The following is a 72,089-nucleotide window of genomic DNA, read 5'->3' as shown; positions in this document are numbered from 1 at the left end:
ATAATACATAGTGCTTTTCTTTAAGGAAAGTCCACTCTCTCTGCTACTCTGAGAATTAAGGAATAGTACAGCATAGAAAGATGACTTCCATCGCATTCCTTTACCTATGACAAGTTTCCCCAGTGGTCTCTGAAGGCTGGTATCTTCCATGTTTCCAACTGGGAAACGAGCATGTTCAGTTAATTCTAGGTGCTGAAGTCTGTGATGAGGTCTGCATGGTGCTAGGCCTTGGCCTCTGCTAGGAACGTCTGGCTCAGCTGACTTTCTGGCACCATGGTGGGTTTTGGTTGAGCTGGAGTGAAAGGGTAGACATGCTGACATCCAACCTGTACTGCTCTCAATGCGGCAACAGCACTTGCATTGGCCTGTGCCTCATCACATCCACTGATCTGTCAGAGATTACGATGCATTAGACACTTATTCCAAGTTCCCATGCATTTGACAGGGTAATCTGCTCAAGGTGAACAGATGGCACCGCAAGGTGAAACTGAAAGCTTACCTGGCAACCATACTTCCAAAAAAATGACAAAACTTAAAAATGTAGCCTCATGTTGGAATTGTTCCAGTTAGACTCTAAGTTAAATCGAAGAGTGCTGATGCCAAGTAAGATGACATCCCACAGGCTGGAAGTGGACCTCTCCACATTTTCAGACATAGAGGTGAAACTCCTTGGCAGACCTCCTGTTCCATCATTAAAGCTGTTTTTTTTAATTCAAAATAAACTTTATTCATAATAAAAGATAAACTATATACAATTACAAAACAGTGCAAACCTTTACATTCTTGTACAGATCATTCATTAGTTTTACCTTTTTATATATATTAAAAAACAGCACCGACGCCACACATGTGGCTCCCTGGAAGCTACCCGGTCCCGTATTTACAATATTTAGGGACTTTCTCACCTGTCCTCACTCCTCCCTCTCCAGTGGCAGAACCTAAACTGTAGTCCTTCCCCACCGAGCCTTTGCGTTGGCTGCACCCAGCTTCAGTGCGTCCCTCAGTACGTACTCCTGCAGCCTGGAATGTGCCAGCCAGCAGCATTCCCCTACGGACATCTCGCAATGCTGGAAGACAAACAAGATTCGGGCAGACCAAAGAGCGTCTTTCACCGAGTTGATGACCATCCAGCAGCAGTTGACGTCCGTCTCTGTGTGTGTCCCCGGGAACAGCCCATAGATCAGAGAATCCTCTGTTACGCTGCTGCTGGGGATGAACCGTGACAAGGACCCTTGCATCTTTTGCCACACCCTCCTCGCAAACCTACAGCCCGCAAAGAGGTGGGTGACCGTCTCGTCCCCAGTGAGGCCAACTGTTATCTCCCCAAGGAGTGATCTTTGTTCAGATGTTCCTACTGCTGCTCACTAATGGCTCCTCACTTCTTACTTTTGTTCAAACTGAAACTTCTTGGGTAGAAGTGAAGCAGACAAGTTCTGCATCAAACCAGCTCCCGTTGTGCCTTTCTCAGTCACAGGAACTTCAAGCATTTGTATTTTCAGCAGGTCAAACAGACTATCATTTGCGGAAAAGTTACCTGTGTCTTGTCACAAACACTTTTGCCAGGAAAACAGTCTCCGGTGTCTGTTTCTTTATGCATAATCATGCATAAGATCTGCTTTGTGCATGACTTAATCTGTTGGCACCCTATTTCACAAAATTGGACCCAGCACTTCCAGACATGAAACACCTAAGCACGGTTCCTATTTTTCCAGTATCATTCACACATGACAATGTCATTAACATGCATGGCACTCATTGATGTTTTTCCGACAGAAATTGGATTTAAAAGTCGTGACCTACAAGCTTTATTTTAACTCATGGTCAAATTAGGAGTAAGCCCTGCAGCAAGACAGCATTCAGATGAATTTAGTGTCCTTGCTCTGACATTTGATACATTGGCCCTAGACTTTGCCACAATCAATTCCATGTGCTTCAACTTTCTCCACAGCTCACAGCAACTCTCAATTATGCTCTTCTGTAGTAAGTACAAGACTCGGTGATATCCAGCCCATTTATAATCCTGTACTTTACAGCAGCCATTCATGACAATGGGGACCCAATCAGAGGAAGGGGTGGTCTTCAATCCCACTGCATTGTGACTTTCCCACATCCCCCCATTTTCCCTCATGTCCGTGGCAGCCCTTGTACTACTGTATTGTGGCTGTCATGGAGAGTGTATTTTAAGGCACTGACTTGCTTCCCAGTAACCAGTGCAGGAATGACTCAGCATCTGCAAGCTCTGTATACTGCTGCCATTGGACAGGCAGCATTTGAACAAAGGTAAATGGGTAAAGAACCTTAAAAAGACTTTTAAAGGTAAACTTCACCATTTGTCAATTTCTTTCCAGATTCCCCTGTTGGACTTTAGGGCTGAACACGGTACCCATTTAATGCACCAAAAATAAGCCAATTCACATTTATAAACATTTATGTCTCCAAGTCCAGTTCACAGGGTCAGATTATTACATCCAAACCCTTATCATTTCCCAGAGGTTTGCTTGGCAGCCGGTCTTCCTGGTTTACACGGTTACATTTCTCCATCTCCCCTAGTCATTCAAAAAGGCCTCCCCCTTCCCTCTCTCCCTCCTTTCCCCCTTTTCCCTCAATCAGCATTTCTTTACGAAAATGTTCTATTTTCCTTTGTTAACTGCATTTTCATTTTTCAACAATTCTCCAGATCTCCAGTCAAAGAATTCCGACAAAGATTTCAGGCATTTGCTAATTGGATAAATATTTGAAGCTTAAAAGTATGCAGGATGGTGGTGGAGTAGAAGGGAACTGGCAAAGAACTGGTACAGCTTTGAAGAGCTGAAGGGCCTCCTGTGTTTTAAGAGTTCTATGATTTTAGATTCAATTTTTATAATAGGTAAACAGTAAGCAGATTTTTAAGGCGTCAGAAAATGGTAGGCTGCATTTCTCCTTAACTTGTCTTCTATTTCCCTTCCTTAGTAGCCATCTGTTGTTTCTTTTTTTAATGATTCTTCTGACCTCCATCAAAAAACTTCTATATAAATTGCAGGCATCTGTTAGCTGGGTGTTCTACATCAGGTACACAATATAGAAATAATAACTCAGTATCTAGCTTGTAATAACATCATCAATCACAACCTCAAATTTCAAGATTTTGTTTTATCTCCTCACGCTCCCTCTTTCTGTAACCCCGTCAAACTGTCAAACCACTTGAAACAATCTTTGCCCTTGATTTTAAGACAGTATATAAAATCTACCCTTTTAGCCAAGCTTTTGATAGCTGCCCTAATATTTCCTTACATGCCTTGGTGTCAAAGTTTGTTTGATAAAATTTCAGTAAAGCACAATGGGACGTTTTATCATGTCAGAAGTAGTATTTGAATTCAAGTTGTTGTTAATGCCTTGGAATGGATGGCAGACTGTTATTCTCAAAATATATGCAAGCCTCAGCATTTTATTGCTTTCCACTTTTGTTCTTGACAGGTTATATTATTAGGATATTTTTCTTTTCAAAAGCGCCTCAGAGTTTGCATGGCTCAATGCACAAGAGGTAATTTTCTAACTTCATATAAGCATCTGACAGCAGATTGGAAATTTGAGCAGTGGGATTGCATCATTTTTCAACATTCAGATCAGGGGCTGCAGGCATTGAAACTTCTGATACTCACTTCCAATGTGTAAGACTTGCTATTGGCAACACAACGTCAGAAAATTGCTCTGCTGTTATCTATAAATCACTTCAAATTTAAATAGAAATTGACCTTTTCTCAGGCTCCAGTGGAAAAAAATGCATCCTCTGTGAAACACATGGAGGTAATCTGGAAACAGTAAGTTATCCAGCTAAGGCAGTTCATAAACCAAACTCTTAGTAAAAATGAATGAATGAATTAATGGTGAGGGGCCAGGTTCCCATATGAATTTTTGACATGCTTCATTCCTATGTGTCAAACTACACATGTAAGGAAATGCTGAACATCATTCTTATGGTAACGCCAGATAATAGACAAGTATTATTCAGGTGATACAATCAATGTGTTCAATAATGAGGGAGGCCTGTCAAGAGAATAAAAAGTGTAGGGAGGTGCTTAAAATTAAGAAGACAGAGGGGTCACAAGAAATCACTGACAGACAGGATTAAGGTAAATCAGAAGGCATTCTATAAGTATATTAAGGGCAAAAGAATAACCATGGAATGAGGAGCCAGAAGGTATAGATGAGGTCCTAAACAAATACTTTTTAATCAGTACTTACAAAGCAAACAGACTTTGTAATTGGAGAATTCAGTGTGGAGGGAGGTGAAAGCCTAGTGCAGGTCTCCATAAATAAAAAGGAGGTACTTGATGCATTGGCCGGATTAAAGGTGGATAAATCCCAGGACTAGATGGGATTTACTCCTGGCTGCTGCAGGAAGCAAGGGAAGAGATTGCTGGGGATCTGGCTGAGATTTTTAGGTCTTCAGTGGACAGAAGAGAGGTACCAGATGACTAGAGGACAGCAAATGTGGTGTCCCTTTTCAACTAAAGGAAAAAGCCTGGCAACTATGGACCTGTGAGCCTAACGTCAGTGGTAGGGAAGATACAGGAAAAAATTCCGAGGGAGAGGATTAACAATCACTTAGAAAAGCAGGGACTAATTAGAGACAGCCAACATAGTTTTGTCAAGGGGAGATCTTATCTGACCAATTTGATTGAACTCTTGGAATAAGTAACAAAGTCTATTGATGAGGGCAGGGTAGTAGATGTCAGTTACCTGGACTTTAGTAAGCCTTTGACAAGGTCCCACATGGGAGACTGGTTCAAAACGTTTGGGCACATGGGATACAGGGCAAGTTGGCAAACTAGATCCAAAATTGGCTTGGAAATAGGAGACAGGGGGTGATGGTAAAGGGTTGTTTTTGTAATTGGATGCTAGTGGTGTCCCATAAGCATCAGTGCTGGGACCCCTGTTGTTTGTTTGTTGCTTGGATGTGGATGTGGAAGCCAATATCGGTAAGATTGCGGATAACACAAAGATTGGTGGAGTTGTTGATTGTGTGGAAGGTAGAGTTAGGCTGCAGAGATATATTGATATTCTGATGAAATGGGGTGAGAAATGGCAGATGGAGTACAATTGAGACAAATGTGAGGTGATGCATTTTGGGAGCACTAATGAGGCTAGGATGTACATCATGAATGTTAGGTTCTTAGGGAGTATTGAGAGCACAAGTCCATAGATCCTTGAAGGTGACAACACATGTAAAATTGGTAAGCTGGCTTGTTATTGTCACATGCACCAAGATGCAGTGAAAAACTTGTCTTGCATACCGTTCATACAGATCAATTCATTACACATTGAGGTAGTATAAAGTATAACTTTAACAGAATGCAGAATAAAATATTACAGTTACAGAGAAAGTGCAGTGCAGGTAGACAATGTAGTGTAAGGTTATAACGAGGTAGATTGTGAGGCAAGAGTCCAATTTATCTTACTAGGGAACCATTCAATAGTCTTATAACAGCAGGATAGAAGCTGTCCTTGAGCCTGGTGGTACATGCTTTCAGGCTTTTGTATCTTCTATCCGATGGTGGTTAGGAAGACATATGGCCTTCATTAGTTGGGGCATTGAATACAAAGGTAGGGAGGTTATGCTCCAACTTTATAAAACCTTGGTCAGACCTCAGCTGGAGAAATAAAGGACTGCAGATGCTGGAATCTAGATGAAAAACATGATGATGCTGGAGGAACTCAGCAGGCTAGGCAGCATCCGTGGAGAAAAGCAGGTAGTCAACGTTTCAGGTCACACTATCACTGGTATGACAGTCCTCGGCCTCCTCCACTGCCAGGAGAATTCCAAGAGCGAAATGGAGGAACAGCACCCTCATTTCCATCTTGGAACCTTGCAGCCTAACGGCATGAATATTGAATTCTCCCACTTTAGGTAATCCCCTCCCACCTCTTCCCTGCCCCCCCTTCCACACACACACACACACACACACACACACACACACACACACACACACACACACACACACACACACACACACACTTCTTCTCTTCTTCCCTTCCCTAGCTTCCTTTTTGTTTTTTTTCTTTTTCTTCTTGCCTTTGACCCATCCCGTAGTGGATCTGCTCTCCCCTCCTTCCCCGCACCTGCCTATCACTATCTCTTACCTGCATCTACCTATCATCACCCTGTGCCCACCCTGTCTCCTCTCTTTTGTTCACCTATCACCGCTCTGCTTTTCCCTCCTATATATTGGGCTTCCCCTTTTCCTATCTTCAGTCCTGAGGAAGGATCCTGACCTGAAACATTGACCGCCTGCTTTTCTCCACGGATGCTGCCTGGCCTGCTGAGTTCCTCCAGCATCATCATGTTTTTTATTCAGACCTCAGCTGGAGTAGTATATGTAGTTCTGGTCACCAAGGTATAGGAAGGATGCGATAGTGCTGGAGAAGGTGCAGAAGAGATTCACCAGGATGTTGCCTGGGATGGAGCAGTTCAGTGGTGAGGAGGGAGTGGAGAAGCTAGGTCTGTTATACCTCAATTATGTCACCTCTTAACCTCCTCTGCTACAGGGAGAACAGACCTAGCTTCTCCAGTCCCGCGACATCAACTGCCTTGACTTTCCCGCTCCCCTCACCCATTCTAACCTCACCCCTTCTGAATGCTCACTCCTTGGCCATATAACATTATGAAGGGTAGATTGTAGGAAGCTTTTCCCCATATCAGAGGTACATAAACTAGGAGACATAGGTTTAAGGTAAGGGAGAAGAGATTCAGAGGATATGAGGGGGCCTTTCTTCATCCAGAGAGTGGTAAGTACCTAGAATATCCCTGAGAGAGTGGTTGAAGCTGGGTCACTGATAGCATTTAAGAAGATGAACGCCTGAATTGCCTAGGCATAGAGGGTTATGGAGTAAGTGGTGGGCATTGGGGTTAATACAGAAGGTAACCCACTGATCAGCATGGACAAGTAGGGCCAAATGACCTGTTTCCATGCTGTATGATTCTATGAAACCCTGTATCATTAATGCAGTCTAACCCAAAGGTACAAAAACTATGAAAGCTGTGTGTCTCTCTCCACACACACAGCTTTAGCTGCTGAATACTTGCAGTGACTTTTGCTTATAATTCAAAGATGTGAAAATATACCCAACAAGTACAGAATACAGTTACCACCAGAAGCAACACAGTGTAAATGATACTACAGCATTCGATTTTTAGTTAACAGATCCAAGTTCAGATTCCATTCAGAACCAAGAAATGAAGTTATGCTCCCTCTACAGCAGTATTTTGGCCCAACAAGTGACAAGCTCATCCAATCATTTGCTGCAGTTCTCTTGGGGGTCAGTAAATGGAGCTCCACTACAGTAATGGACTGAGGTGACTATAGGTTGGAAATGACCTCAGGATAGACCAAGATGGATAGCACAGAATAGATCCAAAACCACACCAGAGTAATGATTTTCTCTGTATATTCTCCTGGATGGCTTCCTTTTACAGCAAATAAGAGATGTGAATTTAATAAGTTTTTTCTAATGTTATTTATTTATTGACGAATGAATGTAATTAGCTGAATTTGTCCAGCAAACAACAGTATTATTCTGACTGAGATTGATTACACACATGACCTTTGTGAAGACAGAAAGTACAAACCAGCCATTTGGGAGCTGGATAGAAAATTACTCCATAGTGTCACGAAAGTGTTAATTCCAGAAGCATTCTTTTAAAAAAAATCCCAGCGGATGCACAAAACCGCAATGTTCCTTTTACTCATTGTGCAGGAAACTCTTGCTTCAGGAAACTTTTCACTCTTTCTGTCTTTTAGTGTCAGGGAAAAGGTAGAAAATGGAGCAGAGAAAACACTTTTGTTATCCTTTGTCAAAAGTTTCGCAACAAAGTGTGAAAGACCTCATGATTTTATAGTCCACTTCCTCCACGGAGGTTTGCACAGTCATGCTGGAAAACCTGCACTGGATTACCATATGTGAAGAACCTATGGTGATTTGGCCTGATGCAGCTTTGCATTAGGTGCAGTCTGACCTGACGTAGCTTGAGATTCTCAGAGGTTGCACCTCATTGACATGATTACTGTAGCAGCCAGTGCTTATCGCATTTATGGTTATCATTTCTGGATTTGCAAGCACCAGATGAATTTTAGAGAGATAAGATAAGATGTCTTTATTAGTCACATGTACATCCTAATGCACAGTGAAATGCATCTTTTGTGTAGAGTGTTCTAGGGCAGCCCGCAAGTGTCACCATGCTTCCAGCACCAACATAGCATGCCCATAACTTCCTAACCCCTATGTCTTTGGAATGTGGGAGGAAACCGGAGCACCCGGAGGAAACCCACACAGACACAGGGAGAACGTACAAACTCCTTACAGACAGCGGCCGGAAATGAACCTGGGTTGCTGGCGCTGTAACAGCGTTACACTAACCGCTACACTATCGTGCCTGCCCACTACCGATTACTGATTGAAGTCATGCCTTCATCTCCTAATGGGGGGGGAGCTGCTCATTGGCTCCAACCACTACTGGAAGTTGTTGATCAGCTATGGAAAACTTGCTGCAAGACCAGACACAGGAGCAGGCTCCCTCTCAGGGTGTTTGTGGATAAGGTGGGAAAGAGCAGAGAGGTTCTCTGAGAGGGGGTGGTTAAGGAGGTCAATGCCAGGACAGAGCACCAAGAATCTGGATGCAGTGACAGAAAAAGTGACTAAAGTCAATGAACGTATCGGCAAATCTCATCTTCTAACAATTACACCACTGCACCTACTGCTCTATGTTTATCACCTCTGTCAACCATCTAGCAACAACCTCTTTCAATCACGAGTCCTTTCTAACGTACCTTTATATACATATTAATATCTTACACATGCTCCCAGCTATTCAAGCATGGTAGACACTTCACATTGAATAGTAAGCATATTCACTAACATCCCTGAATCTTGTAGCAGTGGACTGTGTCCATAGGCCTGGTCGCCTGGAGAAGAGGGTGCCAGCCACTTTTAAGGTGGCTACTACATTGTCCATGGCCAGCGGCACTACAGAGACCATTGATTGTGGTGGTGTGCTCATATCTAATCCTCCTTTCTCCTGATCCCTCAAACCTTACAGATTTAGTCATTCATATGTTACTTCCTCCATTTCCTCACCAAAACTGTGCTCTTGTGTCTACCTGCTTTCTAAAATACAAAATGTCTTCCCTAGAAACAGACCTTGAGAAGAAGAAAACACTATCACTCAGAAAGTTTCAGTCATTAGCATAGACATTAGCATTCTGTGAACAGTAGAGGGTAGTTCAGAGGTTAAACCACACATAGAGTTATCAGGCATGAATAATCTGCAGCCAGGGCAGAAGGAAATGGTAAGTCATGTTCCAGCTCCCAGGCGGGTTGCTGCACACGAGTTCACCATGGCTTAGGGCATGCAAATGAGGACTTCATTGAGGCAGTGGAAAACAAAGGCTGATGGGGATGCACAACAAGAGGCTTGGGCCTGTTTAGCCCTCCCTAAAAGTGCATGTTCAATGATAAGAAGCATGGAAGAGTTCAACTCCTACATGTTGCATTGTGCAGTGTTTGCAGGCCACTCTTTTTAGCAGAGAAGTGGTGGCCATCTCCACTTCAGCACTTGCAGATCCACCATGATTTGTTCTCTGGTGGCCAAGATCCGTACTTTGAATGCAGCATGAACAGAGGTCACTCAACGCTTGAGCACTGCAGCAGAACTCAGACTTCTGCAAAGCAAGCTCAGTTTGCTTCTCTGCAAACTCATGCAGATCCCAAAGACTCTGGGTATTGTTCAAAGTGGCTATGAGGATGTTACATTATTTCAGCAATCCATCCTTCAATAGGTTGTGAGAAATACCATGTCCCTGCCACAGGAGATTGGCAATGGAACATTGAAGCATAAATTAATGGTCCTCTCTGAGGATGATGGTATTTGAGATCCCACCATTTCCACTTAGCAATGGTGACTTCTGTTGTACAACAGTGAACAACATACTGCAAAATGTAACATGTATCTCCAACTCCAGCCTGGAATGAATCTGGTGTATAAAATGTTTTTCTTCAATTATCCCAGCAACAATTAGACATCCAGTTCTCTCTTTCATTAGAGGTTTCAGGTGAAGCACAGGCATCTCAAATATTTTTCCTTGCTGAAGTTCAAATGGAAGAACCAGTCTCTCCACACTTCTGAGAATGTGGCCTCCCACCTCCTCCTTTTCTTCTCCACCTTATAATAGCTTGCTCTGCTCTGCATGCCCTTTGTTCATTATCCCAGCATCATTGTATTACACCCATATCTGGGAGCAACAGGTTTGTTCTTGAAGTCAGCAAGGTTTCCTTCAGTATCTGTTGCCCCATTCCCTGTGGAGTTTACCTACCCTGCACCACACCCCCTTGTACAACTGAAGCCATTTCAGACATCACTCAAGAGTGACAGCAAAGCTGGACCTGAATTGGCTGCTGTGGGATGAAGGCAAAGGTGCTCATGTCAAGGTAGGAGTCACATCCAAGGAGATCTTCAAAGTGTTTTTTCCCTCTAATGGATATTGACTGACTCTCTATCCTGGATATGTTCACCTCCATTCTACGCTTTCATTGGATTGGTGTGGGCCTTGAGTGTTTGGTCCAAGTGTGATCTTGACACTGCTGAAGAATCTGCACATCTCATGGCTGTCAACAAGTGGAGCATAATTACAGAAGAAGTAATAAGCCAGTCAGACCTTTAACGCTGCTCCACCATTCAATAAGGTCAGGGCTGATCTAATCTAGAACTCAACACCACTTCTGCACTCTCTGTCTATGCCCCTTGACTCCCTTATAGTTTAAGCCATACTCCATCTTGACTATATCCAATGACTCTACCTCCACCGCTTTTTTGAATAGAGAATTCCAGTGATTCATGACCCTCTGAGAGAAGGCTCCTCTTCATATCCTTTTGAAATGGCTGATTACTTGCTAGGCCAAGATAACGACAGTGATCCTTGCCATCCTATATGCCTATCTGTCGCAGCTCCTCAAGGCATGGGAAGAAAACCACTAACAGCATCTTTAGAAATTCCTCCAAAATGACTGTAATGATAAGCGAGCCATTACCCATGTCCTCGCCCAGGCCAGCATCCCCAGCACTGAGACCCTAGCTGTGCCCAGTCAGTGTTGACATGCAGGCCATGTCAGTCACATGCCCAACACCAGATTCCCAAAACAGTCACTCTATTCTGAACTCTGTCACGGGAAGAGATTACTTGAGGACAGAGGAAAAGATTCAATGATGCTCTATGAAGAAATGCAACATCCCATCTGGCTCTAGGAATCCCTGGCCCATGACCAGCCAAAGTGGAGAAGGAACACTTGAGATGGAACTGAGAATCTGGAGTTTGTGTGTTGAAAACACATAAAAGGAGTTTACCATCTCCCAAATTACTGCCTCCATCAGATGTCTGTCATGTCCACATTGGCTTCATCAGTCACTTGGAACTCACAGAAATGGAATGAATACAAATCATCCTCAATCCCCGCAAACTACCTAAGAAACAAAGTCCTCACTAATTTGGCTTCCAATGCAACTCATGGAGTCATAGAATTGTACAGCATCAAAACAGGCCCTTTGGCCCACTATGTCCATGCAACCAATTGTACCTATTTACACTAACCCAATTTACCCACATTAGGCATCGTGCCACAGGAGTATGAAGACCCATGGTGCCCAGAAATACAGATTCTGTGAATCCACATTTTACAGACTTGTTTGTCACCAGTTGAACTCATAATCTCCAATAAAGTCAATGGAAGCTAACTTTGGAAGCGAGTACAATATGCATCTACTACTATCCTGTGCATTGACTGGCTGAGCATGGATTTGCAGGCATGTAGATGTATTTACATCCCATTCTCTGAATTTCTTGAAGATTTCGACTTTGCATTGTTCATTCAATTGCTTAAAGGGCTGTGATGAGCAATACAAAACATATATGGGAATAGAGTACAGAAAGTTAGTATCATGTTAGCCCAGTAATTGAATTACTGCTATGAAACATACTCCCAGATGCATCTTGTTGTATGTATTAGAGTCCCTTTTCATAAAGAAAAGCTTTCTGAATCTGAATTGGCTCCATTTCTGTTAAAGATTCTCTACAGATTTCTTACTTCACCAACACACGCACAGCATGACCTTAAGACAGGAACAGATGCTGTTTCAATTAGCGTGACCAAATAAGGATATCAGTGTAAATGAAATGAGGGGGTGGGGTGTAATGAGGAAGGGATGTGCAAGTCTATTACTGACAGCTGGGGAGAAAAATAGGCAAATGTTTTTGAAACTGATTGTAAATTACATTGGCAGGAATTTATGGAAGTGACCAAGTATGTGAAAACATATGGAAGGCTGCAGAACCAAGACAGCAATCTCTAATCGACATTGTAAAAAACTTGTTGCCCTAGGAATGGCAAGGCAGCTCTGGTGCAGACATCACCTTGAAAGCTGTGTCTAATTTACATCATGTGGGTTCACCCACCATCTGCTCCACGAAAGCACTTTCCCCTCCCCTCTCAGCTTTTGAATTTATGCTGCAGTTCAGCTCATATTATGGTGGCAAATGAGAACCAACATTTGTTGGGGTTTGTGTGAAGTCAGAAAATAGGTTTTACTCTTGCTTTATTCCTGGAAAACAGAGCAAGATAAAATGTTGGCACAACATCGTAGGCCGAAGGGCCTGTACTGTGCTATAATGTTCTATAAGAGCTATCTAACCCTTCCCTCCCACATAGCCCTCCATTTCTCTATCATTCAGGTGGCTATCTAAGAGATCCTCAATATCTATGTAAAGTCACAGAATTCTGTGAAAGATCACAAAGGCACAACTTGATTCATCATTTTCCCTCCTTTACCCCAGTAGTTACAAAAATAGGGCAATCTGCTTCTATTGTGCCTTGTTTCATTTGGATGTCTTAAATTTCTCAATTTTTAATTATTTGATTAAATTACCTGACAGAACAGCTGAAAATCAACTAAGTCAATACTCTCATATTTTCATGTTTTCTTCTGACACAGAAGGAGGACGTTCAGTCCATTGAGCTTATGTCAGCTCTCAGAACCATCCCATCAATCCCATTCCTATTCTCTCTCACATGCCCACATTCAAACAATATTGCCAAGTTGTGGACTTAGTAAATACCTATGACTATTATATCTTCTGTGGAGCTTTAGGAAATTTATAAGATTACATAATGCTTTATCCAATTATTGGCAACTACAGTTGAGAGCAGATAGGTGCAGAAAGAGGAGGTATTTAATTTTCAACACACAGCACTGTATAAATACATTCTAATGTGATTTATTTCACTGTATCATTAATAAAAGCAGAAAATGCTGGGAATGTGCAGAAGGTCAGTGTGTAACTGCAGCTGATGAGAAAGACAGGATCCTTTCTTAAATTTTGGGATATTTTTCTTTCCACAATACAGCCTGACCTATTGTACTATAGATTTTTATTTCATGAATATTTAAATCATTTTCAATGTTTGCAACATTTCTCTAGCTGTCACACATTATTCTGCATTCTGTATTGTTTTACCTTGTACTGCTTCAATGTACTGTGTAATGAATTGATCTGTATGAATGGTATCCAAAGACAAGTTTTTCATTGTACCTTGGTACAAGTGACAATAATAAACCAATTCCAATTTCAATATTATTTGCCAAATACTTTTTAAAAGATCAATCGGAATAAGTCTGTACATCATCAGCTAATGTCAAAATCAAAACCCAGTTTCCAAGCACTTCCAAACACTATTGAATCACCAAATGTTATTTAAATGAATAGATCCTGCAAACTGTGCTGGGGTCAGCACTAGATACTATCAGCTGGCACAATGTCCAGGTCTAGGAGCAAAAGTGGCATATGGAGCCCCAAATCTAGCTTGTTCTTCTTGAAGTTAATCTGTTGTCATTTGTTTGTGAAATGAATATTGAAAGCTTCAAACAATTTAATCTGGGAACATGCATTTGCCTATTGATCCCTATGTGAGTTCATGCCCATAGCAACACAAATGATTCCTTAGTGCCATCTAGAATGGTTTCACAATGTCCTCAGTTGAACTAAACCACTACAGAAGTAAGAATGATAGGACATGGTTCATCTGGCATGAAACTGGGCACAGGACAAGCCAAAGGCACACTGAACCCAATCAATCTTCCTCTCTTTGAATGTGAGATCAAATTGGGAGAACTAACCCACAATCTAAGCGTGCAGTAGCCTGTTGTTGTTCATGCACAGATTTCAGTTCAGTTCCAATTTCCTTATCGCTATCCCTTTGAATATTCTGCCCCAGTGTCATCAGTACAGACCCATCAGATGTACAGTTGAAAGGGATTTGTCTGGAAATCCTCAACATTGAATGTGGACCTCCTGAAGTCTCACAGCCTCACCTCAAGTTTGAACAAGGAAATCCCCTGCTGCTTATTATCTCCTGTTCTCCCTCAGCTGATGAAATGCCACTCCACAACACTGAAAACCACCTGGAAGAAGCAATGAGGGTAGTAACGTCACAGAATGTACACTGTTTGCTGGATGTCAATACACATTATCAAGAGTGGCTTGGTAGTAGCAGCAGTGACTGAGTTGCCTGAGTCCTGAAGGACATGGCTGACAGAGAGGGCCTGTGATACACTCTGAGAAAAATAGCAGAAAGAATGACCTTCTGATGTCATCCTCATTAAATCTACCTGCCACAAATTCATCTGTCCATGACAGTATTGACATGAGTGACCAACTACACAAATCTTCCTGAGATAAAGTACCTTCTTAACATTGAGGACTCCCTTTATCATGTTGTGCTACATTATGTCCTGCTGTTTGGGATGGATTCAGAACTGATCTAGCAACTCAAACTCAGGCATCAATGGGCTATCAGCAGCAGTAGAATTCTACCACTATCTGTATTCTCCTGACCTCATGAGCCAGTGTACCCCCTACTCCACCATTACCATGAAGTTGGATGTAGGTTGTAGAATGGCATGTCAGAAACAGCATTAGTTCAATCTAAAAAAACTTGTGAACAATAAAAGTAACATGGGAGAGAGGGAACCCACAGCAAATGGACCTGATCAAAGCTCTGCAGTTCTGCTGCATCCTGTTGAGAATGGTTGCAGATAATAAAACTGTTATTAATGGGGAGGAGCAGAACCCATGATTATCAATGATGGCAAAGACCAACAGGGAGTATCAAAGATAAGGTTTTCAGTCATCTTCAGACCCAATTGCTGAGTGGATGATTCATTCAGCTTCCTCCTGAGTACTCCCCAACACTGAAATCAAACTTTAACAATTCAATTCAGTCCATGTTGTTGCCCGAGATACCAAAGGGATATCAAGAAACAATGAATAAAACATATAACATTTTGAGGGGTCTTGACAGAATGGATCTGGAGAAAATGTTTCCTCTTGTGGGAGAAACCAGAATTAGGGGGCACTGTTTAACAATCAGGAGACAGAGATAGAACATAGAATAGTACAGCACAGGAGCAGGCCATTTCAGCCCACTATGTCTGTGTCAAACATGATGCCAAATTATATTAAATCTCTTCTGCTTGCATATGATCCATATCCCTCCATTCCTTGCATATCCATGTTCTACCTAAGAGCCTCTTAAATGCCATTATTTTATCTGCTTCCACCACTACCCCTGGCACCAGCCACTCTCTGTGTAAAAAACTTGCCTTGCACATCTCCTTTAAACTTTTCCCCTCTCACCTTAAGTACACGTCATCTAGCATTTGTCATTTTTGACTGTCTACCCTATCTATGCCTCTCGTAATTTTATAAACTTCTATCAGCCTCTGTCTCTCCAGAGAAGACAACTCAAGTTTATTGAACCACTCCTTGTAGCTCATACTCTCTAATCCAGGCAGCATCCTAGTAAACCTCTTCCGTATCTTTTCCAAAGCCTCCACATCCTTCCTGTAATGGGGTGACCAGAACTGCACACAATACTCCAAGTGCAGCCTGACCAAATTTTTATTGAGTTTATTGTCATATGCACAAGTACCTGTATAAACAGGTGCAATGAAAAACATTGCAGCAACATCACAGGCACATGACATTATATAAGCAGCAAGAAAAACATAAATTAAACAAATTATACACAATTTTTACAAAAAAAACACAATTAAAACAAAAAATAAACAGTCCATTTCAGAGGGTTGTGAATCTTTGGAACTCTCTTCCTCAAAGGCCGAATTAAATGGACACTTCGTGAGCAAGAGGGTGCAGGAATACCACAGGGTGGATGGGACTGCAGAGTTGAGGTTACAATCAGATCAGTCATGATCTTATTAAATAGCAAAATAGCTCGAGGGACTGAGTGGCACAACTTCCGCTTCTTGTTTGCATGTTCTTATGTGTGTTAGTAAACAGTTGAGAGAAATGGATTTGGATATAGCAAACGCTTTAGGCCCTGACAATATCCTGATGCGGTGCTGAATAATTGTGTTCCAGATATCACCACACCTCCACACAAGATATTTTTATACAGCTACAATACTAGAACCTACTATGCAATGCGGATATATGCCCAAAAACGTGTCACCCAAGCAGCACAGATTATCATCCCAATAGTCTACACTCAAACATCAGCAAAGTAATGGAAGATGTCATTAACAGTGTTACCAAGTGACACTTACTCATCAATAATCTGCTCACCAATGGTTAGTTCATGTTCTGGCAGCATTATACATTACTTCGGCCTTGGTCCAAGCATAGACAGAAGAGCTGAATCCCAAAGACGATGTTAAAATGACTGCCCTTGATATCAATGTAGCAGTTATTACGTGTGGGATCAAGGATTTCTAGTGAAAATGAAGTCAATGAGAGCTGATGGGAAAACCCTCTCCTAGCTAGAGTTATACCTAGAATGAAGGAAGATGTTTGCTGGAGGTTCAACTTCTCAGCTTCAGAACCTTGCTGCAGTTGCTTCTGAGATCCTTCTCTCATCCTGCAGTAGTTTCCAAGTGCAGTGGTTTCAATCATGTTCCACTATTACATCAGTGATATCCCTACCATCATGAGACTCAAAGTGGAATGACTAATATAGTGTAGCGAGGATTCTTCTGAACAGCTCTCTGGAGCTGTCACTCAGTTACTCACATAGACACAGAGTTTCAAGCATACACAATCTTCCTTTATGGCAGGCAGGCTCTAAGTGAACTCTAAGCATGGTATAAATGATTATTATTAGATATAGAAGTAGTCTCTTAAAATACTACAGCCTTAAGCTAGCACTTTCCTTTCCAGTTAACAGTGTACACCACAGTGTTCAGTTCCATTCATAACTTTACATATAAATCAGTAAGATCTAGACAATATTCAGGAGAGAGTTGATAAGTGACAAGTAACATATGCACCACACAAGTGTCAGACAATGATATTACCCTCACCAAATCCTCCGAAATCAACATCCTGAGAGGAACCACTGACCAGAAACACATTTAAACCAGGAGCTACAAAAACAGGCTGGGTATTCTATGGTGATTGACTTACATCCTGACCACTTGAGGTCTTACCATAAGGCACAAATGAGGAATGAGAATGGAATAACCTACACTTACATACTTCTAACATCATACTGGAAGCTCAACAGTTTGCAAAACCAGATACTATAGATGCTGAAAATCTGAACTAAAAGCAGGAAGTGTTAAAATACTTGACAAGCCAGGAAACAATTGTAGACAGAGGAACAAAGTTAGCATGTCAGAATCCATGATAAATCAGCCCATATGATCCACCAGCTTAAATATTCATTGTCTCCAACACAGCACAACAAGGCTCAGTGTATATGATCTACAAGATGCACTTAAGCAACTCACCAAACTTTTTCAGCAGTATCTTCCAAATTCATAACATTGCCTGCTTAAAAGATCAAGAACAGCTGGCGCATTGGAGCACTACTCCTGCAATCACCCAATGGGAATATATTACCAACATTTCATCGCAACTGCTTCAAAATCCTGGAGATCCATGTCCAGTGACACTATGGCATAATTTTCATCACTTAGATTGCAGGGACTTGCAGTCACTCATTGCCACTTCCTCAGGAGTAATTAATATTGGGCAATAAATGCTGACCACTTCCATAGCAACAAATTCCACAGAAGAATGAAAAAAACAGTTATGAAATGCCAATGCATTTACACTACAAGGTCAAAAGCTATAATCAGTGTATTGAAATGGAAAATCCCCAGCACTGCTGCCCAGAGAGAGAGTTGGATGCTATCACTGGTGAGAAAGATAATTGATTCCCATCCTCAGTCCCCCATGTTGATGAACTCAAAAATCCCACTATATAAAAACAAATCAAGTCAAGGCTTTCAGGAAATCTTTTAAACGGTTAATGATAATAATAAGCAGAGCATAAGCTTAATAATAAAATACAGCCCGTTACATTTGCAAGCAATTAGGCCTGGCAATTTTATTTTGTTTGGTTGTATCATGCTGGCTTTACTTATAATGAAGTTGAGGCTTGATTCAAGCCACCCTCCTTATGACAGCATGCAGCCAAAATTCCACAGATATTTTGGCTTGTATTCTGGAATGGCTTCCAACTTGAGATGCTATTTCATTGCCTTGTACTGATCTTTGTGGAGTTAGAAATTGAAGTACACCACCTAAGCCATTAATCTAAGTCAAGATAAGATAAGATATCTTTATTAGTCACATGTACATCGAAACCCACAGTGAAATGCATCTTTTGCGTAGAATGTTCTGGGGGTAGCCCGCAAGTGTCACCACGCTTCCGGTGCCAACATAACATGCCCACAACTTCCTAACCCATACGTCTTTTGGAATGTGGGCGGAAACCAGAGCACCCGGAGGAAACCCACACAGTCACAGGGAGAACCTACAAACTCCTTACAGACTGTGCCGGAATTGAACCCGGGTCACTAGCACTGTAATAGCGTTACACTAACCGCTACACTACAGTTCCTGTGCTCCAGTCCTGAGTTAGAATCCAATATTACACTTGAGGAGATATGTCTGAAACACTAACAGTCTCATAAATAGGGATTTCTTGGGTCCCTATTGGCATGGACCACTGAACATCCAACCAACAGGGGAGACAAAAAGGCCCAAAGTGTTAGGCACCACAGAACCAGCCATACACAAGTCAAAACCTTCCCTTTATGTGGTGACCAGGATGCAGTGTACAAAGGAAATCAGCTCAGTCCAGGGCCAAGTCTGGGGTAAAACTGGAATGAGGGAGGGGGGATCATGAAACAGAAGACAGGCTGTCATGGTGACTAGTGATCAATGCTGGTGATGGAAAAAGTTCAGGGTGGGGTTGCCATGATTCAATAGTTCACATTTGTTCATCCTACTACCACAGCAACTTCATCCTGTTCTTTGGTGAGATAAAGGGGTCAGGCCAGGCAATCACTGATGGTACGTTGTCCATAAGATATGATTCGGTGAGCTTGACTATGTCAGTACGTTGCTTAATTAGACTATGGGACAGCACTCCCAATTCAGTCCTGGACGTTTGTGAAGAGGACTTTGCAATGTTGGTTAGACATCTGAATTTGGTGCAGGGTGTTCTCTCGGGTTTAATTCCTTCCCTGTTTGAGGGAATGAGACTGGCACAACTGAATGTCTTGCTGGGCTACTTCTGAGAGTGCTCAAGTATGGGATGGGTCTAGAGTCACATGTAGGCCACGTGCTGTGAAGATGGCAAATTCTCTCCCCTGTACATGAATGAAATGGATGGGATATTATGACAATCTCGTCATTTTAGTGGTGATCATGTTTGGTGCCTTTTCCTAGATTCCAGATTATTAATCTGAATTTAAATCTGCCAGTTCCATATTGGCCTTTGAAGTAGGATCCCTTGATTGTCACCCAAGGTTATTAGATTGGAAAGTTGATGGAGGGGATTCTGAGAGACAGGATCTACCTGCATTTGGAAAGGCAAGGACTGATTAGGGATAGTCAGCATGGCTTTGTCCATGGGAACTTATGTTTCATGAATTTGATTGAGTTTTTTGAAGAGGTAACCAAGAGGATTGACAAGGGCAGGGCAGTAGACGTGGTCTACGTAGACTTTAGCAAGGCTTTTGACAAGGTCCCGCATGGTAGGCTGGTCTGGGAGGTCAGATCACATGGAATCCAGGGTAAGCTAGCCAGTTGGATACAAAATTGGCTTGGTGGAAGGAGGCAGAGGATGGCAGTGGAGGGTTGTTTTTCAGATTGGAGGCCTGTGAAGAGTGATGTGCCGCAGGGATCAGTGCTGGGTCCACTGATGTTTGCCATCTACATTAATGATTTGGATGATAATGTTGTTAACATGGTTAGTAAGTTTGTGGATGATACCAAAATTAGTGGTGCAGTGGACGGTGAAGAGAGTTATCTAAGTTTACAAAGGGATCTAGACCAACTTGGAAAGTGAGCCAGAGAATGGTAAATGGAATTTAACTTCAACATGTGTGAGGTGTTGCACATTGGTAAGTTAAACCAGGGCAGGATTTACATAGTAAATGGTAGGGCCCTGGAAAGTGTTGTAGATCAGAGGGACCTAGGGTTACAGGTGCATAGATCTCTGAAAGTGGAGACACAGTAGACAAGATGGTGAAGAAGGTGCTTGGCATGCTTGCTTTCATTGGTCAGACCAGTTAGTTTAACCAGTGTTGGGAAAATAGTTTGAATTCATTCTAAGTGGCAATGTAATCCTTCATTTAGAAAGGCATATAGATCAGTAAAGATTTGTTAACATTCAAATACATGAATTAGGAGCAGAAGTAGGTCATATCACTATTCAAGCCTGTCTTGCCATTTAATAAAATCATGGTTGATCTGATTGTAATCGCATTCCCAACTCTCTGCAGGGAAACTTTCACTCTCTTGCTTATTAAGAATCAATCTACTTCCACTTTTAAAATATTAAAAGATTCTGCTTCCACTGCCCTTTGAAAAAGATGGTTCCAAAGACACATGACCCTCTGAAAGAAAAAATGTCACCACTTCTTTGTCTTTAATATACAACCCCTTCTTTTTTAAACAGTTTGCTTAGTTCTCAATTCTTCCACGAAAGTTAACATGCTCTGCACATCTACCCTGTGAAGACCCCTCAGGTTCTTGTGTGTTTCAATTATGTCAACTCTTTCTTTTAAACTCCAGCAGATACAAGCCTAGTCTGTCCAAACTTTCCTCTTAAGACAACATGTACATTGCAGTTATTAGTTTAGTAAACCTTCTCTGACCTTCTTCCAATGCATTAACTTCTTAAGGAGATCAATACTGTACACACTACTCCAGACATAGTCTCACCAATGCCCTATGAACTGAAACAATAACCTCCCTACTGTTGTATTCAATTCCCCCAACAATAAACAATAACAATCTGTTAGCTTTCTTAATTACTTGCACAACCTGCATTCTAGCCTTTTGTGAGTCATGCACTAAGGTACAAAGACACATCTGCAGTCTTTCACCATTATTTTAAGGGAAAGGATTGTCTGATTAATTCTTTAAGGAGGTAACAAGGATAGTTGATGATAGTGGTGTGTTTGATGAGATGGACTCTTGACCTCACAAACTATCTTGTTATGAGCTTGTACCTTATTGTCTACCTGCACCGCACTTCCTCTGTAGCTGTGACACTTTACTCTGTATTCTGTTACTGTTTTTACCCTATACTACCTCAATGAACTTTGTAATGAATTGATCTGTATGAATGGAAGCAAGAAAAGTTTTTCACTGTGCCTTAGCACAAGTTACAATAATAAACCAATACCAATATAGGCTGAACAGGTTCCAATTAGTTCTAAAGATTGGCTCCATTCAATGGGAAGTTTCTTGGAAGTCAAAGAGTCAAAATGTTCTACAGCCCAGAAATGGGCCCTTTGGTTCACCACATCCATGTCAACCTTTCCACAGACCTTTCTGCCCATCTACACCAATAATAATCTACAGCATTGTGGTGAGGAAAATTGAGAAACGTGTAATGATGCAGCCTTGTTGGACACGGTCTTCACTGAGATGGGCTCTGTTGTAGACCCATTATTTTTATTCATTACAATCTTTTCTTTCAGCTCCTCCCACTTTCTCCAAACTAAAGGTGTAGCCATGGGCACTCGCATGGGCCCCAGCTATGCCTGCCTCTTCGTCGGCTATGTGGAACAGTCCATGTTCCAAGCCTACACCAGTAACGCCCCCCAACTCTTTCTCCGCTACATTGCTGACTGCATTGAGGCTGCTTCCAGCACCCATGCTGAGCTCATCAACTTTGCTTCCAACTTCCACCCTGCCCTCAGATTCACTTCGTCCATCTCTGACACTTCTTTCCCCTTTCTGGATCTCTCTGTCTCCACCTCCGGAGACAGATTAACTACAGACATCTTCAACAAACCCACTGACTCCCACAGTTACCTTGACTACACCCCTTCCCACACAGTCACTGGTAAGGATGACATCCCCTACTCCCGGTTCCTCCACCTCCACTGCATCTGTTCCCATGATGAGGCTTTCCATTCTAGGACATCAGGGATGCCCTCCTCTTTCAGTAACCAGGGTTTCCCTTCATCACCATCAATGCTGCCCTTACCCGCATCTCCTCCACTTCCTGCATATCTGCCCTCACCCCCTCCTCCCACTGACATAACGGGGACAGGGTTCCCCTTGTCCTCACCTACCACCCCACGAGCCTACCCCTTGGCCCGAAGTGTCGACTGTTTATTTCCCTCCATGGATGCCTGACCTGCTGAGTTCCTCCTGCACTTTTTGTGTATTGCTCCGGATTCCAGCATCTGCAGAATTTCTTGTGTATCCATTTTTATTCATTATTTGTGTCAGGGATTATTCTGGAGTTATGAAATTATGGATAGCAGATATTAATTAAAATAAGAACGTGTTTTCAGAAAATAAAACCTGTTCACAATTCAACTTCAACTGATACTTTAAGGCAATTGAAACCAATCATTGGGTGTGGAACATTCTGATTTTGTAGTATTCTAACTGCTCAGAGGAAGACAATGGATGGATGTTCATGTTAATTGACACTCAGTGAAACCTTCATGACGAGATCAGGGAAGGCACTAAGTGGCCATCTCCTGTATTAGCACATTGTTAAAGGCATATCCCTGCCACTTAGTGCACAGTTCAGAACATGTCTGTTTTGTCATTTAATATTCTGGTTATTTGTATATTCAGGGAGCCATCACTCAACACTGTAACAAAAGATGTATATTTTGGGTGTCTGAAGTTTGTGCTCAGAACCCCTCAGACCAGCCACCAGTATTGAATATTCAAAGCGGTTCTGCCAGTTGAGATGTGCCCCCATTGTAAATATGTAATTCTGCAAATTTACCTGTCTGCACTCAAAAATGTTAAAGTAATTATAGCCATTGGATGTGTAGTTAATCATTTGTGGTTCTCTTTGTGTTTGAAGGGTATAAAACATCACTGCACTGTTAAAGCTGTTTGAAGAGTATAAAACATCACTGGGGAGGGGAGAAATAGATTCTCCAGAAGATCTGCTGCATTGAATAAAAACCTTTTACATCTCCCAGCTACAGCTTCCGTGTGGCTCAATTCAGCAGTCACAATAGTTTGCATGCCATCATGGAACAAACGTAAGAATGAGACAAATTTCTGCAGGCAGCTAAATTTGAGGACAGTGTTCCACATTTCCTCCCAATTGGTGGAGTCAAAGCAACACTCAAAGCGCTGGAAGAAATCTGGAGTCCGGATGACGGGTCTCAACCGAAAACATTGACAGTCTATTTCCTTCCAATGATGCTGCCTTACCTGCTGACTTCCTCCAGCGCTTTCTATGTTGGTGGAGTCAAAGGCTTGAATGCGCTTGAAAAAGGCAGAATGGTTGTTGCTGCTTCCTGATTTTCCTTGTGCTCGGTGAAGATCAAGTCCACTGTGCCACTGGATGGACAGAAACTACACTGTAATTCAGGAAATAGCTCTTCAGCTTCTGGGAGGAAATGGTTCAGAAGGACCCAGGTGATGAAGTTTCCTGTGGAACACAGCAGAAAGGCACCCCTGTAGTTATCACTGTCTAACTTTTCTCTCTTCTTGAAGATGGTTATGATTATCGCATTTCTGAAGTAACAGTGCATTTAAGTCCTCATTGGCTGCCAAAGAATTACATAGTTGAGTGTAATGGTGCATTTCCCAGCCAAGCTTCAGCTGACAATTTGCTGAAATGGAACCATAACTTTTTCTGTGAACATATCTTCTACCTCTCTATTATTTCCATTGTAAACAATTGAAGATTCAAATTTAAGTTCCCCTATCCAGAATACAACTTACAGTAATTGTAATATCATTGGATTTGTTTGATTCAGATCAATTGTCTTAATGCATTGCATTGCTGACTTTTTAAATATTAAAGCTAGCTTATAGCTTCCATGTAAAATGTGCCAATGGCTTTGGATATATTATCCATCTCATCCCTGCTGTCTCATTACAAAGATAACATGTACGGGATTTTTGTAGCAATGGATGTGACAATATATAGAAAATTATTTGACTACCTTCCTCATGGATTTTTCAGTCATCTTAATGTAAACAATTAAATAATGTAAAAACTATTTTGTCAAATACCTTGTTGTGCAATAGAGTGCAGCTTTCCTTGAATCAAATATATGGCACTTCAGAGAAGGGATTTTAAGTTCATTTGAAATTAACAAGATACACATGAGCAGTCTAACTGCTTCCAGCCCATATGAACTTGCAAGTTTTATTTTACATCTCTAGTGGCTGATAAAAAAATTGTGATTAAATTTAATAGTAGGTTTTATATCTGGCTAAGATTGTTACAAAGGAAAATACATTCATAAAGTAGGCTATAGGAAGATGGTTGAAAATGTTGCACGTAGTTAAATTCATAGAAAATGTGTAAAATGATTATTCATCTGAATGTATTTAACATGGCACCATGAAGTAACTTGTATTCATGTAGTACCTTTACTGCTTTGACACTTAATACTAAGGGAGATCAAACTGACTTCCCACTCAGTCTCATCAGATATTTTAGACATGGGGGACAATGAATCAGGGCTCCCACTCTGTTTGAACTTAATGACTACTACTGGAAAGTCCATGTCTTGGGTATTGAGTAACAATTGGTTGGATTGCTTTCAATTATATGATTGACAAGTTTCCTGACAATCTCTTGTTGTTTACTTGGTGGTAGCAAGAGAGTGGAAGGGAGTATTTTTGGAATATAGATCATTTAGTATTGATTTCCCTTCAGAAATTAACTGCAGGATATTGTTTAAATATTTTCAGAAGCACCCCTGGACAATTGGCTGATTGACAGGCCAACTGTAGGAGAACTTGGAAATTAGATCACCAAGGGTTAAAAACTAAAAAGCATGTTAAGCTAAAGGCATACAGCCTCCTCAAAAAATTTCAGGCCCTCCTGAGAGTGCACTGGTTGCCTCCACTAAAATGTTTTCCCTTCCTGTCCACCCCAACCCACCTATCCTTAGAGGGAAATTGTTTCAACAGAGTCTGGACTCATACACAAAAAAATGGGCCCTTGAGAACAGTTTAAAATACCAGTACTGAAAAACGTGGTTTAATTACTTACACTTTTAGCTATTACCATTACGTCCTTCCTAAATCTTTTTGGCCTAGATAATATATTTGGAGTTTCCTTCGTACAGCATCTTGATATTTGCTCCATGCTGTAATTTATCTCAATGCTGAAGTTTCTAAGTATTTCTTAGCTTATGAAGTAGGTTTTCGCCATAAGTACTCACAATCAAAATGGAAGACCTAAACCATAACTTTGACATGAACTGCCAATAATAAGTCAATTTAATGGAGAGGAAAAGTTTAGAGGTATATGGACCAAATGTAGGTAAATGGAATTAGCTTAGATGGGCATCTTGGTTGGCATGGACAAGTTGGGCCAAAGGGCCTGTTTTGTACTGTATAAGTCTATGAATAACTTAATGCACGAAGTCCATGCCCACTTAGTATCACTTAGTATCACAGCATGGAAACAGGCCCATCAGGCACGCACTTACACCAATCCTACAGTAACCCCAATTCATTCTCCCCACGTTCCCCACACCTCCACCCAGATTCCATAACGCACCTACACACTGCAATTCACTGGCCAATTAACCTACCAATCAGCACAAACTTGAGATGTGGGAGGAAATTGGGTCAACACACACTATCACAGGGAGAAGGTACAAATTCTACACAGAAAGCACCTGAGGTCAGGATTGACCTGGGTCACTTGAGCTGTGAGGCAGCACCTTTAGCAGGTGCGCCTTAGAAATGTATCTGTTTATACGCTCTCTTTCCTTAGGTAAGTCATTCTATCATTCCTTTGCCTAATCTAATGTTTCTCCGAGGTAAAAGCTGACATGCCTGACTACTCTTGTGCTATAAAAATATGGCACCTTGTTCCCAGGAAGAAACTGTTGTTGGTTGCATGTCTGGAGTTAATTCCCATGCAGCTTGCTATTGTCTCCTCTGGGAAATTTGGTAGTTCTCCAAGAGGAAAAGCTAGATGCTTGGAATATGTTCCTATCCTAAGAGATGATAAAGTAGAATTTGTTAATTCTAGACATCATCATTTCTGTGAGCCAAAGATCTTGGTCAACTTGGTCAGTGAGAAAGTTGTTCTTATGGCAAATGAAAGTCTATGAGTCAACCCCTGTGTTCAACTCTAGGGTCTGGTAAAGAAGTTATTCCAAACTGTGACCAGTGTAGGAGGAGGGACCAAATGGTTCCTGGCCACTTGCTGTTGGTATTGGTTTGTTATTGTCACATCTACTGAGATACAATGAAATGCTTTTGTTTTGCATACATAATTACATCAAAGTAGTAAAAAGAAAACAGAATGCAGAATATAGTGTTGCAGTTACAGAGAAAGTGCAATGCATGTAGACTAATGAAATGCAAGGGCCACGATGAGGTAGGTTGGGAGATCAATGGGAGATCACGAATTCAAGAGTTCATCTTTTAGCCTATGAGATCTCCATTCAAGCATCTGATAACAATGGGGTAGGAGCTGTCCTTGAACCTGCTGGTATTTTCCCTCAAGCTTTGCTATCTTCTGCCTGATGGGAGAAGGGAGAAGAGAGAATTGTCCGGCTGGGAGGGGTCCTTGATTACATTAGCTGCTTTCCCAAGGCAGCAGGAAATGTAGACGGAGTCAACGGAGAGTAGAAGGGATTGTTGCAAATTCTATGGAAACTGCTACATTGTGGTCTACAATGAAAAATAAAATTTCCTGAGGATCCCACTAGTGTATTTAGTAGATACTATGATCACACCTTTCACTGCTATACTTCCTCAAAAATTGACATCTGAGAGGTTGTAAGTGGGTGTGATGCTCCTCTCAGAACTGCTCCAGGCCCAAATCTTTATTTAAGTTGGCAGTGTGTATTATTTTGCAAAATATGTTTTCTCAGCTGCTTCATTAATGATTTTTTTTCTCCATGATAAGGCCAGAAGTGGAAATTTGCACCAATGATTGCTCTGTGGTCAAGTAATAAAGCAGTCCATGCAGAAATACAGCAAGACCTGAAAAACAATGAGGACTTAACTGATAACTGACAAGTAACATTCACACCATAGTGTCAAGCAAAGCTTCCTCCAACAAGAGAAGGTTGAGTTACTCCCCCTTGATATCCATCAACATTACCATTGCCTTGTGTCCCTACATCAGTAACTGGGATTATCAGTGATCAAATGTTCACAGTCATATTGAGAATGCTAACAGAGCAAGTTAGAGGCTGGATGTTATATACTGAGGGACTCATCTCCCATTTCCCTAAAATTTTCCACTCTCTCAACGGTCCTAATAAAGAAAACAAACACATAATCTCCATTTACTAGATGAGTACGATACCATCCAAGTCAAAGCAGACCATTGGATCAGCATAACATCCACTAAATTATCCATAACATAAAAGATGCAGATTCTTCAATGGCACCATCCAAACACATAGTTTCTATCACCTAGAATGTCCAAAGAAATATGTGCATGGAAGCACTTGCCCCTCCAGGTCCACTCCTCCGGTCTGACTTAGAAATGTTACTATTCCTTCTTTGATGCTGAGTTATAGACCTGGAACTCCCTAATTAACAGCACTGCAGTGGTATCTTCTTCACGTTATCCTTATTTTTGATATACTTGTTCAGAGTACGTGACTGTTGTTGGCAATGCTGGCATTTATTGTCCATCCCTAATTGCCCCTAAACTGAGGAGCCAGTTACAAGTCAACACATGGGTGGGTCCAGAGTCACGTATTCGCCAGACCAGGTAGGGATGGCAGACATTCGTTCCTGAAGGACATTTGTGAACCAGATGGATTTTATAATGATTCAGCGGTCTCGCGGTTTTTAAAATTCAGGTTTATTTGATAATTGGATTGAAATTCCTCTGTGGCCACAGTGGAATTCAAACCCAGGTCTCTGGATAGTGTCCGGAGCTCAGGTTGCCAGTTCTAGTAACTTAACCCTTAACCCTAAAGTTGTGCTTCAAGAACGGTGTTCACCACCAGTTTCTCATGGGTAATGAATGCTGATGAAGAACATGTTCAGAGAAGGAATGAAATAAAGAAAGAGTCACACACTGAGACATACACACTGAGACAGACATCAAGTGCTGCTGGAAGATCATCAACTCGGCGAAAGATGCGCTTTGGTCTGCCTGAAACTTGTCGGTCTTCCAGCGTAGTGAGATGTCCGTAAGGAAATGCTACCAACTGGCACAGTCCAGGCTGCAGGAGGACGTGCTGAGGATAGACTGAAGCTTGGTGCAGCCAATGCAAAGGCTCTGTAAGAAGGACCACATTCCGTTACCACACACGGAGGGTTTGAGTCGGGTGGAGAAGCACCTCAAACATTGAAAGGTGCATCACCCCAGGGGGCCACATGAGTGACAGTAGTGCTATGGTTTAAAAAAATGTGTTAACATTGCTGAATGTATTGACCAAATGACACTAAGAATGTAAAAGGTTTTGCACTGTATTTATTCTTTTGTATATTTTTATTATGAATAAAGTTTGTTTTTGAAATAATAAAAAAGGAATTAAAGAAAGAGCTCTATTTATATCACAGATTCTATGAGGGACTGTTACCATTTTTAGTTCTGCTAAAATGGAGAGTGATGTGACAAAATGTTCTTTCACATGGAAGTAATACCCTGAGGTCATGGAGGACAGTAGATAAATGCCACTCGTAACATCCACAATTACTTCAGAAAGTAAATACTTGTATCAATGAAAGTGGAAGATTTTCGTAGAACTAACAGATGGCACTTAACATTGTTCTTGCGTGAGGCATCAGTGGAATGATACTCCCTGACATGAAGCCGTAGTGTGAGTTGGGAATTTCAATGAAGAATATATGTTCTAGAACATTTAAAAAAATTGTAATAGTATTTTCCAGATCTCAGACACTTGCTGTGATAACTGTTTGCATATCTATCAGCATGAGCAGTGCTCATGTTTACCACACTGCATAGAGCAAGTAAAACATGCTGCATTATAATGGCACTTGGTTGGAGAATGCCCTTAATGGAAGCTTCTTGGGACGTCACCGTGAAAATAAAAAGTTTTGGGGCAAAACATAAGAAAGGCTAAAATTCAGATAATGGCAAGCTCCCAAGGGAAGAGCAGTTTAACCCCCTCATGCTAGGCGGACTGTGATTTGGTGTGTTTTTTTGAGTGATGGGAGTATTCTCAGTCCTCAGTAATAAGCAACTCAGAAGAGGACTTGGAGATTTGTTTGTTTGCTACACGGCAAGAGTATTAGGATAATGGCTACACCTTTGCCACAATCCATTGGAAAAGTAGAAATGAGAAGCTCAATATGGGGTGTTGTAGCAAGGTTCCTTTACTCAAAGTCACATGTTGCCTCTCTGGTAGAAGAGACCAGGGTCACTGGTGGCTGCTATAGCACGGTGATCATGGTGAATGAGAAATTGATGGCTACTGTTCCACTATTTGAGGAGAGAGAAGGCATGACCAGGGAAGAGAATGTGAAAAAGTTCGGTGGCTCCCTCCATGGAAGTAGGTGCTGTGATCGATGTACAGGTAAGACTGCACTGGCTTTAGTACAGATGGAGACTGAAGAGAACCCCATCTGTAGAATAGTGTGAGGCTGGGGCCACAACACAAGAGAAAGGTATGTAGCAAAGCATTGGTAAGAGGAGGAAAGCGGCAGTTGGTCATGTGGAAAAAAGATTGCCAGAAGTTTGAATAATGTAGAACTAAGGGTCCTGGTGGGATCACAGGATACTGCATGGAAAGCTGATGCTGCAAGTCCCAGGTCTGTAGTGCAAGACGGAAATATTAACAAAGAAAACATATTTTGGGACATTAAGGGAATAGTATGAGCATTTTTTGAAACCCAGAAGTTTTCTGTGTTGACTCTTCGGGTGTTTGCCAGCAACAGCTGCAGACTTGTTTACTTCGCAGTAAGTAAAACAAATACCGCTTTACATCAGCCAGAAGGTATTTGGGAAAAAAGTGCCCTTTGTGGAATCATCTCGGGAGGGAATCACAAGATGGAAATGGAACGTTATGGAGCACAACATGACAAGAGGCAGAAGTTTTAATTATGGGGAGATATCCTGAAGTGAAGGATGGTCCAGTTTGAGCAGCTTTAGCTCTAAGTATCACTTGATTTTTGCATTTCTGAGAGATGGAAATGTTCATATTCCTCAATAGCAAACTGTTTGAAAGAGGAGTCCATTACTTGTTTGGAGAGCAGTTTTGTTGGAGTGTGAAGATATGGCAATACTATTGCCAGAACCAACTGGATAGATAGAAGGTGGGCAATTTGACATGGTGTGTTATACCGAGGCCATTTCAATCAAGTCAGATGATGGTGCTGTGGTGGATGAAGTCACACAGGTCCTGGGAAAGAGCTTGGTGTCTGCCGGACTTTTACTGTACATGGAGCTACTCAACAGGATAGGTCAGGATCAGATTGAGCTGGATGGATTGAGGGAGGATTTTAGTGCAATATGGAGATGACTTAAAGACTCTAAATGAAGATCCCATGAATGATGTTTCCTGAAGCCTAGATTTAATGATGTCATCTCAGTGCAATACAGCCAAAGTATGGTAATACAACTATGATGGCTGTGTTGTGTGCACTGGAAACCATCCAGAGGGAAGATTATAATAATGACTTCTTAACTTCCAAATGTTAGCAGAGAAGAAAATGGATTCAGGGTTCAAGGGAAGCTGATGTGGGAGTAAAGCTGCAAGACATTGCAAAGAAGATGGGAAGCCCTAAGAAGAAATTAGATTAGAAAATGTTATTACTGGAATTATGGCATTTGGGAACATATGAGAAAGAATGCACAATTGCAATTAAAAATAATAAATGCTGGAAACATTCAGCAGGTCAGGCAGTATCCATAGAAAGAGAAACACTATTAATGTTTCATGTCTAAGACCTTTTATCTGACCTGGATTATTAACACTGTTTCTCTTTCCACTGATGCTGCCTGACCTGACAATCATTTCCAGCAGTTTCTGGTTTCATTGCAGATTTCCAGCATCTGCAGTTTTTTTGATTTTCTTCTCATTGTAATTACTGTGCTAGTTAGTAGGCATATTGGCCTGCGTAAAATTAATGTTTAGAAATATAACATAATGAACTATAATTCAGCAAAGCCAAGGTAACAAGTGTAATACAGAATATTTGATGCACTGTACCATCTACTGCTCTTTATTGAGCCTCCAATAGAAGATGTTTGATCAGAAGCTCAACCTTGTAAGTTGCTTTCCCTTGGACACAGACCTTTATCTTTCACTACTAACACTTTGGAAGCTACAAATGCACTGCCCCTACCTTCCCTCTCTGGCTGGTTACCAGTGCATGCAACTCAGGCATCAGAATGTAAAAGAGTTACAGATGCCACACTTGCACAGTCTGCTAACTTCTCCGCTGCTGCAAGGATGGCTTCTAGTGTCTACTTCAGCTGAACATAGAACCGATTAATGAAGAAATAAGCCACCACTGGCAGCTCAGTACATTTCTCAGTACACTGTAAGCATTCAATGGTAACTTAAGTGTCTCTTGCATTTCTGCTGAGCATTTCATTTGGTTCTCCTTCACATTATTTCAAGACCAAATGTCGTTGGTGCATTTAACATTTGCACCATTTCAGGGCTTATTATAAAAGGAAAGTACTTTTACAGAGTCAGTTTGCTTATCTTTTTATCAGTGAAAGAAGTGAGTTAGGTTAGACATTCAGAATTTCAGTAATGATGCCCTTTGCACTGACACCATGGCTACAATTGGACCAGCCACACTGATCACTTGGATCAAAATTTTATGAGGTTTTAAGGATCCAATCTGTTTATTTATCTGTTTAAAACCACTGTAACCTCAAGCTAGCATAGTAGCCAGGAGACTAACCAATTGTTTGTGTTTTCCACCAGAATCTTGCAGAGAATTAAATATGTACTTCTTCAATCTATCACTAAGGACTCTCACGATCCGGGACATGCCCTCTTCTCATTACTAGCATCAGGGAGGTGGTACAGGAGACTGAAGACCCAGACTCAATGATTTAGGAACAGTTTCTTCCCCTCCGCCATCAGATTTCTGAACAGTCCAAGAACCCATGAAAACTACTTTGTTATTCATTTTTTAAATTATTTATTTATTTTGTAATTTATAGTAATATTAATGTCTTTGCACTGTACTCCTGCCACAAAACAACACGTTTCATGTCATAAGGTAGTGATAATCTAATTCTGATTCTGAATTAATATTTGAAAACTTATGGTTATTTTGTGAAATCATCAGCTATCTACACAGTGCCAAACCCATCAACCCATATGAACCCATATAAACCCATATGAAGCAACCCACAAAGCGCTGGAGGAACTCAGCAGGCCAGGCAGCATCTATGGAGGGAAATGGATCATCGACATTTTGGGTCAAGACCTTTGAAGGGTCTCCAGATTCCAGCATCTGCAGTCTCTTGTGTCTACAACATTGATATGTGCTGAGAAGCAGTAGAATGGCTGAAAGAGCTTAATGTAGATTTAAATATTTTTATGCAAATTTATAATGGGTCTCTACAGCCTTAGCTGCTCACCAATGGCAGTGCTTTGTTGACTGCCCTACACAACTCCTTCCTTTAGCACCATTACCCAGGACCACACCATTTTGTATTTCAAAAATAAACTCTATTCATAATGAAAAATTATACAAAAGAATAAATACAGTGCAAAGCATTTTACATTCATGGTCAATACATTCAGTAGTATTAACTTGTTTCTTAAACTATAGCACCATTGCCACTCATGTGGCTCCCTGGAATGATTCCCCCTTTCAATGTTTGAGGGGCTTCCCCACCCAACTCAGCAAAAGCAACAAACTAAAGATCAAGGTAACTGAAACTGAAGTAAGTTTCATTTAAATATACCTTTCATGTTTCAGTAACGCTGCATTCCCTACACTGCCATTGTCTCTGCTGCAGGTCAACATAAATAGTATCATCGCAGACAAACAGTAATCCCAAAGAAATGATATAAACAACTGTGCTAAACCACTTACACCACTTGTTTAGAGAATTCCACCAATCTGCTAAAATTATGATAATAAATTGGGAGAACATACAAGTTCCAAGAATGTGTTTGCACTTGATAGTGTCTCCATACTATAGGAGTAAGGTCTATACAATAGACGTTTTTGCACACTATCAAGGAAAATGGTGTAACTGAAAGAAACATTTTGCAGAGATGTAATGCACAGGCAAGAAATGATGTTGATAGCCAAAATGGGGCACGATGAAGAATGTCACCAGGCAAAAAAGTAATACTGATTCACAAGTGAAATAGTTGTTACATTTGGATATCATGATTTTCACCAAGAGAATTATACTCTGACTGTCAGGAAACTGGAAAGCACTTTGATGGCTAAATTGAAGCTTCCAAAGACATGCATAAGGATCACATTGATTGATGAACCCTTGCCCATTGCTACGTTACTATTCAACTATACGCTTCCTACTCATTTACTCACTAACTGCTGGGCTTCAGTTTCCTGAGAAGCCAGATCCATTGAAAGCAAGACTGCACTCCTTGCAGACTGTCTGCATCTTTTAAAGTGGAAGAGCATTGTGGCTGCAACAATTGCTGGCAACCGTTTAGTGACTCATCGCAACCTGGGAGTCAGACAAGTATGGTACAAGGTGGAAGAGTGCAGGCTACACTCTGTTCCAGTGTTATACTGGAGGCCTTGGTGGAAGAGGTGCAAACAAAATATCAAAAGGTTAAAAAATAGCTGCAGGTGCTGTAAATTTGAAATAAAAACAGAAAATTCTGGTGAGGCATTAGCTGTGGAGGGGGTAAAAGAGTTAATGTTTCAGTTCAATGATCTTACTTCTGAAAGGAGAAAATTTAGAAAACAAGCATGTTTAAACTGGTAGAAAGGTGGAGCAATGGAGAGAACAAAGGGAATGGCTGTGAGATGGTGGAGCCCAAGGGAAGACAGAGACTGGTGTTGACTACGAGAGGGTGGAGAAGACTTGTTAAAGGCAACTGATGTATCTGGTGCAGCTAGAGGAAACAGAGCTAACCCACAATGCTGATAACCCTTAACCAAGAGAGGTCACTGGCCTGTGGCTGTGACACTTTACTCTGTACTGTTATTGTTTTTACCTGTTTAGTCCCATCTACTCCCACTGCCCTTTGGTATTGGTATTGGTATTGGTTTATTATTGTCACTTGTACCGAGGTACAGTGAAAGACTTGTCTTGCATATTGATCATACAGGTCAATTCATTACACAGTGCAGTTACATTGAGTTAGTACAGAGTGCATTGAGGTAGTACAGGTAAAAACAATAACAGTACAGAGTAAAGTGTCACAGCCACAGAGAAAGTAACAACAATAACAGTACAGCACCTACTTTGCCCTTACCCACCGCTGAGCACCCCCGGAGCATTCCCTGCCCTTACACCAGAACTGGCCAGTTCTGACACAACTGGATAGGCTCATTATGTGAAATTGTTGACTTTCAGTGTTGAGCAGATTCGGCACTTGTCGCCAACAAAGGATGCATTGGAGCTGAATTTGTGACCTTTCTGATGTGAGGATGTCCAAAGACATCAGCACCAGTAAAGTCTTTCCTTGAAATATAACCACTGCTGTAACATCCAGGAATGCCAGATGCCCCTTACTAACTTCCATCCCATCTACTCCCACTGCCCTTTGGTATTGGTATTGGTATTGGTTTATTATTGTCACTTGTACCGAGGTACAGTGAAAGACTTGTCTTGCATATTGATCATACAGGTCAATTCATTACACAGTGCAGTTACATTGAGTTAGTACAGAGTGCATTGAGGTAGTACAGGTAAAAACAATAACAGTACAGAGTAAAGTGTCACAGCCACAGAGAAAGTGCAGTGCAGGTAGACAATAAAGTGCAAGGTCACAAGGTAGATCATGAGGTCAGAGTCCATCTCGTCGTATAAGGGAACCGTTCAATAGCATTATCACAGTGAGATAGACGCTGTCTTTAAGCCTGGTGGTATGTGCCCTCAGGGTCTTGTATCTTCTACCTGATGGGAGAGGAGAGAAGAGAGAATGTCCCGGGTGGGTGGGGTCTTTGATTATGCTGGCTGCTTCGCCAAGGCAGCGAGAGGTAAAAGACAGAGTCCATGGAGGGGAGGTGGCTTAAGTTTCACCTGGCTCCTTTGGACCTAGGAATTCAGTCAGAATTTCCATCTCCTCCACCAAGGGCAGTTGAATTGATTGTTCTTCCCTATTTAGCTGCAGATTTATGTTTCGGGTTCATATTTCTATAAAATGAAGTATATTTTCAGTTTGCGGCAAGCAATCAGATTTTGGTAATTTACAGTTGCGGAATTGCAAGGATGTACTGCTCAGGAACGCCAGTGATCTGACTCTCTTTTCCTCTTGGAAAGGTAATCTGAGAGGTGGCAGTGGTAGAATCACACGCTGTCATCCTGAGGTCAGCTGACTGGCATTCCACAAAGCTCCTGAGGCAATGACAGCCATATTTCATGCTTGCAGGCCAAACATCTGAGCTTCCACTGCAGCACCCAGTCATTGGTGGCATTTACCAGACCTGAGACATCAGCTGTCATGTGCTTCATCACAGTTGGGTCTACTAGTGACAAAATGGAGCTGTCACCCACTTTGTTGCTGAACAGGATGAGCTCCAGGCTTTGTGTAAAACCACATGTAAGGTTGGAGCAGGGTTCCTCTAGGCCTCTTGATGTTGCCACAGCCAGGAGTGGCAATACACTGGCCATTTCATTGTACAAGGCCACCAACCTTTGTCTGTAGGATGTCAGTCAAAGTCTTCATCTGAGTTGTCTAGACTGAAACTCATCTGTCACCTCATCTTCCAAAGACCTGACACCACAGCCATTCTTTCAACTTAGCACTAGCTGCAGGTCATTTCTTAGGAGCAGATATTGGCATTGGTATTGGTATTGGTTTATTATTCTCACTTGTACCAAGGTACAGTGAAAAACTTGTCTTGCATACCGATCGTACAGGTCAATTCATTACACAGTGCAGTTACATTGAGTTAGTACAGAAAGCATTGAGGTAGTACAGGTAAAAACAATAACAGAATACAGAGTAAAGTGTCACAGCTACAGAGAAAGTGCAGTGCAGGTAGACAATAAGATGCAAGGTCACAAGGTAGATCGTGAGGTCAGAGTCCATCTCATTGTAGAAGAGAACCATTCAATAGTCTTATCACAGTGGGATAGACGCTGTCCTTAAGCCTGGTGGTATGTGCCCTCAGGCTCCTGTATCTTCTACCTGATGGGAGAGGAGAGAAGAGAGAATGACCCGGGTGGGTGGGGTCTTTGATTATGCCGGCTGCTTCACGAAGGCAGCGAGAGGTAAAGATAGAGTCCCAGGAGGGGAAGCTGGTTGCAGTGATGCACTGGGCTGTGTCCACAACTCTCTGCAGTTTCTTGCAGTCCTGGGCAGAGCAGTTACCATACCAAGCCATGTTGCATCCAGATAGAATGCCCCTAGGCTAACCTCTACATGAATCTGAGCCCTGGGTTGTGGGTGGCAGGTTAAGTACTGGTTTGTATCACTGCCTCACAGCTCTAGAGAGTGGGGTTTGATCCTGACCTCTGATGTTGTCTGTGTGTGGTTTGCACATTCTCCCTGTGACTGCATTGTCTCTGCTGGCTGCTCTGGTTTCCTCCCACATCCTGAAGACATGCAAGTAGTTAATTGGTCACTGTGAATTGCACTTTAGCTTCAGTAAGTGGCAAAAGAATCAAAGGGGAGTTGCGGGGCAAGTGAGAGAGAGTTACAGGGAACTAAGGAGAAGGGATTTCTCTGCGGGAAGCCAGCAGACTGAATAGTCTCCTTCTGTGTTATAATAAGTAAGTATATTGGTTTCATCTCTTCTTTCTTACAGCTTAGTTGACAGCTGGCCAAGCAAGTTCTTGGCCACCCATCTGAAAGAAGAAAGCTGCAGAGAAGGTAATAATATGGGCAGGTACAGGAAGGGTGTTAGGAGCACATTCTTTCACCATTTATAAGTCAGAAGTGATTTAGGTTTGAAGGGAAAATGAGAAGTAGTATTAGGTATGACCATAGTTTCATCTTTATTAATGTCTTGCCGCTGTTGCTCAGGAGCTCTGTTTTGGCTCCTCTAATAATAGGCAGCATTCTGACCTCCAGAGCAGTTAACATTTGGACCTGGTTTATCATCCACTGGTCTTCTTTTACTTATGCCATTTGTCACAGTCTATTCCTGCAGGAGGGCAGGAAACATGCTTGAGACTATGTTGCAGTTAGATGAGCTTGGCATTGTTAAATAGCTGGCTGGGTGTGGAGACATGACATGCCAGATTTGGAGTAGTGGTAATTGTGTATGGGTGTGGTAGGACATTAAGTAGAACTCCTGATTGATAGAAATTCTTGGTAGACAAATGATTGGGCTATTATTGTGTCAGGCAGTAGGTGAGTCATGTAGTTGTTGAGGGGTGGGATTTGAAGAGATGATCAATGCCCTAAACTAAGCACAAGACATCATTAAGAATATTCCAGCACTCCATTCATTTTACTGATGCTTCACTCTTGGTGCTGATCTGAATTGTAAACTTTTCCCTTGTCACTCAGGATCTCTGGACCTTGTCCATGCTCTGCTCTGGCCTTGAATGTGCTTTCATTATCTTTGTAATAAGTTCCACCATCGACTGCCCTGATTAATGTCTTCAATCAGCATCAGCTGGCTTTAGCTGACACCAGTTGCAAACAAAATTGGACTCCATGAATATGCTTAGCACTGTCTGCTCTAGAAGTCATGATAATAAAGTTGTAGCCTGGATTTTGAGTGCATGCCCTGCACCAGGTCAAGTGGACACAGGTTAATTACAATCCCATATCATGTCTTGCAGCACTATCCAGTTTAGCCCCCATATATATTGACATTGCTTGTTTGTAGGTTGGAAATGCCTGATATCATTGACAGTATGGTCATGGGGGCAGTAAGCACATTTCTGGATGTGGATGTGGTATTTGATGAAGTATCACTTAAGCTAGCTTTTCAAGGTTTAAGGAAACCTTATGGTGCAGATCATATTTGGTGAGCTGATACTTCAAAGTACTCAACAAGTCACATAATGTAATGGTCACAATACCATCAGGAGATTAATTAACACTAGAATTTTGAAACCATTCACTGTTCTTTGTACAAAACATAAACAGACTGCTGTGTATGGGAATTAATTCCCTGAACAGAAAAGTACCCCTTTTAGATAGTTCTAAGAGTGGAAGACCGCATAGAATGTAATGATAATGTACATCACTGGTCAGATTATAAAGCATTAAATAACTTCTTATAACAGCAGGCTGACAAACGTCACATAAATATGCTATACAGCCAATTATTAATCTCCTATTTTTGTGTTTTTGGTTTTAAAATCAGAAAAGAGGAATAGAAATTGTGGACAATTTAACAATGTCTCAACACAGAGAAGTATCTTGGTGTATGTAAAATACAAAACAGGAACTACTGAAAACACTCAGTAACCCAGGTTGTGTGTGTGGAAAGAGATAAGTAAACATTATAGGTGTACAGACATACTTGAATTGTCAACAACATTTTGATATCCATTAATACTCTTGCCTCTTTCTTATTTTCTTAACATGGATTTACTTTCATGACTTGGAGGGGAAACATAAGTCATTTTCTGATCCTTCACTCCTTGAAGTAAATTATGACTTATGTTTAAGTGTTGTTCTTCTTGAAAGTTAAAGCATCACAAAAATGAAAGGATGCATTGAAAGTCTCACCAGGGTTTAACCTAAACATAAAAGCACAAGAAAGAGAAGCATCTAGCCCTTCAAATCCTCTGCACCAATCAATAAGATACTGGCTGATGGCTGATTATTTACATCAATGCCACTTTCCTGTACTAACCCAATATCCCTTAACTGTTATAATATCCAAAAAATATATGAATCTCTGTCTTGAATGTACTCAGCTACAGAGCCACCACAGCCCTCTTGAGGAGAAAATTCCAAAAACTCACTACCTTCTCTGGCTGAAGAAAGTTCATCTCACAGGTTCATAAGGCTTTCTCCTTATTCTTGTTCTGTGACTCCCCAGCCACAGGAAATATTGTCTCTACATCTATCCTGTCAAACCCTATGAGAATCTTGGATGTCGCTGAGATTACCTCTCAAATTTCTGTTTCGTCTGTTTCGAACCTTTTCATACAATAAACCTTCCATTCCAGGAATCAATCTGGTGAATTTTTGTTGCACTTGCTCTATCATACACTTAGAGAGACTAGACTTGCGTAAGACTTCTCTACTCTTATGCAAAAAACACAGACGTAGCTTTTACCTTCCTGACCACTTACTGTTCCTGCGCGTTCACTGTCAGTGTTCTATGTAGAAACACACCCAGGTCCCTTTGAACACCAACACTTTTCAGTCTCTCGCCATTTAAGATACCCCACTTTGTTTATTCCTTTTCTTTGTTACTGTCATAGAACATGGAACATAGAACAATTACAGCACAATTCAGGCCCTTCGGCCCACAAAGCTGTGCCGAACATAAAATATTTTACTCAGCTCCATATACCTATCTAACAGTCTCTTGAAAGTCCCTTAATAAGCTTCATCCAGTACATAACTCAAATCCCATTTTACTTAAATGATGTCTTTGGTGGAGCCTTTTCAAAAGTCCAAACCAACCACATCGTTTGGTTTCTGTTTCCTATTTTGCTCCTTAGTACATCAAAAATCTAATACAGATTTGTCAGACAAGATTATCCTTTCATAAATCCATGTTGACTCTCTAATTCTCTTTCTGTTTCCTGAAGTTCTCAGTTGCCACTTCCTTAATACTAGGTTCCCACATTTACTCAGACTGACCTGTCTCTAATTCCCCATTTGCTCTCTCACTTCTTTCTTAAATAGTAACGTAACTTTGACTCCATTCTTAACCAGGGAGCTATTCTGAAATCAATCGAACTTCAGCAAATGACATTCGCCACTATTTCTCGGAGGTTTTCTATGTCTTCTACAAAGACAATCACAAAATAATTCTTTAATTTCTCTATTGTTTCCTTATTCCCCAGTAGAAATCTATCTTTCCTCCACACAATTACTCCTAATTACTGCTAATTTAGTTTGCCCAGGCTACAGTCTGCAGCTTGATGTCCCTCATGATTATTATGTTGACATTGTTACAGGCATATCTAATTTTCTAATTTATTCTATGCCCTATATTACCGTTGTTATTTGTCGTCTATAGACAGTTCTCACCAATATTTTTGTGACAGTTCCTCACTCCATCCAAAACTTCTTTATTTTCCATACTGAGTTTTGTCCTCTTTACTTTTTAATCTCTCAATGCTATCTTCTTTTTTTTAACCAGTTTGGCAATCTCTCCTATAAATTAGCTGTTTGAATACTTTGATCACTTTGCAACCACGATTTTCTAATGGTAATAAATAGACCCATTTATGTCTATTTCTGCCATCAGTCCATCTATCTCGTTATTAATGCTCCTGACTCCCAGCTATTTAGTTTAAAGACTCCATCCACCAATCAACCCCCTCTCACCTAGATCCACCTATCACTTGCCAGCTCTTGCCCCCCCCACCCCACCCCACCCCCACCCACCTACCTATTCATACTGGCCATCTCCCCTCTACTCTTTCAGTCCAGATAAAGGGTCTCAACCTGAAACATCGACTGCCTATATCCCTCCACAGATGCTGCCTGACCTGCTGAGTTCCTCCAACAGCTTGTTTTTTGCTCCAGATTCCAGTATCTGCAGTCTTTTATGCCTCCAGCAGAACAATTCCCTTTTTCCCCAGCACTGTTGACAGTGCTCCATAAAACCTTATTCTCCCACACCAACCTTTGAGCTATGCAAACAAGTCTCTAACCTCATTGTCTTTATCCAATTTACATTTCATTCAGGTTGTAATTATCTTCACTGTTCTACTTTTTAATTACACCCCAAGCTGCTCATACTCCTTCAGCAGTAGCTTCTTAATGCTATCTAGATCACTGGTGTTCTCATGTACAGCAACAAATGGATCTTTCCCCTTCCACTCATGAACGGACCTCTCATACGCTGAATGATGATCCTGATCTCTCAATCTATCTCATCTTGGCCCTTGCAATTTATTTGTCTACCTGAGCTGCACTTTCTCTGTAACTGCAACACTATATTCTACATTCTGTTTTCTTTTTACTACCTCGATATAATTATGTATGGCATCATCTGTCTGATGGCAAGCAAAACAAAAGCTTTTCACTGTATCTTATGTGACAATAATAATAATAAACCACTCCAAATTCCTCTTCAGCACTGCAATGCTTCATTATTGCAGGTGACTTCAACCAGGTCAACTTCAAGAGTGTGTTACCAAAGTACTACCAGCATGTCTCCTGTCCCACCAAGGGCCCTAACACCCTTGACCATTGCTATACAACCATCAAAAATGCCTTCCGAGCCACCCCTCGCCCTCACTTTGGTAAATCTGACCATCAGGCTGTGCTCCTCCTCCCTGCATACAAACAGAAACTGAAATGGGAAGATCCGGTACAGAGGGTCGGGCAGTGCTGGTCTGAGGAAATAGATGAGCTTCTACATGACTGCTTTGAGTCAGCGGACTGGTCCATGTTCAAAGACTCAGTTGCCAGCCTTGATGAGTATGTCACCACCATCACAGACTTTATCAGCAAGTGTGTTGAGGACTGTGTACCAAAGGGGACAATACGGGTGTTCCCAAACCAGAAACCATGGATGAACCGGGAGATCTACTCCTTACCGAAGTCAAGAACTACTGCACACAAATCTGGTGACACTGACCTTTACGAGAAATCGAGATACTACCTCCAGAAAGCTATCAGGAAGAGACAATACCGGTTCAAAATTAAGTCCCAGACCAGCCGTCAGTTGTGGCAGGGCTTACACGCTATAATGGGCTACAAAACAAAGTCAGGCAGCATAGTTAACAACAGTGCATCCCTTCCTGATGAGCTTAACTGATTCTATGCACGTTTTGAATAGAAGGGAAGTGGGTTGTCACCACCCACCCTGACAGCCTCCAATGCAACTGAACCCGTGGTCACCGTCAAGGATGTAAGATCAGTCTTCCGAACAGTGAACACGAGGGAAGCATCTGGCCCGGATGGTATCCCTGGCCGTGTGCTCAGATCCTGTGCAGATCAGCTGGCGGGGGTATTTGCAGATATATTTAACCTTTCCCTGCTTCAATCTGAGGTTCCCACCTGTTTTAAGAAGGCCACTATCATCCCGGTACCTAAGAAAAACAAGGTAACATGCCTCAATGACTACTGACCAGTGGCTCTGACATCCACCATCATGAAGTGCTTTGAGAGGCTGGTCATGGCACACATTAACTCCAGCTTCCCAGACAACCTCGACCCAATGCAATTCACCTACCGCCAAAACAGGTCTTGCCATCTCCCTGGCCCTACACTTAGCTCTGGAGCATCTGGACAGTAAAGACACCTATGTTACACTAATGTTTATTGATACAGCTCCACCTTCAATACTATAATTCCAAGCGAAGCTATCGCCAAACTCCGAGACCTGGGACTCAACACCTCCCTCTGTAATTTGCTCTTTGACTTTCTGACCAACAGACAGCAATCAGTGAGGATAGGCAGCAACACCTCCAGCACGATTATTCTCAACACTGTTGCCCCACAAGGCTGCATCCTCAGCCCTCTACGCTACTCCCTATATACTCATGGCTGTGTGGCCAGATTCTGCTTTAACTCCATCTACAAGTTTGCAGATGATACCACCATAGTAATGATGAGTCAGAGTACAGGAAGAGATAGAGGGCTTAGTGACATGGTATCATGACAACAACCTTTCCCTCAATGTCAGCAAAACAAAAGAGCTGGTCATTGACTTCAGGAAAGGGGGCAGCGTACATGCACCTGTCCACATCAATGGTGCTAAGATCAAGAGAGTTGAGAGCTTCAAGCTCCTAGGAGTGAATGTCACCAATAGCCTGTCCTGGTCCAACCACGTAGACGCCACGGCCAAGAAAACTCACCAGCACTTCTACTTCCTCAGGAGGGTAAAGAAATTTGGCATGTCCCCTTTGACACTTACCAATTTTTATCAATGCACCATAGAAAGCATCCTCTCTGGATGCATCACGGCTTGATATGGCAACTGCTCTGCCCAGGACCACAAGAAACTGCAGAGAATTGTGGACACAGCCCAGTGCATCACAGAAACCAGCCTCCCCTCCATGGACTCTACCTCTTGCTGCCTTGGTGAAGCAGCCAACATAATCAAAGACCTCATCCACCCAGGTCATTCTCTCTTCTCTCCTCTCCCATCAGGCAGAAGATACAGGAGCCTGAGGGCATATGCCACCAGGCTCAAGGACAGCTTCTATCCCATGGTGATAAGACTATTGAACGGTTCCCTTATACGATGAGATGGACTCTTGACCTCACAATCTACCTTGTTTGACCTTGCACCTTATTGTCTACCTGCAATGCACTTCCCTGTAGCTGTGACACTTTACTCTGTATTCTGTTATTGTTTTTACCCTGTACTACTTCAATGCACTGTATAATGAATTGATCTGTACGAACAGTATGCAAGACAAGTGACAATAATAAACCAATACCAATAAGGAGACATCTTTAAACCTTACACCACATTGACAAGACAAGGTTTGCTTCTCATGTTCATGATTCCAGACAACATTATCTATTCCCAGTCATTGCCCATTCCTGCTCACTCCTGTACCATGGTCAGTTTTCTCATCCTCTCTGCAGTTTCTGCTCTTGTTCACACTGGTAGCAAGAATATTACACCTGTCAGGCAAGTACAAGGGTTGGGACTCCACCAACGTTATCTTCTAGATACCCATATCAGCTTCAGTAATAGTCACACCCTCTTGTCCCACTTAAGTGATGAATTCTGCAGCACTGAGGGATGCAATTGCCTCTCATGAAAAAAGTGGATCTAGCTCTCTCCTTGAATAAAGTATCCAGGTAACTTCCACCCCACCCCACCTCCCTCTGCCAATACATTACATAGTCTGACCCTTGGACTCCAGCTTCAGTGACTCTGAACCAAAATTCTTCAAGCTACAGACACTTACTTCAGATGTAGTCAGAGATTTCCCTTTAAGGTGAGAGGTGAAAAGATTTAAAAGGGACCTGAGGGGCAACTTCTTCACACAGAGGGTGGTGCATATATGGAATGAGCTGCCAGAGAAGGTAGTTGAGGCAGGTACGATAATTACATTTAAAAGACGTTGGGATAAGTACATGGATTGGAGGGGTTTAGAAGGATATGGACCAAATGCAGGTAAATGGGACTAGCTTGGTGGGCACCATGGATGAGTTGAGCTGAAGGGCCTACTTCCATGCTGTATTACTCTATGACTCTACTTCCATTGACTCCCACATATTATAGCTGCAAAACATCATTTATCCTGCCTTACTTAAGTAAGTAACATAGATTATTTAAACAGTTGAAATGAAATAATTTGTTTAATTCTTTAAATGTAAAGCTTCACTTTTGTTGCCGACTCACCAAAATTACCTTGTTAATTGAGAGATTGGCACACCATTTGGTATCATTTTTTTACAAATTCCTACCACTGCAAATGGCTACTGCAAGATTAAGAAAATCTTACTGTAAAACTGAATTAAACAAACAAATATTTAAAATGAAATCACCCCTTACCCACACTCCATATTCACTACTTTCAGTGGGCACAACACACTGTGCTAAACTACATTGTGCCTTAGCAGAACAGACTAATATTCCTAGATATCACATTCAGAGTCAGCTGATAGTAACTTCAGTTAACCAGTTCAAACTACTTAATGAACAACCATGGCATTGTTCAAATTGTTGGTTTGCATTAGGTTCCTCTCAACATAAAAAGCAAGATATTACTAATTGGCCTGATAAGTTAATGGTTCTGTTGTCAGCTTCAATCTTACCCTCAGGTTGTGTATATCACATGGCTGATCATTTTATTTACATTAGGAGACTGCACTTTGTCAATACATTAAAGGCTTCTAACCTAGTTTCTCGATGATGACAAAAAAACAAGACAATGAGATAAATTCTAACAGTACCTGATAGAAATAGTTGCAGTGTAGTTTTTGGAAAACAAGTCAAGCCTGACATGAGGGTTTGCAGTGCAGCTTTATCAAGTCAAGTGCACATAGACTGTATTGTCATGTTGTTCAATATGTCTTAATCACATGATTCTCTTGATTAGTTGAATGCATGTAAAAATACATTTTGTGTGGTATACTGCCCAAATACATTCTCAAATTGACAATCTTCGGCATTATGGACGAAATGTAAAATCTTTAAGTTCTAACTATGTGTCTCGCTGTACATTTAGTGAAATTACTTGTTTTGTTTGTTTATGCTCAAAGCCATTTTGAATTACCAACTTGTTTTGAAGCTGCTGGTCTGCTTTCTCTGAGGTTCAAACCGTAGGACCATAGAACCATACGCACAAAACAGGCCCTTCAGCCCACCATGTTGTGCCGTCCATCAAACCACCCTCACACTATCTAACCCTTTCCTCCCGCATATCCCTCTATCTCACATTCCTCCATATGCCTATCCAACAAACTCTTGAACCTGTCCAATGTATCTGCCTCCAGCACCACCCCAGGCAGTGCATTCCATGCACCAACCACTCTCTGGGTGAAAAACCTCCCCCTGACATCTCCCCTGAACCTCCCACCCATAACCATAAAGCCATGCCCTCTTCTCTTGAGCATTGGTGCCCTGGGAAGGAGGTGCTGACTGTCTACTCTATCTATTCCTCTCAATATTTTATATACCTCTATCATGTCTCCTCTCATCCTCCTCCTTTCCAGTGAATAAAGCCCTAACACCTTAAGCCTCTCCTCATATTCCATACGCTCTAATCCAGGCAGCATCCTGGTAAATCTCCTCTGCACCCTCGCCAACGCCTCCACATCCTTCCTATAATGCGGCGACCAGAATTGAACACAGTACTCTAAGTGTGGTCTAACTAGAGTTTTGTAAAGCTGCATCATCAATTCGTGGTTCTTAAACTCAATCCCACGACTTATGAAAGCTAACATCCCATAGGCCTTCTTAACTGCTTAGTTTTGGCATGTCAGGGGAGATTTCCAAGTATTTGCCTGCCATAAGTGGGAATAAAAAAAATCACTAGGAGTTTCAATATGCCTTCCATTGCATCAGTAAACAGAAAACTGAAGGGAGCTTTATGTGCTCACATGTAAGATGCCTTGATAGAGGATCTGAAAAATCCTGTGGTATGCAAAGGGGTTGTTTCAGCAAATGTTACCTCTGTAAATCAAACATGCACATCTGTGTGCAGCAAGTAGATGGGTTACTTCTATGAGCAAAGTAGGAGTGTTTTCCAATTACAATATGCAGATTTTCAGGAAAAAGGAACAATTTTTACCGCTATTCTTAATAGAACCATGGCTGATCCTTCTCCTCCTCAGCACATTTTAAAGGGTTTTAGTTCATTCACTAGCAGAGTCCAGGTCCATCTGGGCCTGTGCCAAATAATCAAGCTTTTATAGGTTCTCTTCCTGAACAAAAAGATTGTTTCACTCAATCTCCTAGAGCCAGGCAGCTTTTGATTATTTGTGCAGAGTTATGATTTTATTTTTTAATCTGCACTACAAAGAAAGTAGACACTAGTAAAAGGTTGAATTCCATCCAATAATCCCCATTGTATCAATCATCAGTTATCTGCATCAGAATGTGCTGAATACTTGGAATTCATGCTGTTATCTATCCTCCTGCATTTCATGTAATTCAAGTGATTTCTTGACCAAATTGGTCACTGCTTGGAAATAGATCATAAACCATGGGGAAATGTGGGATATGACCTCAAGAGGTTTGACCTTAAGAGTGAATAAGAACCTAGTCATCCACTTCACATCCAAAAATAAACACTTTGCTACACAAAGTCACCATTGCTCTTGTGAAAACAGACCTTTGTTTAGACTTGGAATGATTGATGTCGTTTACAGATTAGAAAGTAGTTGAAGATCTCCTTGATGGGTACCTGACTGGTACCAGACAGCCCTAGTTAACTGCGTTGTTTATAAACTAGAACATTGTGTTGACTGATGTTTATGGAAGTAATATTTTCCTGAACAAGAGTTAGAAGGATCAAGTCAACCCAGAGAATATTCTTTGTGTGGGAAATGATTTAATCAATGATAATGAAGAAACTTTAACTTCTTGTCTCATTACTTGAAGTGGACAAAAGTGCATAATTTGCCAAAGACAATAAGCTAACTTCAGGCTCTTGCCTACAGTTTTGAAGTATTATAACAAGTTGTTTATCAAAGATTCTCATTGCAAAATCTAGCATGTTTCCAATAATACAATTGGTTGTAACATGAAAATTGCATTTGCAGGAAACCCAGAACAGAAAAGAAATGCTGGAAATGCTCAGTAGGCAATTGTTTAGGCTCTGACATCATCAAAATATGAACTGCTGTGTATTCCAAACATGTTGTTTTTTGTTTTTGTTACATTATGAAATTATTGTGTCCATCTATCTAAGTTTTGTCAGGAAAGGTCAAGTTTTTAGTTTTGGTTTGGGCTATCTCACACCTCAAAGTCTGCTGAACCTCTATAATTTTTAAGATTTTAAGATAACTTTATTAGTTACATGTACATGGGTGAAAACTTTATAGTACTCTTTAAATTGCCTGATAATCCATTGTACAAGGTTGTTTCTGTCAACGCTAGGTATTGCAGTACACACACAGAAAGGATAAAACTCCAGAAATTAAGTAGTTATCATTTTGTTCATGTCACAAACGTGAACTCAGAAGTCATTTTATGATATTTCATTTCTAATGCAGCACATGAAGATGGTATATTCTAGTCTTTCATACCGTAAAATTCTGTTTTAATGATTAGTAACGCTTACTAGCCCCAGGCAGGATACCTAAATCATATTTATACTGTCAGTTTATGTATTGCTCCTGCTTATTGCTAAATATCTTTCATGGGTCTTAGTTTACAGTTAAGGCCAAGGTCAAATTATTTATGAAAAAGACTGTTGATTCTCATAATTAAAAATACTTCTTACACACAAATTCAGTATGCTCTAAAAATAAAATGAATTCTATTGACAGTGTTCTTTTGCACTTTCTTCATAACAATAGATTGCTCCATGATCCATTGCCACTGGGAATCAGGCATGAGTCAAGCACTGGCATGTTGGTGCACTAAGTGATCTGCTTCATGTTGGTAAGCACTACATTAGCCTTAGTAAAGGCAGAACTAACAGAATTTCTGCCCAGAACTTTGTCATAATCATCAGAAAGTGTATTGACCTTTTGTGATTTTTCATATTGTACTTCTGAATTCTTTCCCACCAAAAGCAGAAAGTTTTTTAAAAAATTTTACTCATTAGAAATGTAGGAATATTCTCAATGGCACTGTAAATTCATCTTACCATAATCCATAATGTCTATTATTTCAGATGCAGGAAGACTGAATATATACCAATTGGAGGGATGGCTGTCTGTGGGGTGGGATGGGAATATTTTTATTTCAAAACAAAACTTTATTCATAAAAATATACACAGGAAATAGAATGCAAATGATACATGTCTTCCTTAACATACATGGCGATATCAAGTCATACATTCATTGTACATATAAGGCTCTTCACCAGAGCTTGGCTCATGACTTCATTAAGACAGACATAAACAAGATCCTTAGAGAGGCAGAAAGAGGTACATTAGAATCTTAATGAAACAATCAATTAAGATGTTTATGCAAATACTGTTCAACGGAAAGTAACCAATGCATTTGCAGCACAGCTTAGCCATGACATCCAAAATTATTGGAGCCAAATGTGGTTTGCACAATATTTACTCTATAAAAGGGGCTGGTTATTCAGCAGGCAGAAGAAAATAGCTGGTGCCAGACAATGGCAAATTAAGCTAGAAAAATGGTCATAGAACTAACAATTCATTCAGCAAGGGACTTAAGGCAAGCTCTAATAGATTAATAGCATTCAAGTAAGTGGCTGAGTCCTCCAACACAAACAGTTATTTGAGCATCTGTCTTGCATTTTAACCTTTTTGCAAATGTGTTCCTTACACTTAACAGAAAAAAACAGTTCCAATCGGCATTGATTCTGCAACCCCCACCCCTCACCTCTGTAGCTAGAGGCATGGTTTAGTTTGGAAAGTAATTTGATACAGAATGATCTGGGAGAACAAAAGACCCCTTTATTATCCATGATTTTTTTCTGTACACCCATCAGTTCTGATGATTAATACAAGACAGAACATCTTGCACCAGACTAAATTATCAAATTTATTGTCTTTTATAATATCCACAATGCAACCAGTTATCAAACTCAGCAGAAATAACACAGTAATTTGATGATGAATGGGTTAAATAAACAGGGAGACTGAATTCTTTTAAATAGTCTATCTTTTGCAATTTCTTCAGGCAAGAGGTAAGAATGGGCTCTTATAGGTCAGCAGCACCACAATCCCCAGTTTGCTTCACAATTTGTAGGCTGCTGTTCATACAGTCTGCTTTAAAGTGCAAGTATCTAAATTGACCTTTTTGTCTCTCAATGCACCTGTGGTTTGTCACTCCCTATCCTATTGTGTGTCTGGTTCAAGGGATAATAAAGACTCATTTAAGATCCCAACCCACCTTCTTCCATATTGTTTCATTAAAAAAAAAGAAATTGAACTCTGGATGTTAAATTGACAGTGCAGAATAAAAGGTAAACCTCCTGACGTTTAGATCTTCTCTATGATGCTGTCTGAAATGTAATTGACAAGGAAAAGATCCAAAGAGCCTGTAACATTCAACCAAAAGAATTGCCATTAAGACTGGGTCACTATTCATTGAGCTAATAATACTTTTGAAGAGCAGCCAGGAAATAGCTTTTGGAATCAATATCATTTCACACAATAGACACAGGAGAAACTGTAAAAGAAGCTGTAAAATTCAGAAAAGATCCTTAGAAGAAATCGAACGCAAACAAAAACAATAACGTTGAACAGATGAAATTCCTGCCTGTTTTACCAGTAAACTGGAGAATAATCACACAACAATTGGTACCTAACAATAATGAGTGCAGTCTGAAATGATACTCAATCTGATCCAATGTGAACATCAACAAGATAATTTGATCGGCTGTAATAGTTCAAAAGGATTTGTTTCTCCCCCGTTTTTTCTCTAATTCTTTTTCAGATATGCCAGGAAAATTGGTGAAACCACATTTATTGCCCATCCCTAAGGCAGTGGAGCAGGAGTGAAAGTACCAATTGAGGCAGCTGGATGGAAGTTCTCAACCTTTGAGACAAATATATTTATCATCTCTTTTCACTTGTTATTGTAGGAGAAAAGAAGTTGAGGAGATTGTTGGTCATGGAGAAAAGGAATGTACTCACTGAAGTAACCCTTTCTAGGGTTTTCAAGGCGTTATGATGTTCTAAAATGTTTGGAAATGCTTTTCAAAAAGTGCTTTACCCAGGGCAACAATGGCTAACATGAGGGGACATAATTTTAAGGTGATTGGAGGAAGGTATAAGGGGGTTGTCAGGGGTAAGTTTTTTACACAGAGAATGGTGGGTGCGTGGAACGTACTGCCGGCAGAGGTTGTGGGGGCAGATACATTAGGGACATTTAAGAGGCTCTTAGATAGACACATGAATGATAGGAAAATAGGGGGATATGTGGGAGGGAAGGGTTAGATAGATCTTAGAGCAGGATAAAAAGTCGGCATAACAATGTGGGCCGAAGGGCCTGCACTGTGCTGTAGTGTTCTATGTTCTATGTTCTATGAAATCAATTTGAATTACAGTCATTGTGAAAAGCTGTTAATGGTAGAACTTTCTCAGCTCCATAGAGCATTGAATCAAATTAAAAACGATCAACAATCATGGAGGTGTCAAAATGAAAGTACTCCAGCTGTATGCCAGGTTCATGACCCTGACATACATGCTGAGGAAAGATTCTCCTGTTCCTATGCAACAAACAAAATGCTGGAGGAGCTCAGCGGGTCAGGCAGAGGGAAATGGACATTTGATGTTTTGGATCTTGACATCATTAGCTGCTTCTGTGCCAAGTGAATAGCAGACCATCACAAACCATCCCTGCTCTAGTCTTCTGCGATAGAGCTTTCTTTATTTGTGGCCTGAGGCTAAATAATCTCAGATCCAGCCACAGATGATCCACAGTGGAGATCCCAATCTCTGGCCTCAGATTCTGAACGAAGAATGCTTTAAATTCATGACATTTTATTGTGGTGTTTGTGGGAAATAGCTGGTGGGCCTCCAGTTAATTGCTCCCTATGTCTGCAGTGCCAGCTCGACTCATTCTTGCTGTGCTTATTTATGCTGTGTATTGTACTCAGTGCTCAAAGACATTGGCTGAATCAGAGATGAATGTAGCCAGGATGAAATTGAGTTCATGTGAGGTGGCTGCTTGCTGACAAGTCCTCCTTACAACTTATTGTCTGGCAGTGTTGACAAAGTACTGAGATAAAGCTCCTATTCTAGCCAAACTTTGCCATCACTATTAATAGGATGGAGTGGGAGGGAAGAATCTTACAAGCTCCACTCAAGGTCTATTTATCCACAGGTTTAGCGACCTATAGCCCAAAGGTACTACAATCTTCAGCAGGATTATTGTGGACCATGCTTATAGCTGGTGATTTACACCACTACCGTTACCTGGCCAGTTAGCAGATAAGTGGACTGGTGTAAACATTGGAGAGAATATTTTATTCTAGAGCATGGGGAAGGTACAAGGGGGATTTTGCATGGTGCAACATAAGATATAGAAGCAGAATTAGGCCACTCAGCCCATCGAATCTGTTCCACCATTCAGTCATGGCTGATATTTTTTCAGCTCCATTCTCCTGCCTTCCACCATAACCCTTAACCCCCTTACCAATCAAGAACCTATCAATCTCTGCCTTAAATACACCCAATGGCTTGGCCTCTACAGCCCTCCATGGCAATGAATTCCACAGATTCACCACCCTCTGGTTGAAGAAATTCCTCCTCATCTCAGTTTTAAAGGGACATTCCCTTTATTCTGAAGGTCTGCCCTCAGATCCTAGACCCTCTTACTAATAGAAACATTCTCTCCATGTCCACTCTATCCAGGCCTTTCAGTATATAGTAGTTTTCAATGAGATATCCCCACATCCTTCTGAACGCCATCGAGTACAGGCCCAGAGACATTAAACGCTCCTCAAAGGTTAAGCCTTTCATTCCCGGGATCATTCTTGTGAACCTCCTCTGGACCTTCTCCAGGGTCAGCATTTCTTTCCTTAGATACGGGGCCCAAAATTTCTCATTGTATTCCAAATGCGATCTGACCAATGGCTTATAAAGTCTCAGCAGTTAATCATTGCTTTTATGTTCTAATCTTCATGAAATGAATAGTAACATTGCATTTGCCTTCTTTACTACTGACTCAACCTTCAAGTTAACCTTAAGGAAATCCTGAACTAGGACTTCCAGGTCCCTTTGCACCTCCAATTTCTGCGCTAACTGCACTAAAATAGAACCATAGAACCATAGAACAATACAGCACAATACAGGCCCTTCAGCCCACCAAGTTGTGCCAACCTTCAAACCACTCCTAAGACTATCTAACCCCTTCCTCCCATATATCCCTCTATCTTAAATTCCTCCATAAAGATTTCTTTTAATCGTGGTGTGATTTAGCAACTCAATAATCCCAGTTCATACAGGTTGTTGAACAAAAGCATACACACAACACTACAGAAGGAAAATAAAGAAGCTGCTACTTCATTCCTCACCATTTATCACTGACTCATATGCTGTTTCAGCTGAATGACTTCCATGTCCACCCATTTTACCGACAGAAATTGGGTAAAAAGCCATTATTGGTCCTTTCCGTTCCTTTCTCCTCCTCAATGAACTGGCACATGTAAGCTTTTAGTGATAAGAATATCAGGATCAGTTATTCACTCCTGTTCTGTAAATAACTCGCTAACATTAGGAGACACAAGAGACTGCCAACATTCAGGCGTGCCCAGAACGTGCTACATCAGCAGATTTTAATTTCCTACAAATAACGAATGAATAAATGGATTAAGATGTTTTTGGACATTCAAATTTTCTGCTGTAATTTCTTTGGCTTTGGCAAGTCAACACTTGTCTGATGCATCCAAATCATTAATTGGTTAAAGCAGCCCATGGGTGTAGCTGATGCTGGTGATGTAAGTAATAACTCTGAGAAAATAACAAAACAGCTAACCCTCTCCAGACCAAGATTTCCTTAGCATCCTTTGACTTTTTGACTAGTGTCCATCCAATGTGTTGTCCATTCTACACCATGCTCCTCATAACTGATAGCTCAGACCTAAAGGTGGCTTTGCTATGTTGAATTCTTGAATATCACTGCAGTTATATAGGGTCTCATCATGTACAGATCTGGTCTCCTCATCTAATGAAGGATATACTAATGATAGAGGGAATGACCTGACGAAGATGGCGCCGCAGCGTGGCGACTCATTGCAAGCTGCTCTCTGCAGATCCACTTATTATTTCTATTATAATCGTTCTACCTCGATGCACTGTGTAATGAATTGATCTGTATGAACGGTATGCAAGAAAGTTTTTCACCGTACCTCGGTACATGTGACAATAATAAACCAATTCCAATTCCAATACAACCAGATTGATTCCTGATATGGGAGGATGTTGTATGAGCAGAGATTTAAACAGACTGGGTCTATACTTTCTACAGTTTAGAAGAATGAGGGGTCATCTCATTGAAACAGATAAAATTCTTGTGAGGCTGTGAGGGTAGATGCAGGCATAATGTTTCCCCTGGCTGGACTCACAAGAACCAAAGCTCATAGTCTCAAAATAAGTGATCTGCTATCCAGGACTGAGATGAGGAGAAATGTCTTCACCCAGAGGAAAGTGAACCTTTGGAATTCTCTATCCAAGAAGATGGAGGCTCAGTTGCGGAGTAATTTCAAGGCAGAGATCGATAGGTTTTTTAGATACTAGGGAATCAGGGGATGTAGTATTAGTATAGCAAAGTGCCATTGATGTAAATTTCAGCCATGATCTTCTGGAAGGGTGGTCCTGGCTTCAGGGGATAAATAGCCTACTCCTGCTTCTATTTCTTAATGTTCTCTTATCATTGATATTTCAGTGATTGATAGTTTTTTATACTCGTGTACACCTCACTTAACAATCTTGCATTAAACATCGAACACTGAAATCTTAACCCTGTTAATTCCACAGATAACCTTGGCCACGCTCCACAACCTGTCCAAGTGGCCAATCCATACACGTAAGACAGTACCTACTATAAGCAGGCATTTACACCAGATCTACTGTTAAAACACATGCACTGAGGATCATAGAAGACCATCAAGGAACTGAAGTCATGACCAACTTCTGCCTTTCTATCCTCACTAAATTCTATTGGCAGAGCACAGACCAGGAATTAAACTTGCAGTCTTCCTGCTATCCATCAGTGGACACCACAGAAACCTGCATTGATTTGCTGAACTATGGATGAAGTCATTAAGCAACTATTTTCAACAGTTACAAATAATCTGCTGGAGGAACTCAGCAGGTTGAGCAGCATCTATGGAAGGAAAGAAATTGTCGATGTTTCGGGTTGAAACCCTGCGTCAGGTTTTGACCCAAAATGTCGACAATTTCTTTTATAATAGATTTTATAATGATAGATATTATAATTCTATAATAAAATAGATGAATATTCATGTTAATTGGCGGTCATTGAAACCTTCAGAATGAGATCAGGGAAGACGTTATGTGGCCACCTCCTGTGTTAACGCATCATGAAAGGCGTATCCCTGCCATTTAGAGCACAGTTCAGGACAGGTCTGTCTTGTCACTTAATATTGTTGACTAGTTGTATATTCAGGGAGCCATCCCTCAACACTGTAACAAAAGACGTAAATTTTGGGTGTCTGGAGTTTGTGCTCAGAAGCTTTCAGACCAGCCACCAGTATTGAATATTCAAAGCGATCCTGCTAGTTGAGATGAGCTGCTATTGTAAATATGTGATTCTGCAAAGTTATGTTCAAAATGTTAAAGTTAAGTAGGTGATTATACAGTAGCCATTGAAACTGTAGTTAATCATTTATTGTTGTCTTTATGTTGTAAAAGTATAAAACATTGTATGAGGAGAGGAGAACTAATTTTCTTTGATGTGTTGAATAAAGCCTTTTACTTCTCCCAGTTACAGCTTCTGCGTGGCTCAGTTTAGTCAGTCACAGCAGTCCCAATGGAAACCAATGGCAACTGAAATGGTGTGAATTTTAGATTATACCACCTAGCATAAGATTGGTAACAAAAGAACTAAAATTGCAGTATTTACCCCTAATCATGCTAACCTGAAAAGAGGCTACCAAATGGGAATCCATTTGTTTCAGGTCTTTTTAATAATCCACCCAAACATCTCAAAGTCTTCCATTGCAATTTTAGGGCTTAATTGGGAAGTGATGCAGACATTCTTCCTGGTTCCTCCAGTTTTCCAGGGGCATAGCTGATGCACACACATGCAAAAACATAACGCCACACTCCTCTTTACTTGCTGCATGAGCTGGTAGCCTGGGTGAAAATCTAACTTTTCATGATCTTTGGGCATAAATCCAACTACACAGAACAATTCCAAATCAAAGCTGCTCAACCCATGATGAAATTTGTTGTCCTGTTGTGACACATAAATGTTCTGCACATTTTACCTGATACAGGAAGATCACTGGTTTGCACTCGGGTGGGGTGACACCTCACTGTTTGTCACATCATTGCCAAGACAGGACAGGAAGACAAAAGTCCACAATTTCTTTTCCGCAATTAATTTAAATCAAATTCCATGAAGGGGCACTTGTGGATATTCAGTGCTTTTAAACATGAAATGCAATACAACACCTTTGAAATATATACTGTCTGTTTTCACTGACAGGAAATCCAAAAAAATCTTTTAAAAGCAGCCAGGATCAAAGTATGTGCTTATGTTATATTCCAGTGATACAACATTTATATAGGGAATGTCAGGCACTAGCTGTACTATGAAAAGAAAACATCAATTACTATTTTTATTTGAAAGGATTGAGCTATTTTTTTGGCAGGAATCAAACACAGCAGGAATGATTCATCAAGGTTTCTCCGCAAGATCCATTTAGGACACACGATTAAACAAAGTAATGTAGACTTTCTGATAGGACATAAGCCCTGCACTGAAACTGAAGGTCAGCTTAACTAAAATACATTAAGATGTTTCTCATTAGGAATGTGCCTCTGAGTGGGAGTTACATTTGCATGCAGGATGTAAAGGTTTACATCAGCTTAAAAAGACAGGCACCCAGAGTTTACAAATAGTCAGCCCCTGAGCTAAAACATCGACAGGAGGAGTGGAGTGGCCTGTTGCTCTGCAGGTCTGCGAGCACAATGGTGATGGGTGATCGAGTTTGAGGATATTTATTCATTGCTCAGGGCATGGATATCACTGCCAACACCAGCAATTATTGCCCATCACTAATTGTCCTCGAGAAAGCGATGGTGAGCCAACCTCTTAAACGCTGGAGTCCGTCAGGAGAAATATTCACTTAATGCTGTCAGGTAGGAAGGTGGAGGATTCAAGCTCAGTAATGATGAAGGACCAGCTATGTGCTTCCAAGTCAGGATGATTTCCAAATTGGAAGGGAACATGAGTTCCCATGCACCTGCTGCCCTTGCCCTTCTTGGTGGTAGGTAAATGCAGTGCAATTTATTGATGGTATACACTGGCAGTGGTGGTGGTGCTAAACAGACTGCCAATTAAGCAGCTGCTCTCTCCTGGGTGATGTTGAGTATCTTAAGTGTCATGGAGCTGGACTCATTTGGGCAAGTAGAAAGTATCCCATGGTACTCCTGATAGGCTTTGGGGTGTTAAGAGAGGAATCGCTTACTACAGGGCATCCTGACCAGTTCTTGTAGCCACAAGATATATGTGGCTGATCCAGTTCAGTTTCTGGTCAATGGTGACCGCGGGATATTGATTAGAGGAAACTCAATGATGGTAACGTCACCAAAAGTCAAGGATTGTTGAGATGATCATTGCCTGGCGCTTTTGTAATGCAAATCTTACTTGCCGCCGGTCAACCCATGGCTGAATGTTGCTTCAGTCTGGCTGCATGCAGGCATGGGCTGTCTCACTTGTTGAAGTATTCCAAATGGAACTGAACATCAACCAATCAGTGAACATCATACTTTTGGCTTGTAACAGAAGGAGGATGAATGATGAAGCAGCTGAAGATGGTTGGGCCTAGGACACTGCCTTCCTGTAACTTCTGTGGTGTTCTCAGGCTGGGATGATCACAATCATCTTCCTTCAAAAGAGGTATGACTCCAACAGTTGAATTGTTTTCTCTGTGATACCCATTGACTTCAATCCCACCAGGGCCCCTTAATGCAAACTCAATCAAATGCTGCCTTGATATCAAGAGCAGACACTCTCACTTCACCTCTATAATTCAGCTCCTTGGACCATGCTTGGTAAGTTGGTAAATTATTATTGTCACATGTACCAAGGTACAGTGAAAAACTTTGTTTTGCATGCCATCTATACACATCATTTTATTACATCAGTACATTGAGGTAGTACAAGGGAAAAACAATAATAGAATGCAGAATATCGTGTTACAGTTACAGAAATAGTGCAGTGCAGGCAGACAATAAAGTGCAAGGATCATGACAAGGCATTTTGTGAGATCAAGAGTCCATCTTATCGTATAAGAGGTCCATTCAATAGTCTCATAACAACAGAATAGAAGCTTCCTTGAACCTAGTGGTATGTGTTTTCAGGCTTTGGTATCTTCTGCCCAATGGGAGGGGGGAGAAGAGAGAATGTCCAGGGTGGGAGAGATCTTTGATTATCTTGGCTGCTTTATCAAGGCAGCGGGAAGTGTAGGATGTGATTAGATATGGAATTGAATGCTCTTGGCAAAATCCAAACTGGGCATTGGTGAGCAAGTTAATGGAGAATGTCCCTCCTGGTCAAACCTTTGGTGACACCTACCATTTATGGGAAGTGAATTAGGTGGAGTACTCAGTACAGCCCTAGGGATGCAGGCAGGGTAGATAGGAACAGGCCCAATTCTTCCTGAAATAGGATTTTGGGAAGCAATTTTAGTGAGGTGTAAATCCCAAATTGTGCTTATCCCTGGAATCCTACTACTTTTGGTCATTAATATCAACACTATCCTGTCCATTATGAAATGTCCTGCTATAGGAAAATGTCAAGACATTACAAGGGGCTCAGAAGGGATTCACTATAACGATAACAGGGTTGAAAAGTATTACTAACAAGCAAACATGAGAAGTTCCAGCGGAAAAGATAGATTATTTAAAATCATGTGGTATTTTGATAAGGTAAGCAGAGAAATATGACTTCTGGTTAGTCCATCATTAAGAGTTACTAAAGGAAAAGCTATAGCTTCAAATAATAAAGATTAAAAACTTAAGGGTTAAATTTCTGCTGCTTCTAGCTGGCTTCTTGATTATCTTTTACACAACATTTTTTTAATTATTTGATAAAATATCAAGATGGCTGTTGTAGAATTTTCAGATGTTACTATAGTTGATACATGAGTCCAGTTACATTGAGTTTTGCTTCCAGGTAAATACTTGTTTATCATAATGTAATCCTTTTAACAAAAATTTGAAGATATTTTCTAGACATTTTCATTGTACAACCACACTTAAGGGACAATTTTCCATCTTTTTTGACCCAGGCATGAAATGAAAGATAACAATCAAAAGAAAATCAGGTATACTGGGCAAAATTAGATGTAGCTGTTCCTGTGGTAGATAGATGTACCTATGTCACCTGTCAAATAGGGTATCAATGCCTGCAGGTGAAGCCAGATGTGGAATATTGTTTTGCATATATGGAAAAGCTACTTTTAAAATGATACTGATTCACTGAAAAGTGTTGCAAGAACAACAGAAGGAATAATTCACTGCAAGTGAGAGATTCGTGGAATGAAATGTCTTTTTACAGCCTTGAGGGAAACACAAGCTGCCCCATTGGTAACTAATAAGGAAACCATTTGACTTACAATTTGACATTAACATTAAAAGCCCAAAGCAAGTCTGAGAGTACTCTTTTTCCTGCAAAACACTGAAAATAAAAATAAAATCAAGGAACAGTACACAATGGTTTATTGACAAACTCTTGAAAATAATTTGATGCTTGGGAATCAAATGGCATTCGATTTCACAAGGGCTCAAGTTTAGTAGGGTCTGGAAATGATGGATGTGCTATGAAGTACATGAATTGACTGTTGAGCTTGTTCTGAATATTGCAATTGTAATATCCTGAGAGTTTTATCCCAGTGTTCAGGTTTCATTTTGGCCTCATTAAATTTGGATTGAATTTGCTTGGCTTGCTTTTTAGAAAGAGAAACTCTACTCATAACAGTTGGAGTCACACTAAATTTTCTGCACAATCTGCATATAAATGAGTTCCCTTCAGACGCCCCTTTTTAAGAATAATACTCAAAATTGTGCATGAGAAAATTTCTAAGAAATATAAAAATCAATAAACTGCTGATGCTGGAAATCTGAAATGAAATCAGAAAATTGCAGGAAACGCTCAGCTGGTCAGGCAGCATCTTTGGAAAAAGAAACAGAGCTAACATTTGAGGCCCAGGACCTTTAGCAGAGGTCAGAGACGTATGTGGCAAAATCTAAGTGATTATAATGGATGAATGGATGAACTTTTGAACAGACTGGGAGAAGCTGAACAAATCAAATGACAAATTTCTATATTGTGTTAAGGATAAATTTCTACAGCAGTAGGATAGATATAGATTCTGCACAATAACATATAACAAATAGCCAAGCTCACTTTACATTCCTCCTCATGCTTATTTCTATTGAAAGTCTTGAAATAGCTTCAAGGAGATATCGGGGACAATGATAGCCTGTGAAACTTTGCGTTGGGCATTTCTATTGACAATATCCATGAGGCTTATGTATGTAATGGCTATGGGAAAGTTAAGTTTGCATGTATCTAAGACAATACTAGTGAAGAAATATGGCATCCTTTATACCTCGAACATTAGTGAATTGCATTTGCTCTTGTTCAAAGGCATTTGTTCAAGGGTTATAGGTCTCTGGCTGCCATAATCAATGCGTGGGTCCTTTCCTTCATAAGGCAAGATAACAATCCCTTCCTTCAACTCCACAGGCACTTTCCAGGATTTGATTTTAGTTACAGCAAAAAGAAAATATAAGTTTTGCTCAGTAAACTCCTGGTTTAATGACTGATGAATTTAGACAAAATGGATTATAATGTCATCTTGCTCATGGTTAGGATCAGGGTGATGGTGTCACTTACAGCTTGACTTTTAGTTTTTGAACTAATGAAGCTCACCATTTCATTCAGTTTTGAGCATTAAGCATTTCCAGCTGTGAAAACATTCACTGGCTCAAGCTGCACTGTGATGTAGACCTTCTGCCCCTTCCACATAATTTGCATTTTCAAATCCATTTATTAAGTTTATTTTCAAAACAACGTCTGATACAATTTCAGGATTATGCCAGCTGAAATGAATACTTTTTAAACCTTCTATGGTTAATGTTTCAGAAATACGAATTATAATTGGGGTGTAACTGTCATGATTTTACATTTCTATGAGAAACATAATATGTTCTAATAACAGAACCTTATTTTGGTACTGAATAAAGGTAAAATAAAAGCAGTAGGCCCAAGATAGATTGAACTACAACAACAAACGATCGACTTGTATTTTTTTTACAACACCTGCAACATAATCAAATGTCCTGAGCCATTAGGAAACAAAATTGAAGAGGGTGCTGAAGTGATTCACTAGGACGTTGTCTGGGATGGAGTGTCACAGTTTTGAGTACAGACTAGATAAGCTGTGTTTGTTTTCCTTGGAGTAGAGGAGGTTGAGGGGGGAACCTGACTGGGTATTCAAAATTATGAGGGGCATGGATCGTGAGAAACTTTTCCTTCTAGCAGAGGTATCTAAAACTACAGGACATAGTTTTAAGGCAAGGGGTAGGACATTTAGGGGGGATCTGAGGAAGAATCTTTTCTTTCAGAGGGTGGCAGGAATCTGGAAAGTACTGCCTGAGGAGGTGGTGATCAGAGACTCTCACAACATTTTAGAGGTATTTAGATGAGTACTTGAATGATCAAGGCATAGAAGATCATGGGGAAAGTACTTGAAAATAGATGTGTGCTTGATTGCCAGCATGGATATGGCAGGGTTAAAGGCCTTTTACTGTGCTGTATGATGCTAAAATTTGGCACAACGTCTGTAGAAGAAATTAGTGCAGATCACTCAATGTTTGGTCAAAGAAGGTGGTTTCAAAGAGAAAAGAGAATTAGTAAGGGGAAGAGGTTTTGTAGCTGAAGCTATGGCTGAACGTGACGTAATGATGTTGTGAGGTCAAAATTGCAACTATCTTGGAGGATTGGAGGAAGTTAAAAGGGAAGGATGACGGAAGGATTTGAAAATAGCAGGCAAGGTAGTGTAGCAGTTAGCATTACGCTATTACAGCACAAGTGATCGGGGTTCAATTCCGGCCACTGTCTGAAGGAGTTTCTACGTTCTCCCCGTGACTGTGTGGGTTTCCTCCGGGTGCACCGGTTTCCTCCCACATTCCAAGGATGTAGGGGTTAGTAGGTTAACATGTGTGTGATTGGGCGGCGTGGGCTCGTTGGGCCAGAAGGGCCTGTTACCGTGCTGTATAAATAAAGTTTCTAAAAAAAAATTGATAAGACCAAGGAGTCATGAAGGGAATGATCTCTCTGAAATGTTAAAAAGGGAGGTGAATATGCTGGTGAAATCTTGTTGAAGGTGGGGGAAAGTTGTGAAGGATGATCTGTTGAATGCAGAGGCTGATGGGGTGGAGGATGAAGACCAGGGGAACCCTGTCCTTGCTTTTTCTAGGAGAACAGAGAGGCAGGAAGTAGAGTCATAGAGTCGTACAGCACAGAAACAGGCCCTTCAGCCCAACTTATCCATGCTGACCAAGTTGCCTACCTGAGCTAGTCCCATTTGCCTGCATTTGGCCCATATCCCTCTAAACCTTTCCTATCCATGGACCTCCATCAAATGGATGAGATGTAGTCAACTTTTATGGATGAGATGTATCCCACTATGATAGAGGGGAAGCCACTATTCAGGAATAAGAAAGTCATTTCAGAGGCACCTGTGTGGGAAGTCTCATCACTGGAGCAAATGCAATGGAGACAGCAGAACTGGGAGAATGGAATGGAATCTTAATAGGAGGTGGGATGGAGGAAGTATGGTCAAGGTAACTCTGGGAATGTGCGGACTTAACAAATGAAACTAACATTTACCTAATTTTAGAGCTCTTCTTTCCTCTTTTTTATAGAGTGCAGTACACACACTCACAGTTTTAAATGGATTTCCCTGGTGTTCACTCCATACCCTCCAAAGCTACAGCTTATAGAACAGATCCCAGCACTGCACTGCCAATTCTTTCCCAGAGTCTACTGCTCCCTTCTCAGTACTGCCATTGTCAGACAGACTTACACAAACAAAGTTCTGTGACATTCTGCTGGGAATATTACTGCCTCCCTTTAATCCTGGAATAAAAATGCACACCAACTGTCCCTGGCAGATGGGTCCCACATATAGAGACACTGCCCGTGTACAGTTCCACAGACACTGACTCTCACTGGGATATGAGTCGCACATACCCTGACTCTCAATGGGGTACAGTTCTACATACTGCCTATCATTGGGGAAGAGGTCTAAAGCATTGATCCGCAGGAGTACGGATCCCACAGACCTGATTCTCATATTTGCCTCTATTAAAATCCATTTGCCACAACTCTGCCCAGTCCATTATTCCACGCATTTGTCTTTGTATATCTAATACAACCTAATAAAGTTAATAAAGCTAGAAAACCCAATAACATATCCGTATTGGCAGACATGATAATACCCAGGGTATATCCGGAATTGTGATATAATGAGAGACATTATGTTAGGGTTGCATTCTATATTGAAAGAGATCCCAACATGTATTACCATAAAGATTTAAGTGCTTGGTTCAAATAAAAGTTATTATGAAAACAGCCCTTCTTATCCCTTTATTTAGTAACTAAATGTTTATATAACTGTTGGAAGATATTTTAATTCATTTCCATATAAAAAAAGTCAGGGTGGCCTAATTTCATGGACTCCCTCTTTAAATAATTTTAACAGTGAAAATTCATCTCGATGTTACCATGAACACGGCTAAGTAAACAGGAAAACCTCAGCTGATACAAGAGCTGTTATTTCAAAGTCCTTAAGGATTACATTTCATTTATCTCAAATATATTTGTTGAAAAGTATAAATTACAGGAAAAAATGAAAGGTTTTGTTTTAAACGGAGAAGTCATAAAGAAAGGGATGTGAGTGTAATGTGCCCAACTGTGAGAAGGTCACAAGAAGGCTGAAAGCAAATTAGATCAGTGCAGATGGTGAGAAGGTGGCAGATGTAGGGAAGTGTGAAATTATCCACTTTACATTAGAAACAGAAGTAGGAATAGGCCACTTGGCCCTTGTACCTCCTCCACCGTTCAATAAGATCATAGTTGATCTCTTATCTCAGGACCACTTTCCTGTACAAACCTCAAATCCATTGATTCTCTTAATATCTAAAAATCTATGCATCTCATTCTTGAATATACTCAGTGCCCTTCTTGAATGGAGAATTCCAAGATTCACTACTTCCTTGGTTAAGGAATTTCTTCTGATCTCATCCTGGAATAGCTGACCCTTTATTTTTAGACTGTGACCCTTGTTCTGGATGCCCCAATCAAAGGAAACATCATCCCTCTATTTACCCTGACAAGCCAAGTAAGAATTCAGGTGGAGGAATAGAAAAAGGGATTTTTTTTTCCCACGAGGTGCAAACTTTGAAAATATTGGACAATTTAGGGGATCATTGTAAACAAATCACAGAAAATTAGCATGCAGGTACAGAAAGTTATTAGTAAAATATATGGTAAGCTAGCCATCATTGCAAAATGGTGGAAGTAAATGATAAGATAAGATATATTTATTAGTCACATGTACATCGAAACTGAAATGCATTTTTGCGTACAGTGTTCTGGGTGCAGCCCGCAAGTGTCGCCACACTTCCGGCGCCAACATAGCATGCTCACAACTTCCTAACCTGTACGTCTTTGGAATGTGGGAGGAAACCGGAGCACCCAGAGGAAACCCACGCAGACACGGGGAGAATATATAAACTCCTTACAGACAGTGGCCGGAGTTGAACCCGGGTCACTGGTGCTGTAAAGTGTTATGCTCTTGTTGCAATTATTTAGGTCTTTGGTAAGGCCACTCCTAGAGCACTGCGTAAAGCTATGGATGCCCCACTTATAGAGGGATGTACCTGCATTAGATGAAGTATAACAATTTTTCATTAGGTCAATTCCTGGGATAAGGAAACTGTTGTATTAATTGAAAGTGAGTAGAACGAGCCTATATTCACTGAAATTTAGAACATTAAGAGGTGGCATAATTAAATGTGTACTTTAATGTGTACATAATTAAATGAGAACTTTACAGGGTGAATACTGGAACATTGGATTGACTGGATTACCTTGATCAAGGAAAAGGGGTTAGACATTTAGAACTGAGATGAGAAGAATTTTTCAAAAGGGAATCTTTCAAAAACTCTACCCAGGGTGCAATGGATGCTTAGTTCCCAGTCAATGAGTTTTGTCAAGAATGACATTGTCTGAGCAAAATAGAAATTAGTCACCTGTGTTAAATGTAGAGGCTACATTTATACTCCACTTCCAAATTTAGCACAAGAAGCCTGGAACTGGTGCTAGCTGTGCACAAAATTACTTCTCATTATTGTATGCTCAGGCAACAGGCAGTGCAATTAACATGGCTGGTTGCAGAAATTGAACTCATGAGGTTGCAGCCTAAATTCTGTATGACTAGCACCTGGTAAAATGCATGCAAAGCTATTATTGATTCAAGTACTTGGGTGGAATTTGTCTGAATTAAACAAAGCAATAATTATGGTTCCATTCTTCCAAAGAATAAGACGTGCTGGAGCTTCAGCTAAGAAAGATGTTTTTGAGATTCTAAATGTGCTAAAAATTGATAAAGAGGAGATACTAGAAAGAATAGCTGATCTTAAGCTCTGGATGGAATGCATCCAAAGCTGCTGAAGGAAGTAAGGGAGCAAATCACAAAGGCCTTAGTCATAATCTTCCAAACACCAAAAGATTAAAGGGTGACATGTGGTAAGTGGAAAATTGCAAATAATTGTACCCCTGTTGAAAAAGGTGTGTCTGCATAAATCTAGTAACTACTGTCATTTTAACTTTATTGGTGGGGCAAGTCCTTGAAACAATAATCACATACAGAATTAGCAGTCACTTAAACAAAAATGTATTGATTAGAGAAATCCAGCATGGATTTATTAAAGGCAAATCATGTCTAATAAACTTGATGGAGTTTCTTGATTAAATAACTGAAAGAGTCGATGTGGGAAATAGAATCAATTTGCTACACATGGACTTCTAAAAGATGTTTGAGTGCTACATTATGGGTTGGTTGTCAGGATTGAAAGTCGTGGATTAAAAGGGGCTGTGACAAGACAGATAGCAAATTGGTTAAGTCACAGGAAACATAGTAGTAATGAAAAGTTGCTTTTTGGACTGGAAATGTTCCAGTGGCTGATTCTAGGACCACTGCTGTTCTTAATATACATTAATGATTTGTAATTGGGTGGACGAGGCACAGTTTCCAACTCTTGAGGACACTAAACCTGGAGGCATAGTCAACTGTGAGGAGGATAATAATAGACCAAGGAAATAAAGGTAGGCTAGTGTACAGATAGCAGATTAAATTTCATGCTGAGAAATTTCACATTTGGTAGGAAGAATTAGAAGAGGCAATCTAAATCCTAGGGAATTATTCCAAAATGGGTACAAGGAAAGAGAGACCTGGGGATGTTTGTGCATACGTTGTTGAAAGTGGTAAGGCAAGTTGAGAAAGTGGTTAAAAAAATATATGGGCTCAGGGCACGATAAATAGAAGGGTACAAAACCAAAGAGGTCAAGATGATCCTTTTATAAAGCCCTGGTTTTGCCACAACTGAAGCATTGTGTCCAGGTCTGGGTGCCACACTTTAGGTAAGATCTAAAGGCTTTCGAGAGGGTGCAGAAAAGATGAACTAAAATGGTTGAAGGGACTTTTATTATGTGGTTGGACCAGAGAAGTTGCAGCTGTTTTCCTTGAAGGAGGACAGGTTGCAGAAGGTAACGGGCTCCCCAGGATTTTCTGGAAGTATCAATTGGGAATTCATGTTCAATGCCAGGTTCAATGTATGCTATTCTATAATGGATTAAAGATACAGAGGCTACTGATCTACACATTCCAAATCCCAGCTAGTTCTCCCAGTAAGTGAACACCTCTCAGTCTCAGAGTGGGCAGGTGTGTACATTCCCTCTAACTTTCCCCCAACCCTGAATTCAGTAAGAATGATGACATGAAAATTAAAACAGCTCCTTACAGGAGCCTGAGGGCACATACCACCAGGCTCAAGGACAGCTTCTATCCCACAGTGATAAGACTACTGAACAGTTCCCTTATACAATGAGATGGACTCTTGACCTCACAATCTATGTTGTTTGACCTTGCACCTTATTGTCTACCTGCAATGCACTTCCCTGTAGCTGTGACACTTTACTCTGTATCCTGTTACTGTTTTTACCCTGTACTACCTCAATGCACTGTGTCATGAATTGATCTGCATGAATGGTATGCAAGACAAGTTTTTCACTGTACCTCGGTACAAGTGACAATAATAAACCAATACCAATACCAAAGATAGTGTAAATCTGACATAAAAACAGAAATTGCTGGAAACACCCTGCAGGTCAGACAGCATCTGTGGGACAGGAAACAGAGTTAACATTTCTGGTTGAAGACCCTTCTTCAGAATTGGATTTTTTTAAAAACAGAATTCTGACAATGGATTTGACAAAAGATCGTCGATATGCAACATTAACTCTGCCTCTCTTCCTAAGAATGAAGACATAGTTAAGTACAGAAAAAGACCATTACACCTAGTAAGCCTATTGCTTTCATAAAGGTTTGTTACATTTAAGGACTGACTTAATCTAGTATATTTTTTCTCATCAATTTACTCTGGTTAAAAGAAAATCTATTGAATCCCATCACAGCTAATACTTCCAAATATTTTCCATGATTTTAGTGTGATTACCATGCTCATTAAGATGAAGGATAATAGTACTGAGAAACTCAGTTACCCAAATAAGCAGGCCTAAATTATGAAAATATGCTGGAGACAAAACTTTGTCCACTGTCCAGTTCTTTATACTTCTGTGTAATCCTCTATTTCTCATTCGCTGAGATGGGAATCTTGGTCGGCATGGACCCGCTGGGCTGAAGATCCTGTTTCCGTGCTACGTCACTCTATGATTTTAATAGCTGGCAGTGTTATTTCTAGGGTCTCGACACTGAAGGTGTAAAGCACATGAAGATGATAGAGATTATCTTTTGGTCTGAAACAAAAAAGACTGATGAGGGCAAGTTTGGCTTTGGATAACACGTAATCCTTGGGGAACCATGTCGACTGATTTATTGTTACTATTGTCTTTTATACATTCTCTTTACTTTCCCCGCACAGTGAAGCACACCTAATGTACGCCAACCATTCAGCCTCTGGCCAACCTCTCTCCAAGCAATTTTATTTTTCAGAATCTTAACTTCTATAAAGATTGAAACATTGCTTTTATTTCACTTCAGTGAAGACGAGGAAACCCTTAGACTACAAATTCTTATTCAAGATGGAGGTAGAAGGGTATTTGCATGATGATAAAGATGAATAGATTTTTAATTACTGAATCATGGATAAGGGGTCAGTGCAGGGAAGTAGTGCTTGTTATGACTGTGACTGAGTCACTAGAGACTGAAAGCTGGTAGACCTCTCAGTCTCCTTTGCTCCAGGGAAAACAGACCCAGTCTATCCCTTCTCTAATAGGTGGTGTTTTAAAGTTATTGGCATGGTTCGGCTAAAAACAACACAGTAAACTGCAAAAGAATCACTGAGACTTAATTATTTTCTTCCACCATTTCAGTATTTTGACCTGACATTGGGACCAGGAGATGATCCATCACATTTGTCTCAGCTGAGTCACCCAGCACGTACTGATCAACCCACGACCTTTTGCTGAAGGTGCTGTTTTCCACCATACATCACCAGTGGAGTCCACACTAAGAAAAAAACTTATTGTAAGCAATGGCAACTAACAACATAATGTTATATTTCTGGGTTTTAATGCAAATTTGCGGTTTTCTGCAATGAAGCTCATGAAGAAATACAGAGAGTATACAATATTAAGTATTAATAGAGCTACACTCTCAACAACTCTCTAAAAACCAGTACAGTTACTTTTATAATTGATAGGGGATAATCAGTTAAATGGACCAAAAGCACCACATACCAATGGTTACACTCTTCCTTGAGGGGTTGCAGCTGTTATTACTCCAAAGATACAAAGAATATTCATGAAGAACTTGATGAACATTACTGGAAAAAGATTTTAAATACACAAATGGATAATTTATTGGGTATCAGCCTCTCCTTATTTGAGAAAATCTCGAATTATCATTCTAATTTTCTTTAGGGAAAAGGAGATATTCATTCTTCTCTTGCAAATGTCACCTGGTTTATTGCCATTTTCAAGTGGACCACTTTTTTACAACCAAGGTGTTATAATTGTCTCCTGTTCAACGGCTAGAGACTGAAATAGTTAACCAAAAATGTGAATGCAAATGGACCTGTGAGGTGCAGCTGGCAGAGCTACTACCTCACAGCTCCAGTGACCGGATTCGATCCTGACCCTAAGTGCTCTCTGTGTGGAGTTTATACATTCTCCCTGCGACTGCATGAGTTTCCTTCAGGTGCTCCAGTTTCCTCCCACATCCCAAAGATGTGAGGGTTGGTCACTGTAAGTTGCTTCAAATAAATAAGCAAGTGGTGGAACCTGGACGATTTGAGTGGAAAATGGGAAGAATAAAATGGGACTGATTTAGGATTAGTGTTAATGTTGGCGTGGACGTGTTGTGCTTGAGGTCTTCATGTTTCCGTGCTCTATGACTCTATGATTCTCCAAGACTCCTTTAGACTGGAAGCCAGTTAAAACAGCTTCTGTACAATTGAAGTTTATAATCATTCTGATTTAATATGCATCCTGTATTAACTATCATCTTCCCCATCCAGAGACCTTTGCACCAGTTGCCTGTGCCAATGCTGGATTCACTGGGAATGTATCTGTTACAGTTTCTTGGCCAAGAAATATGAACAAAAAAAATCTTTCTTCCATTTCTAGTTCATCAACCACTTTCCAATTCCTCTTTTATGAAGCACCTTGGAAGTTTTTTGGAATAAGAATCTGGCTTAATCTGTAGAGAAAAGAGACTACAGATGCTGAAATATGGTACAACAAACAATCTGCTGGAGGAACTCACCGGGTCAAGCAACATCTGTGGGGGGAAGGGAAATGTCGACATTTCAGGTCGAAACCCTGCAGGTTGCAGGATTTTGACCCAAACCGTCGACAATTCTTGTTCTCCCCCCACCCCCACAGACACTGTTCGACCCATTGTGTTCCTTCAATTTGGATTCTATTTTTCATTTTAGATAGATCATTGTCAAATTCCATTTGCAATGGCGTCAGCGCATCATAACCTATACTTCAAAGGGCATGTGTGCCCTCATGGACATAGACATCCACCTTCATTATGCTCCCTTCCTGGTTTCTACCTTGTCCCAAGCGCTGGTGTAGCAATCATTGGTTTCTCACTATTGTGAGTATTTGGTTAGAGCTGCATCCAATGACTCCAGACTGGCAATGCTGGTGAACTGTAATTTTTTTGGAGTCGCTCAAATCTACCTGACCAGTGGTCTATTTGGGGGAAAGTGCTCCTGGATCACTGTAATGGTTCTCTCAAACACACAATCTCTCAATTCAAGTGATTCAATCTATGACCATGATCACTGGTGCACAAACCTGGCGCATAACTAGGATAGGTAATCACTGGACTTCATATGTCTTCATAGGCAACTCAACCATTTACCTCCTGCTTAAATTAAGAGAGTCCCTCCTGCATATGTGTCCTATGCCATTTTGGTCTGGTTCAAAAGAAAATCCTGGAGGTTTTTCCAACACACATCCTGGCCCATGAAGAACCAATATGACACAACATCAACGTACATTCTTGCTGTTGCTTTCCCAATCAATAACGTAAGCTATTTTATACTGTCTGCGTCATCCTATGTAGGTGTGCAATCAATACAATTCAGCATCTTCATCTCCAACTCCTTGGTATCTGACTCTGCCATGAGCACATTACATCATTGTCATCGTACCATACTTGTGGTCCCTAGTATCTGAGGCAAAACAGGTCTTTTCTGACCATTACCTTTATCAAGAACATGTATTCCTGTGCAAGATGCTCAACACTGTGGCAATATAGAACCAGGCCTTCTGCCTTTTACACCGACACGACTTGCAGCCTTCCTGATTTTTGCACTCACATGACTGACTGGTTTCCCTATGAACCCACCAGCAGCACTTAAAGGATTTGGTTCCCAAGAAGATTATATAACCATTACCCTGCTTTCACTTCACAAGAGTGCTCTGAGTGAGACTACTTAATCTTTTTAAGTACCACCTCCAATCAGGTGGCTATCCTGCATGCTCTCTTGAATGTTCAGTATGTTGAACAGGTTTGCCAGAATTCTCTCATTCACCTGTCTGCACACTAAATGATCAGACAGTGCCCGGTCTAAAAGGTTTGAAAGTTGCACCATTTTCCTTGTATCTTTAGCCTGACCACATATTTTCCAACCATTTCCACTGTTCCCTGGTTGCACATGTCAAACCTGTAACTCTCAAAAATCTACAAAGATTTTGGACCAGAAAGCCCCTTTAAAGTCTCTAGAATGTGCTTGGAGGACTCCCTGTCCATAGTTCATGGAGGTAATAGACTCATCACAGCCAACAATAATATCCTTCCTTTCTTCATGAATGGCCATGTTTCTCTGTTCTGTATCCTGCCTTGGGATGAAGGAACAAAACATCAACCGACTATTTCTCTCCACAGATGCTTTCTGACCCACTGGGTTCCTCCAGCATCTTGTTTGTTGCTCAGATTCAACCATCCGCAGTCTCTTATGTCGCTACCTTGACAAGATTGTTCTCCCTCTGGATTATTTCCATCCCCTCTATGTACAGGACATGTGGCTGAGATTGGTTGAATTTCTCAAGCTCTCCAACATATTCCACTATATCAATTTACTCCCATCATTGCTGTGTACTTGAGAATCTAGTTCTCTATTAACTTCACACTTGATTACTGTCCTACTCAAAGGGCAACATTCCATCCTTGTCACCAACGTAATGCCTGAGGTTTGTTTGGTGCTGCTGCTTAATAAGGTAAATGATACAGATAAATCTACCAGGAAGAATCTAACTCCCAACTAACAG

The sequence above is a fragment of the Pristis pectinata genome, chromosome 7, assembly GCF_009764475.1.
Source record: "Pristis pectinata isolate sPriPec2 chromosome 7, sPriPec2.1.pri, whole genome shotgun sequence".
In the NCBI taxonomy this organism is placed as follows: Eukaryota; Metazoa; Chordata; class Chondrichthyes; order Rhinopristiformes; family Pristidae; genus Pristis; species Pristis pectinata.
This window is presented reverse-complemented; position numbering follows the sequence as displayed.